This window comes from Gossypium raimondii, chromosome 4, assembly GCF_025698545.1.
Source record: "Gossypium raimondii isolate GPD5lz chromosome 4, ASM2569854v1, whole genome shotgun sequence".
Taxonomy (NCBI): Eukaryota; Viridiplantae; Streptophyta; class Magnoliopsida; order Malvales; family Malvaceae; genus Gossypium; species Gossypium raimondii.
In genome coordinates this window covers 44,582,660-44,654,748 of record NC_068568.1, presented here as the reverse complement: position 1 = coordinate 44,654,748, position 72,089 = coordinate 44,582,660, and the positions used below count along the sequence as shown (strand labels likewise).

The following is a 72,089-nucleotide window of genomic DNA, read 5'->3' as shown; positions in this document are numbered from 1 at the left end:
TTGGACTGACCTGCTATGAGTATGTTTTTTGGATTATTATGTAATAGTCACAACATTACTAATAGTGATAACTATGTATATGATTCTCGGACTTGAGATCATCATTATCCCAACATCGTGAATCGTATATTTTGATATAGTCAAACATCTTCTGTAACAGGTTGTACTGAAAAAATTGATGTTGGATATGCCAAAATCTATGTAGTGGGATATGGTTGATCAATAAAGGATTTGTTAATGGGAGCAATATCTTAGGCCACTTGATTGAGTGAGACTAGAAATGCATGATAATGCTCAAATAAGTTGATATAAGATATCATACTTATTTTTTTATTGTAGTCTACTCGAGATATCAAGAAACATAAGATTAGATTTTATAAGTGTGACTATTCCATGACTTATGTCCAATCTAGATATAAAGGACAAAAGGATGTAATATATGAAAGGTTTATCACAAAAAATTTATGTCAAATTACAACTTCTTGTAACTTAGGTAGCAATGATGCATTGCTAGATGCCACTCATTACTTGTATTATTAGAAATGTTCTAGTATTACTACTAATGTTACAAGAACCTACAGGGTCACACCCTATGTTTAAAACGAACAAAATCCAAACACAGTTGGTATTGTGTTTAGTTGTCACGTGAATTAAATTAATTATTAATTTAATTTAATTTGACAGTTAAATATTAAATGAATTAAATGTACAAGCTTGTAGTACACAAATAGAGAACATAGTTAAGATTAATATATGAATTTGATTTATATAAAATTTTAACAAGATATAGTTTACCAAATTATTATAATTATGATTTTGGTTAAACATTGAAATCGGTAGTTATAATTCTTTTGGAAAGAATATAATTTTTAATACCTTCCATATGTTATAATTCTTTTTGGAAAGAATATAACGTGTTTAATGTTTCTCATATGTTCTCTATAGAATTGATTATGTTTTTAATATATGCATACCAAAATTTTGAATTAGGGTAAGTGTGTTTTAAAAAGAAAATAAGAAAAAAAAAGGTCTAGCAGCCATTTCGGGAGATTTTCTCTGGAAAATCTCAAAGAGAGTTTTTACTGTTCGTTTTAATACCGGGTGGACTATGTAGAGGCCGAGACGTTTTTGTTGTGACTTGGAATCGACACCGAATCAGTAGCATCCTTTCATCATTTTGCATTTAAGAAGGTATATCTTCATCCTTACTTCAACCCTTTTTGTTTCTCATACATGGATCCATGACTGAGGATCGTCGAAACATTTTTCCGCTGCGCTACGAGGCGTACCGGCGGTCTCAATAGAAGCTTGGTTCAATCTTGAGTTTTGTCGAAGCCAAGAGGATTAGAGAGAATGAAAAGAAACCGGTGAAGTGTTTCTTATGCTATGGTCCGCATAATATGCGGGATTGTCCAGAGCAATCTAAGATATTTGTGATCAATAAAGCAAAAGTGGAGCCAAAAGTGAGATTTTAATGCTTCAGTCAATGATACTCAATTCTTCTAAAACAAAGAGAGATCGCAAGCACAAAGGGTTGATGTTTTTGGACATCAACATATTAGGCCGAAGGAGTGTTCTTATTGATACGGGGGCATCTGATTTGTTCATATCAGATAAAGTTGCAAGTAAACTTGATTTCTTAATTAGTAAGTTGACTAAGAATACTAAGACTGTAAATTTTAAAGAGATCTAAGCTGTGGGAGTAACACAATGAGTTGAGCTACAGATTGATCAATACAATGAAGATTTCGTGGTAATTCACTTAGATAATTACGACTTTGTTCTTGGCTTGAATTTTCTTGACAAGATTAATGCTCTATTGGTTCCTTTTGCTAATTGTATATGTATCTTGGACACTCGTAAATGGCAATGCATTGTACAAGTGAGTCATGATGAGAAAGGTGAAACGAATGTATTATCAACAATCCAGCTAGCCAAGGATATTAATCGTGGTAAGAACATTGACTTGGTAGATTAGAGTGCTACGAAGACCCCTTTGAAAAGACTAGGAGTGCAACAAACTGATATAAAGCCTATTGAGTTATCAGTAGGGCTACCACCTATGAGAGAGGTGGATTGTGCATGGAACTTTGTTGGAAGAGTGGTGATGCAAACTAGGCAGTCAAACCGAGTAAATGTGACGAGTAAGGTACATCTCAAACGTTATCTTAGTGTTTTACATTATGACTTATCATTGGCTTGGCAAAGAGACAAAGGCCCTTTCAAAGATCTGAAGTGGGCAAGTCGAGGGACTTACAAACCACAGTTGGCAACAATACTCAAGACTAATCCAGTGTTCAATGTGGGCACACCTAAGCCTATTTGTGAGGATTAAGGGGATTTCGATCGAAGCAAATCACAATGGAGGCAAGTAAAAAAGATAGGCTCTTGCGAACAAGATGTACTAAAAAGAGAAACAGTTCAAGTTAGGCGACAATGAAGACATAAATCGAAGCAAATGTTACGAGGAGCAAAACAACCTGATAGATAGACTAGTTAGGAATCTGCCGAAGCATTGAGACAATTTCAAGACGAATCAAAACAGTGTCATTTCGAGGATGCGACAAAAGAATCGCGAGAAGGATTGGGGAGAATGCCATGGGCCGCAGATCAAAGCCTATGACAAATGCACACAAAACATCTCATGAAGTTCAACTGATTAAATGAGCATCATTTAAACCCACTTAAATTGACCCTATTCGTGAAACAAATAGAGAAGTCCATCTAATTGAAGTCTTAAAGGCATAAATAAGATTGTATAAAGTTTAAATCCCTTAAAATTCTTATATTATAAATAAGCTTTAATATTGACTGTTAATGTAATTTAAATTATACCTTTAGATTTGAAAAAACTCAACTATAAATTGAAACATTTTCCCCTTAATTTGTAATCATCCCATTATATCTTATAATTTGCTTTTACTTCATTTAAGTTCCTTGTAAAATTTCTATCGAGAATTCTCATCTTTCAAACATTAAATTTACTTAAATGCATTTGAAACTAAAAAATGGCTCACATAATTTACCAAACTAAAGTTTTAACAAGATACGAACTGCATTGAATTTCCCCTTAAGCTTTTGTGTGTTAGCACAGTACAATCGAACATGATAAATCACATTTATCAATTTGAGTTAAGAATTAATTTGATAGATTCACAGAAAAAAAGATTCAAATCAAAATTTGAAACGATAATAATCCCAAGCCTCCAATAGTTAAACTTGTGATCTATCCAAACAGAAATAGCACAATCCCTAGGGGCAGCATCAAATCATAATTATTATTTTTTTCATTTGAAGCATACTTACTACTTTTGAATTACAAGGCCTTGTTTCTTTCTTTCCGTATAATAACATCAAATCAAAGAATCTGCCCATCACAAAGCATAAACACAATAAACAAAGTTCCATGAAACTAGGGTGAGTTGAGTAGCACTTGTTAAATTAGTAATGTACACACGTGCTTCCAATTTTTCCTATTTCTAATCCCTACCCATTCAACACCACATTCTACCCATCCTAATTATAATTATACAGATACACCACAAATTATCAAGTGCTGCTGAAATCTTGTTCCCAGTTCCAACAACAGCATCTCGGCGGTGGCTCAACCGCCTGCAGGGAGCCCGTCAGGTCCGAGGTACCAAAATCTTCACTATACACCCAAATGCAACATCAAATTCACAGAGGCCAATCTGCAAAATTTCAGGATCACAATGGCTCAGCACCTACTCTAAATTCTTAGACCAGCAACCCCACACACTACCAACTATTTTAAAGAAATTTAATCTTGTTAACCATAGTATCAAGAATGGCTGTAGAAATTTATCAAATGGCAACAGTAAGAAGTTGAGAAAATCCTATTTGCAATGTTGTTGTCATTCTCCAAAAAATTAGCTTTTCACCGAATATAGCATCACATTACAGAAAAAACACCAGGACACTTGATGAAGCGTCTTAAATCCACTTAAGCATGCGTAAAAATCAAAGAGAAAGTGACATCTGTAGTAGTATATGCTTATGCCCACCATCTTCATCATAACAGATACAGTATCACAACAGCTAAATCACATCATAACATACATGTTTAGTTACATGCACAATACGTTTATTGCATCTTTTTACCTTCAAATACCTCTCCTACTCAATTACAATTGACCCTTCAAATCCGTTATCCTTATGCATACCTAAACTGACCTTTCAATTGAAACAAGGGCTTATTTTGTAGCAAATCAAAAGATAAACTTTACTTGAGTACGGTAAAAGTTTAAGGGCTTATTAATAGAAGTGAAAGAATTCAAGAACATTTTAAGCGATTTATTTCTCCAATAAAGAACAATAAACTAAAATAGGTGCTTAATCTCATTGATTTTCGTGGTAAAGTGGACAACTAGAATACTTTCATGTTTCAACCACTTTTTTTAGTGCACAATAAACTAAATGACACTAACACACCAACCTGAAAGTCCAGACAAAGATATAATTCTCCTCCAAAGAATCAGGATGTATCACAACCACAGGTCTGTCAGAACTTTTTAGTCTTAACAAAAGCCACAAATTAACTGATTTGAAGAGAACCACAACAACTATAAAGTTTTATATTTAATAACCCGGCATCTACAAATCTCAGATAACAGTTCGTCTAAGGAATTGCCACAGAATGAATAAACATTTATAACCAATAACTTCAAATACAACAGCACTCTTTCCTTAAATAACTGAAATCTCTTTTCCATCATGGCTGAGTTCAACATGCAACTAGACCAGCATATACAGTCAAAAGTCACAACATAGTTAGATATCCCCTTGTCAAAAGGAAAACATTATTTTCAACATAAACAGTTTGATATTTGGTTTATATAGTTTGCAATCATCAAATGCTGAAACTATACATCTTCAACTTACAAGGATATTAATTCACCAAGACATGTAAGGTCCGCAAATTTTTTCTTTTTCCTTACACATGGAAGTCCACTGATTTCAAATAGAAAGGGAGTTAACTCTCGTAAATAAACTCAGAAACTCACGCTCCCCTCAGTATTTGCATTTGAGACCTAAAAGTTGAAATCTCATTGAAGAGTTGACTCAGGGTCGCAAGACCCACAATTGTTTACAAATCCAAATTTTACAGAAGTTATGTACGCTCACTTACACAGTGATGCTACCAGGCAAATATATTCACCACAATTTACATCATCACTAAACATCAATCACACTACTCAAAAGAACCACAATACAAATAAAACTGATAACAATTCTACAGCTAAAGAGGTAATTTAAAAATGACCACATACACCTGAGCAACTTTAAAAAATCAAATCATTAATGCCTGTAAGATACAGGGACATTTCAGCATACCTATATTAGAAACACTCAAGCTCTAGGTGAATGTCCAGCATCAGATCCGGAGGCTGAGGAACTTTCACTATCAGAGTCTACAACAAACAATTATATATGTTAGAACAATAAAACACAATCTAGTTCCACTAAAAATCATGTAAGAAATAAATCATCATACCACTTGAAGAAGACCCAGAATCACTGCTAGAGCTACTTGAACTACTTGACCTACTAGCAGCATCTCCCTGTTTTTCTTCTTCAACAAGTGATCTGGACACATTCTGTTCATCTGCAGGTATATATATATAATCATTTAGATCAGTCCAACCAAAGCAAGTAGCAAACATCTTATAACTCCTTAACATGAAAACTTACTAGTTGTGGTTTCCTTGGGCACTTCCACCAAAACAGGAGCCACAGTCTGCAACTAAATACAATAAATGCATGAAATTAGCAACCCTCAGGGAAATATTATTTCATAAGAAACTATAATTGTTTTTTAAAAACATAACCCTTACTTTCTCAGGTACAATCTGTGCAGCTTCTGCTCTGGCTTGAATGGAAAGCTCAGCCTTTCTCTTGTTTTTGCTCAAACTTTTCTTGTAGTTGGTAACAAATCTATCCAGCTCCCAAAGAGTCTCGGTATCCACACTGTCAATGTCTACTTCTATTTCATCGTCATGTTGAAGGACAGCTGAATTCCTTTTTTTAATAATCTGTACAATGTTGTCCAGCTTCTCTGAAGGCAAACTTTGAAGGTTAGTGCTAAGCTTCTGCTTCTCTTCATAAGTCATATCCCTCTTGTAAGGATCCTTTGCTTTAGGCTTTTTTGGAGCAGGAGTCCTACCCAAAGGAGTAGTAGCAATAAGTTTTGGTCTGGGATCAACAGGGCGTGTCATTGACTCTGATCTATCCAAGGTCCTTCTTGTATCAAGAGGAGGTGGTAGCATTGAATGTGCCTTTCTTGGTGTTGGCATACGGAGACTCGCTTCATATTCTACTGCAAGTCTCATATCTCGAATATAATCTGCCTCTATAGAAGCCCATTTGCCCTCAAATATCTTTGATAATTGCTCTGCCATTACATGAACATCTTGTCCCTTAGGATTATATGTCATGGCATTCTGAAACGTCAATCTCACATCCTCTGCAAACTCTCTTGGTGACTTGTACCAGTTTTTACCAAGCCTTGTTTTCACAGTACCCAAATCCATGGGATGCTTAATGACACTATAGTAATCATGCAAACCAAGACCTTTGACATCAACAGGAGAATTAAAGACCCAACCATGCTTGTGTTTCATTAGTCTTTCAAGCAAAGAACTACAGTTCTTAAAGAACTTATTACCCATGCCAAATCCGTGTGTGAATTCACCTCCTCCTTGCTTCTTCCCATTTAATTTCAACTTCTTGTTACTCTCAGCTGGTGGGAACTTATCTTTTGCAAGCAAAAACTCAGAATTACGATAAAACTGATTTGCCTTGGGCGTCCTTTTCTCCTTCTCCAAATTTTCATTTGCACCCTGACTATTTTCCAAGGCAGAAATATTCAACTGATTCAAAGGCCTTGATTTCTTAACAGGCTCAGCCGAAATGCCCACTGAGGCCGGCTCTGGTTGAACCCTATTGAAACCATAATCAACGGCATTATTCAGAGGAACAGGGGCATTACTAAAGCCCCGTATTTGCGCTTCTTTAGCTTCAATCCTCTTCACCAAACTCCTTACCAAATCAAGCTCACTTACCAACTTCCTCCTCAGTTCCCCCAACTCCTGCTTTGACCTTGAAGCCAAATTGATCTTCACCTGGTTCTCGGAACTAGGCTTCAATGCTCCAGCCACAGCCGCCTGCTTATTAAGGTTTGAACAGTCATCAGACACAGCAGTATCTACGCGAGGACCAGGCTGTTGGTGAGCTGAACCCCCAAACTCCAAAGGAAGAGGCTGACCAGGTCTTTCTACAGGGTGGTTGCTGTAGTCGTCGGTGTTAGGGACAGCTGTTGGGGTGACATCAGTGTCATTCACAGCAGCCCTATCCACGTTGCTGTTGTTTTTGTTGTTGTCATGGTTGTTGGTGGTGGTGGTGGAGGTGGAGGTGGTGGTGGTGGTGTCGTGGTTGTGGTGGTGGTTGAGGTTGCTACTGTTAACAGTGGAGTTGAGAAGATTGTTTTTCTTGGAACCCTTGAACGCTTTCCTGGTATAAACCTTGTTCTCACTGTACCTCTGTTTCTCTCTCTCACCATCTTTTCCTTCTCCAGCTACTATCCCCGAAGCCATACACATATATTAGGGTTTTAAACCCTAATTCCTTTTTTCCAGTCTCCAACCAAAACAATTCTGTACCCGCAACCAGGTCCGAAATAGGGTTCAACGACCTCTGCACCAAAAACCCTAAATTTCACCTCCCAAACTTGAGAGTTCCCCCAAGTTTCAACCACCGGATCCAAAGAAACACAAAAAAATCTACAGAAGAAAAACCCAAGTTTCGATCTACAAAATTAAAACTACAACCATCTATGTAAAACCCTAAAACCGAATTAAATAACGGACAAATAAATTAAAACAAGAAAGGCAGATTTCTCAGCTCCTCACCTTGGATTGTTCGATTTCAGATCTCCTCACGAGTCCTCCCTCAACGCCGCTCTCTTTCTCTCTCTAAAAAGTGCTTTCGACTTTTTTCCCTCTCAACTTTTTTTACCTGTATCTTATCTTTACAGGTGTACGGTGGTGAATGCCCTCGTGGATATAAGCGACTGGGAAGAAGCGTGTGGGTGCATCAAAAGTGCCGTGCTCGGGAAGGATCATACGGATGAGAGGAGTGTTTTACCTACGTCCTGTTTGTTTTGCGTGTTATGCAGGCGCCTCTTGATGCCAGAAATTTTGGGAGGTGAAGGCAACGTCAGGTTGAGGTCGTAGGTTTGGATTATGAGGGGGAGCTTTAATTGTGGGTTTTGGTAAATTTTTTCCACGCCCAAGAGAGGGAGCGTGTGGTTTAGTCAGGGGTTTCATAAGCCTAGTCACTAGACTCTATTATAGTATTTGATTGGTCGGAATTATATTCTATTCCGATGATTTTTTTTTCAGTTATTCCGATGATATTTGGTTGTTGGTAATATTGACTGTTTAATAACTCTTAAGGCAAAGTTTGGCATATATGCCAATTTAAAAAAGAAATCAGGGTTTTAAGGCATTTTCTTTGAAAATTAAGAAAATAGATTGATTTTGATGGTAAAAATGTTTTTGTTGGAAGTACTTTTGGGTGACTTGACAATTTCAGTGAAAACGTGTCTTATGTGACGTTTTTTCACCTTCTCCTTATCAAATCATCCGAAAATATTTTTTGTAAAAAAAAAATTTGTTGGTTAGATTGAATTCTTAAAACCCAAAAATCCCAAGATAAAGTTTTTGAAAACTCAAGAATCTCGAGATAAAATTTACATCTCATTTTATTCGTGGCAGAACACGAATATAATCTTTAAAAACTTTTCGTATCAGAAACATTTTTTTCACTTGTCATATCCGATCTTTTCCAACATTTTAAAATATGTTTCATATTCGGTGGTAAAGTTTTCTATAAAATGAAGATTGATATGGGGAGGGTTTCATAGTTAAATTTCGAGTAGAATATTTGCATAAGGAGAATATTGTTGATGTTAAAAATTGGAAGTTTAAAAATTAACCCAACAAAGTAAATTAGTTCAAGTAAGTGTCGTTGTTTGAATTTGGTTAATGAGTATTTATTTTTCTGTATAATATTTTTGTTTTAGTTTTAAAAATTGATCCAGATATTGCGATTCACCAAAAATTCGGTCGAGATACATTCTTAAATCCTCGGATCAAAGTATGACATTCATTCAAACTACAATACAAAATTATAAATTTTATTGCGTACCTAATATTAAATTTCAAATCCTTACGTAATTATTATGTAATTGAAAAATTCAAAAACTGACCTAAGCTTCTGACTGTTGATTTAACAATAACTAGATATCTTCAAGCACGTTCGGTATACACACATGACTCGTGTCATTGTTCCACCTATTCAAATGATATGTTGTTCCAAAAATATAATAATGAAAAAAAATTAACATGATAACTATATTATTAAATGAATCTTACCTTATTATGAGTGAAAATTGATAATAGAAGTTTACTCGGAGACGTAAAAATAGTAAGTGGTATCATGTCCATGACTGAAAGAGTATACAGTCACCGATTTTAGTTTTATGTGCTTCAGTTCCCCAACACATCTCTCGGTACAATGTAGCCAAGACAGTTGATCCCCAACTGAGTTGTCCGACTTCTTTTAAGTCGATTAGTTTTAGAAGTCGCCTTAAATGTACCAAATTTCAAGATTTATTTGGCATTAGAAAAGCCCCAGTCAGCCTTAGTATAGATGCTTGAGCAAATTGTTGTCTTTCAAATGAATTAAAGGCATTGACATTTTTAAAATGATAAAAATCGAATAAAATCTAAGAAATTACAAACAACTAGGATATAAAATTGAGAGAAGAAGATTTTAAAAGAAATTTGAGAGATTAGGATAGAAAATTAAGAATAAAAAAGTCGAGAGAGTTGAGAGAATAGATAAATAGGATTGAATGAAAAAAAATTGAAAATGTATAGGATATATATAGGAAAAAAATGGGACCATTGGGTTAAATACTCGTTGGTCCCAACAGTTAGAAAATTAACTAATCAACAGTCGTGATTTTCTAACCGTTGGGGATCCAATAACGCATTTTCGCCACGCTTCACCAACGTCTTCCAAAATCAACCTATTTGCTTAAATAAAAAAAAAACAACCTAAATCCCTAATTACTTTTAAAAAACATCATATTTACTTAATAGCTCTAATAGGCTTAACTACAAGCACAAATCATAGTTTAAACAAAATTAAGTAGTGGAAAAATCGAATAGAAATACCTCTAGTCATTGTCTGAACCAAATATCAAAATTCAGACGTTGTAACACCACTTGTCAAACGCGTCAAACAACTGACGAAGACGTCGTATTTAACTATACGAAAATATGAAATTTGGAAAACACAAAAAAAAAAAGGTCAAGATATTCTAAGCACTCGAAAACCTCACTAAATGGAATTATTTTCAGAAAGTGATTTTTAGTGCTCAGGGACCTTATGCTTGGGGGTATTTAGAGTGGTGGTTCCCCATAAAAAATCACCATCCCACTATCACACATATACCTATTACCACACAAGTGGGCAACAAAAGTGAGAGTTGAGATTCTAGGTCCAAACTTTAGTGACATTTCTCGAAACAATCAAATTAATGCGCGTACAAAATATGAGAAACATCAAACTTAATAGAATTTAATTATAATCGTTATTATAACGAAAAATTACAAAGTGGGAACAAGTCTCATTGTGACAATATGATTCTTAAATTTGTGTAGTGACATAAGGATCAACTATCATCTACTTAGTATTAATGTGCTCAATAACCACTTTTTTTTTTTTTTTTAACACGTTCTCTTATACTGAGTGTAAAAAAATATATACATTCTTTGATTGGTTTAACTATGGCAGGCAAATTTTAATTAAGATTTCATGCAAAATCTCTTTCCAAAGCCTCATCACCAGTCAATAGCTTCCTTCTTTTAATGCTGGCTTTTTGGCGTCTAATACTTTGTTACGATATGCATAGGTTATTACGATACCAACTACATTGAATTTCCCCCTAAGCTTTTTGTGTGTTGGGAAAGTCCAATCCAACTTAATAAATCACATATATCAATTTGATTTATTTGATAGATTCACAAAAAAACAAACTGAAAAGAATTGAATCAATAATAACCCTAAATCCTAGAACAGCTAAACTTAAGATTATGTCCATACAGAAATCAGAAATAGCACAATCCCTAAGGGCAACATCAAATCATAATTATTACTTTTCATTTGAAGCATGCTTACTACTTTTGAATTACAATGCCTTGTTTCTGACTTTCTGTATAATAACATCACATCAAAGAACCATCAGAAAGAATAAACACACTAAAACAAAGTCCCCTGAAACTAGGGTGAGTTGAGTAGTACTTGTTAAATTAGAAATGTACACACGTGCTTCCAGTTTCTCCTATTCCTAATCTCTACCCATTCAACACCACAATCAACCCATCCAAATTATAATTATACAGATACTCCACATATTGTCCAGTGCTGCTGAAGCCTTGTTCCCAGTTTCAACAACAGCATCTCGGCGGTGGCTCAACCGCCTGGAGGGAGCCCGTCAGGTCCGAGGTACCAAAATCTTCACTATACACCCAAATGCTACATCAAACTCATAGAGGCCAATCTGCAAAACTTCAGGATCACAATGGATCAGCACCTACTCTAAATTCTTAGATCAGCCACCCCACTCACTACCAACTATTTTAAAGAAATTTAATCTTGTCAACCATAGTATCAAGAATGGCTGTAGAAATTTGTCAAATGGAAACAGTAAAAAGTTGAGAAAATCCTATTTGCAATATTGTTGTCATTCTCCAAATAATCAGCTTTTCACCAAATACGGTATCACATTACAGAAAAACACACCAGGACACTTAATGAAGCATCTTAAATCCACTTAAGCATGCGTACAAATCAAAGAGAGAGTGACATCTGTAGCAGTATATGTTTATGACCACTATCTTCATCGTAACAGATACAGTAGTACCACAGCTAAATCACACCATAACATACATGTTTAGTTACATGTACAATATGTTTCGTGCATCTTTGTAACTTCAAATACCTCTCCTACTCAATTACAATTACAATTGACCCTTCAAATCCCTTATCTTTTAGTATACCTAAATAAACCCTTAACATAAATTGACCTTTCAATTGAAACAAGAGCTTGTTTTGTAGCAAATCAAAAGATAAACTTATTTTAGTACAATAAAAGTTTAAGGGCTTATTTAATAGAAGCGAAAGAATTCAAGAACATTTTAAGTGATTTATTCTCCAATAAAGAACAGTATACTAAAATAGGTGCTTAATCTCATTGATTTTCGTGGTAAAGTGGACAACTAGAATACTTTCATGTTTCAACCCATTTTTGTATTGCACAATAAACAAAATGACACACGACGGACACACCAACCTGAAAGTCAAGACAGATATATAATTGTCCTCAAAGAATCAGGATGTATCACAACCACAGGTCTGTCAGAACTTATAGTCTTAACAAAAGCCAGAAATTAACTAATTTGAAGAGAACCACAACAACTATAAAGTTTTATATTTAATCTACAAGCCAAATTGCAGATAACAGTTCGTCTAATGAGTTGCCACAGAATGAATAAACATTTATAACCAAGAACTTCAAGTACGACAGCACTCTTTCCTTAAATATCTGTGATCCATCATGGCTGAGTTCAACATGCAACTAGACCAGCATATACAGTCAAAAGTCACAACATAGTTAGATATCCCCCTTGTCAAAAATAAAACATTCTTTTCAACATAAACAGTTTGATATTTGACTTATATAGTTTGGAATCATCAAATGCTGAAACTATACATCTTCAACTTACAAGGATATTAATTCGCCAAGACATGTAAGGTCTGCAGATTTTTTTTCTTTTTCCTTACACGTGGAAGTCCACTGATTTCAAATAGAAAGGGAGTTAACTCTCGTAAATAAACTCAGAAACTCACTCTCCCCTCTCAGTATTTGCATCTGAAACCTACAAGTTGAAATCTCATTGAAGAGTTGACTCAGGGTCTCAAGACCCACAATTGTTTACAAATCCAAATTTTAACAGAAGTTATGTGCGCTCACTACATAGTGATGCTACCAGGCAAAAATATTCACCACCATTTACATCATCACTAAACATCAATCACATCACTCGAAAGAACCACAATAGAAATAAAAATGTTAACAATTCTACAGCTAAAGAGGTAATTTAAAAATGACCACATACACCTGAGCAACTTTAAGAAATCAAATCATGAATGCCTGTAAGATACAGGGACATTTCAGCATACCCGAACGAGAAACACTCAAGCTCTAGGTGAATGTCCAGCATCAGATCCGGAGGCAGAGGAACTTTCACTATCAGAGTCTACAACAAACAATTATATATGTTAGAACAATAAAACACAATTTATTCCGACTAAAATCAAGTAAGAAATAAATCATATTACCACTTGAAGAAGATCCAGAATCACTGCTAGAGCTACTTGAACTACTGGACCTACTAGCAGCATCTCCCGGTTTTTCTTCAACAAGTAACCTGGACACATTCTGTTCATCTGCAGGTATATATATAATCATTTTAGATATCAGTACAACCAAGCAAGTAGCAAACATCTTATAACTCCTTAACGTGAAAACTTACTAGTTGTGGTTTCCTTGGGCACTTCCACCAAAACAGGAGCCACGGTCTGCAACTAAATACAATAAATGCATGAAGTTAGCAACCCTCAGGAAAAGATTATTTCATAAGAAACTAAGATTTTATATATATATATATATATATAAAAGAAAACCTTTACTTTCTCAGGTACAATCTGCACAGCTTCTGCTCTGGCTTGAATGGAAAGTTCAGCCTTTCTCTTGCTTTTGCTCAAACTTTTCTTGTAGTTGGTAACAAATCTATCCAGCTCCCAAAGAGTCTCAGTATCCACACTGTCAATGTCTACTTCTATTTCATTGTCATGTTGAAGAACAGCTGAATTCCTTCTTTTAATAATCTGTACAATGTTGTCCAGCTTCTCTGAAGGCAAACTTTGAAGTTTAGTGCTAAGCTTCTGCTTCTCTTCATAAGTCATATCCCTCTTGTAAGGATCCTTTGCTTTAGGCTTTTTTGGAGCAGGAGTCCTACCCAAAGGAGTTGTAGCAATTAGTTTTGGTCTTGGATCAATAGGGCGTATCATTGACTCTGATCTATCCAAGATCCTAGTATCAAGCGGAAGTGGTAGCAATGAATGTGCCTTTCTTGGTGTTGGCACACGGAGACTCACTTCATATTCTACTGCAAGTCTCATATCTCGAATATAATCTGCCTCTATAGAAGCCCATTTTCCCTCGAATATCTTTGATAACTGCTCTGCCATTACATGAACATCTTGTCCCTTAGGATTATATGTCATGGCATTCTGAAACGTCAATCTCACATCCTCTGCAAACTCTCTTGGTGACTTGTACCAGTTTTTACCAAGCCTTGTTTTCACAGTGCCCAAATCCATGGGATGCTTAATGACACTATAGTAATCATGCAAACCAAGACCTTTGACATCAACAGGAGAATTAAAGACCCAACCATGCTTGTGCTTCATTAGTCTTTCAAGCAAAGAACTACAGCTCTTAAAGAACTTATTACCCATGCCAAACCCGTGTGTCAAGTCACCTCCTCCTTGCTTCTTCCCATTTAATTTCAACTTCTTGTTACTCTCAGCTGGAGGAAACTTATCTTTTGCAAGCAAAAACTCAGAATTACAATAAAACTGATTTGCCTTAGGCGTCCTTTTCTCCTTCTCCAAATTTTCATTTACACCCTGACTATTTTCCAAGGCAGAAATATTCAACTGATTCAAAGGCCTTGATTTCTTAACAGGCTCCTGAGAAATGCCGACTGGGGCCAGCTCTGGTTGAACCCCATTGAAACCATAATCAACAGCATTATTCAAAGGAACAGGGGCATTACTAAACCCCCTTATTTGCGCTTCTTTAGCTTCAATCCTCTTCACCAAACTCCTTACCAAATCAAGCTCACTTACCAACTTCCTCCTCAGTTCTGCCATCTCCTGCTTTGACCTTGAAGCCAAATTGATCTTCACCTGGTTCTCAGAACTAGGCTTCAAATCTCCAGTCATAGCCACCTGCTTATTAAAACTTGAACAGTCATCAGAAGCAGCAGTATCTACGCGAGGACCAGGCTGTTGGTGAGCTGAATTCCCAAACTCCAAAGGAAGAGGCTGAGCAGGTATTTCAACAGGGTGGTTGCTGTTTCCGTTGGTGTTAGGGACAACTGTTGCGATGACATCAGTGTTGTTCACAGCAGCCCTATCCACGTTGTTGTCATTTTTGTTGTTGTTGTGGTGGTCGTTGGTGTTAGGGACAGCTGTTATGGTGACATCAGTGTCATTCTCAGCATCCCTATCCACGTTGTTCTTGTGGTTGTTACTGGTGTTGTTGTTGTTGTTGTTGTTGTGGTTGGGGTTGGGGTTGCTACTGTTAACAGTGGAGTTGAGAAGACTATTTTTCTTGGAACCCTTGAACGCTTTCCTGGTATAAACCTTGTTCTCACTGTACCTCTGTTTCTCTCTCTCACCATCTTTTCCTTCTCCAGCTACTATCCCCGAAGCCATACACATATATTAGGGTTTTAAACCCTAATTTCTTTTTTTCCAGTCTCCAACAAAAACAATTCTGCACCCGCAACCAAATCCAAAATAGGGTTTAAGTACATCTGCACCAAAAACCCTAAATTTCACCTCCCAAACTTGAGAGTTCCCCCAAGTTTCAACCACCGGATCCAAATAAACATAACAAATCTACAGAAGAAAAACCCAAGACTCGATCTGAAAATTTTAAATTACAACAATCTATGTAAAACCCTAAAACCGAATTTAATGATAACACACAGAAAAAGAATTAAAACAAGAAAGGCAGATTTCTCAGCTCCTCACCTTCGATTGTTCGATTTCAGATCTCCTCACGAGTCCTTCTCTCACAACGCCGCTCTCTTTCTCTCTCTAAAAAGTGCTTTCGACTTTTTTCCCTCTCAATTTTTCTTTACCTGTATCTTATCTTTACAGGTGTACGGTGGCGAATGCGCTCGTAGATATAAGCGACTGGGAAGAAGCGTGTGGGTGCATCAAAATGATGCGGCCCATTTCTCGTAATACAAATCAGGAGAAGAAGAATTGAGGAAGAGAAAGAATCAGAGAAAAGAGGAGAGGAAGAAGAGAGTAAAGAGAGGAATCAGAGAACCGTTCCCTCCATTTATAACAGCTATTAACCACCAGGTCTGTTGAGACCGTTATGAAAGAAACAGAATAAAAACGCACCGTTTCACTTAATATGAATATTTCAGGAAAAACACTAAAAACGGCACCGTTTAAACCCAACAATTCCCAGTTTATTTAATTTCAAAGGTGCCGTGCTCGGGAAAAATCATACGGATGTGCACAGTGTTTTACCCACGCTCTGTTTAGTGGGAGCTTTAATTGTGGGTTTTGGTAGATGTTTTTCCACGCCCAGGGAGTGTGTGGTTTTATAAGCCTAGTCACTAGGCTCTCACTCTATTATAGTGTTTGATTGGTCGGAATTATATTATATTCCGATGATATTTGGTACTTGGAAATACTGTCTGTTTAATAAGTTGTAGGCTAAACTCCTTTTTAGATGGATGAAGCATTAAAAATATTATGATTAATTAGTGTATGAATAAGATAAAAAAAATTAATTATATTTGAATTTAAAAGTAATGATGATAATTTTAAATTAAAATGTACATATCAACATATTTTACAAATTACTAAAATTCTTCTTATATGCATATGCATGTAAAATCATCGATGTAAAATACAAATGTGTATTTAAAAGTAACATTCAATAAATAATGAAACTAAAAACATATGAAAAACATTAAAATGAAGCTTTGATTAAGTGACAAATTTAATATTTTACCAGTCTAATTGGTGTGAGTTCAAATTCCACCATATTTTTATTGGATTTTGTTAAAAAATTAAAGTATTCTCAAATAATATAACTCATTTTAATTACGGAAGAATATTTTTGTAATTTCTCTAACCGAGTTGGTGTCTAGTTGATTCATGATACCAACTCAATTAGAAGTTTAAATAGTAATATTGATGGATGTAATAAAGTGTACATAATAAAATTAAATTGATTATAAATATTAGAATAAATTATTATAAATATTAGAATAAAACTTTGGTTGAATACTAAAGTTAAGGTTTTGGTAACCCAATTGTATTGGTTCAAATCCAATTATACGTATTTTTTTATTTTTTCAAATAAAAACTAAAGTACCTTCAAATAATATAATTCATTTTAAATGTGAAGGAACATTAAAATGATTTTCCTAATTGAGTTGGGATCCGATTAATGGGTGACACAAACTCAAGAAAGATGTTTATAAATAATATAGATATTTAAATTAAAATTATATTCATACTAAAATAAATTATAAATTTTTATTTTTATTTTTATTAAAATTGAATTATAAAAATATTTCTATTATATTAGATAATAGTATATTAAATAAAATTTATGTTATGCATATTAAATAAAAGAATATTGGACTTCCACTACACTCATCGAAGCCTTGAACTCCATCCGACATTTTAGAGTTCAACGAAATTAAAATATCACATCAGAACGCTGTCAAACATATTAAGGGTTGGTTTAGATAGGCGGTGGGGGGTTGTGTTTAGCTTACTTTTTGTCTCACGTTATATTATCACTACAATATCTAATCTCACTGTCACTGTTGTTTTTACATTAATCGTAAGTAAACGCACCGTCCATCCAAACTCACCCTAAATTGATGTTGTGTTTTAGCGAGTCTTTTTCTCTTTTTACACTTAAAATCTCATCACACTAAAGGTTCGACAGGGAGCCTTGGGTAACGTCGTACATTATCTATTTTTATAAAAAATTAGGATAAAATACCTATTTAATCACTTATGTATAGTTTAAATTTATGTTTTGGTCATTAGTTTTACAAAATTATAATATGATCACTAACATTATCTATTTATTATATGTTGATTATTGAGTGTTTTCCTCGGAAGTCTCATGTGACAACAAAATTGTCGTTTAATACTCACTTGGAATACACGTAAATTTCGTTTAAAAGATTCAAAAGTTACCCTCTCCAACTTCTACATTTTCTTATCACCCAAACAAAGCTTTTCAACAGCTTATCTTATTTGTTAAACCTATAAGAATAAACCTCATTAAAAATATTCATTTAAATTAAATAATTTTGTTGCCACTTGTAGGAATGAGAGCACTAAAATTAGAAATTAGAAATTTATTTTTGAAAATATAATTTATTGTACTTGGGAAAAGAAAGTCACTTGATGGATTTAGGAATGGAAATGGTCTCTCTAATCTTTAAATATAAGGATAAATATGCTTTAACTCATTCAAACTAATGCTGATTCCAACTAAACTAAGACTTAGTTGACAAATAAATTTAATGTTTATCTTTGTTATATGATGTCAATTAATTTCATGGGAAAATAAAGAAGCCCATGTATTAATATAAGGAATTAGCCGTGTTTCATGGACAAAACATTGCTAATGCATTTACATATCGATAAGTTGGTAGATAAACACAATTATTAGTATAACCTAACAGAGATTTTTGAAAAATGTCACACATGTTCACCTCTATATGACAATTATTTTGTGGTGTAAGAATATATCAAATAACTAAAAAATTTAATTCATTAAGTTTTATTATTATAGAGAATAATTTTGTGTATTTTTCAAGCAATTACAACCTACATATTTATAGTAATTGTTATACAACAAGATCTTATTTTATACCCTAAACATAAGATAATTAATGATAAATAAGTAAACAAATCATTTACACAATCTGTTAAAGTTGACAACAGATTTTTCTCCCTTAGATTGCTCACGCCAACACTCCCTCTCAAGTTGGTAAATATATGTCAATCATTCCCAACTTGTTAAGTGAGATTTGAAAATCTTTTCCAGATACAATATTTGTTAGAACATCTGTTAGTTGTTCTTTTGATGTGGCAAATGGAAGACTAAGTGTATCTTTGTCAAGATGGTCTTTGATGAAGTGTCGATCAACTTCCACATGTTTGGTTCTATTATGCTGAACAAGATTATTTGTAATTGCTATGGCTACCTTATTATCACATAATAACTTCATAGGTTTTGATAGAAATATGCCAATATCATGTAAAATGCGTATTATCCATAGCAATTCATAGATATCTTGTGCCATTCCACAAAATTTTGCCTTTGCACTTGATCTTGCTACAACCTTTTGTTTCTTACTTCGCCATGTAACCAAGTTACTTCCAACAAACATAAAATACCCCAATGTAGACTTTCAATTAGTTTGACTTCTAGCCCAATCCGCATCTATATATCCCTTGATTTCTTGATCCTCATTTTTATCAAAAAAAATCCTTTTCCTGGGGAAGATTTTAAGTATCGTAGAATCTAATAAATAGCCTCCATATGACCTTCACTTGGTGCATGCATGAATTTGCTTACAATACTTATTGCATATGCAATGTCAGGACGTGTATGCGATAAGTATATTAGCTTTCCTACTAATCTTTGATACCTCTCCTTGTTGGTTAGAGTCTAGTTTTGTTGAATGGCTAACTTGTGATTCATATCAATGGGAGTTTCAATAGGTTTATAGTTAAACATCCTAGTTTCTGCTAGTAAATCTAGTACATACTTTCATTGGCAAAGGGAGATTCCCTTGCTCAATCTTGCAACTTTAATGCTTAAGAAATATTTCAAGTGCCCAAGATATTTAAGTTCAAACTTTGTCGTAAGGCTTTCTTAGAAGGTAGCTATCTCATTTGAGTAATTTCCTATAACAACCTTATTGTCAACATACAAAATAAGAGTAGTCATCTTTTTTAAACTCTTGTTTTACGAAGAGAGTATGATCAACATTACTTTGTTTGTACCCAATCTTCTTCATGAATATTGAGAGCCTTTCAAACCATGCTCGAGGGGATTGTTTTAATCCATATAAGGCCCTTTTTAGCTTGCATACTTTGCCATCACAGTTTATGCCCGAAGGAGGATCTATGTATAATTTTTCTTCCAAAGTTCTAATAAGAAATGTATTTTTAACATCAAAATAGCAATGGTCAATCTTGATTTGTAGCTATGGAAATGAGAACTCGTATGGTATTTATTTTTGCTACAGGAGAAAATGTATCCCCATAATAAATTTCGTGTTTCTAGGTATACCCTTTAGCAACAAGTCTTGCCTTGTAGCGATCTATGATTCCATTGGGATTAAGTTAGATTGTAAAAATCCACATGCACCCTATTGTTTTCTTCCCTAGGGGCAGCGATACAAGTTTCCATGTATGGTTCTTCTGTAAGGCTTCCATTTCATCATTCATAGTTTTCTTCCATTTTGAATCAATCAATGCTTCTTGCACATTACTTGGAATAGATACAGAAGATAATTGATTTATAATAAGTGCATGAGACTTTGAAAAACAGTGAGAGGAGATGTAATTGTTAATGAGGTATTTAGTTTTAGCTTTAAAATGGGGATCATATTGAATTTTTTGAATTCCTTTGTTTATCCTAATCGGATATCTTGGTTCAACTTTAAGATGAGTTGAATCATGTATTAAAGGCGATGAATGTGATGGTGTTACTTGAAGAGACACATTCGGAACTTTTATGGTCGTTGGTGTGACTTGGGAAATTGTAGTTGTAACACTGACTGGCATCGAGCATGTACGCATAAAACAATGATTTTAGAAGACAATTTTTAAAGCACAATTTTATTGCAAGCGTATAGGACAGTTGTATATTTATAGTGTTATAATGGAACGCCGGAGTATTCCAAGGATCAAACCCAAAAAAGATGACGATTGAGTGATAACTAGCATACACGATAGAGTCTAAGCGACTATTCATACGATTTTATAATACAACAAATCATAACAAACAAATTGTGCAAGAAAATTAATTATGTTAATCTGTGGACTAAATTACGAAGAGTACGAAACTAAGAAATTAACAAAATAAATAACTAGGTGTGATTGGTTGATTTCAATGGTTCATTGATTCTCAAACAATGGACTTCAACCACTTAAATTACTAAGTGGCTCCATTTTATATTTTGATATTAATTTTATTGACTTAGACAGCTTAGCTCTGATTTATCTTTCGATCTCACTAGTTAATTTGGGACTAATGAACGGTGCACAACAAGATTACCTTTCGGTCTCACTTGCCTAGATATTCCCTTAGATGTGTCACTTCCTAAGTTTTTAGGTCTATTCGATTTAGTCCTTAGTCCAAAAATCAGCTTACCCATATCTCCATCAACCAACCCTCTTTGAGGTTTAACTACTCATGCTGAAAATAAAAAAAGGATGAACATGGAAGTAAAAAACAAAATAACCATTAAAGTAAAGCTTAAGAAAACTTAAAGAACATGAAACTAAAATCATCCAACAAGAAAATCTAAAGCAATAAACATAAAAAGAACAAACTTTAACAGATTTAAAGTAAAAAGAAAATTTGAAATACATTAAACTAAAGCTAAAGATGTCTTGCAATCAAGGTACAAGGATTGAAAGTATAAATAAACCTAAGCTACAGTGATAACTAACTTAACTAACACTAAGAACATCAAGAAAGAAAAAGAGAAAATGAAAACCCTAGAAAAAGTGCAAAAAAACTAAGAGAAAATGTAACACCCATAACCTGTTTTCATAGCCAGAATAGGGTTACAGCGTATTACCATACAAAACAGAACATTTTATAGCCAATAATAATTAATTTTTAAATTAATTTAATAAATATATAAGAAATTCAAAACGGAATAAATAATGCATTTACGAGCCTTAAATCGAGCCTATGTGGCCTTAAAAATAGCTTTCAAGCAATTAGGGACCAAATCAAAACTAATCAAAACATTTTAAGAAAAACTAAAAAATTTCACCTACAAGGGTCACATGCTTGTATGTCCAATCGTGTACCTCATTGACTTGGCCCACACACCTGTATCTTAGCCCGTGTGCTAGCATATGTGTAACACCCCTAACCCATATCCATCGCCAGAATAGGGTTATAGGGCATTACCGGATTTTACAAATTAATTTACAAACATTTCATTATTTCATCAAGCATTCATATTTATAAGCACTCAAAATCAAAACATTAATGAGCTAACGTTGGCCAATTTAACTTATTCATGCCATTATAACCAGAATCAAATCATCCAAAATTACTGATACAACCAATGAATAGTGTGATATATCTCCAACAAGCTTCCAATCCAATCGAGCTGCCGATAATCATTTCAATGCATCTAATAATTATACATATTACCAATAATAATTCAATTCCAATAATAAAATACATATTTATATAATATTCATCACCAAATAACATTCACTTTAATTAAACTTATACAAAATATAGTTCATACGAACTTACCAGGCTAAATTACAGAAATACCAAAATTCAGGGACATTTTGGTAATTTTTTATTTTCCTTGAATTTCCACCCAATCTTGATCTAAATTAATATTTCATTCAATTTATTAATTTAAATAATAAAACAATTCATTTCATGCAATTTGGTCACTTTTTGACATTTTTACAAATTTACCCTTAAAATTTTACTTTTATTCAATTTAGTCCCTGAACCTAAAGCATGCAAATTAGCCATTTTTAATGAAAACTCATGCTAGTTGCATAATCATATGTTTTCCTCCTCCTCCTCTCCATTCCACATCCTTAAATGTATATAACATGCTTATATGTAACATTAACTATAATTTCATTATTTACTTATTTGTTCATTCAAAACTGTCCACTTGAGTCATAGTCACAAAATTATTTATATATTAAGCTACGTAACTAAAAATTGAGATCCGTAAATTTTATATAAAACTAGGCTCACATATATTCTTACTATAAAATTATCTCCTCATACGAGATTTGAATAATGTTCTTGTCTATTTATATTGAAAATAGACTCATTCAATATTTTAAACATATAAATTTAAGCCCTAATCATTTTTATCCAATTTTTTATGATTTTCCAAAGTCAAAAAAGGGGAACCAGAAATCATTCTGACCTTATCTCACAAAATTTATTATAACTCATGATTTACAATTCCATTGCTTACATCGTTTCTTCTATGAGAAACTAGCCTCAATAATATTTAATTCCATATTTTTTTCATCATCTAATTCATTTTTTACGATTTATGGTGATTTTTCAAAGTTAACCTACCGCTGCTGTCTAAAACTGTTTTAGTGCAAGATGTTGATAATCAAATTTATAACACCCTCCTTTCCTTTCTCTACAATATTTTCTACCAATTTCTCTTGTTTCCCTTCACTAACATATCAAGAACATAGAACCTTATATAATAAAATCCTACATTAACATCAATTTCATACTTTTTCAATAATATCAAACTCAAAAATATATTGAAATCTTGATGTTCTTACCTTGCGCTATTGATTTCAATCTTTAACTTGATTTTCTCTCTCCTCCAGCCTCTATTTCTTGAATATAACTTGATATTCTAGCTCCCCATGGTCTCCTTATCAATTTTCTCTCTTGGTGGCTATGGAAATTTCTTTGATTTCTAAGTGAAATTGGTGAATTTTTAGTGAGAGGACCAAATTGTAAAGAAAAGAAAGTTTCTTTCTTTCTTTTCTCTTCATACATTGGAATGCATGAGAGAAGATGATGATTCTTCATTTTTTCTTCCATATATATATACTAAATAAAATAATAAAAAATGATAAAATATCATTTAAAAATCAAATTAAAATATTAATAAACTAATATTTATTTATTTATTTAATCTAAAATATCTCCAACATCATCATTATTTTCTAGATTTCTCTTTCTTCTAATTGACCATTTTGCTTTTTAGATCTTTTAAAATTCCATCATTGAGTCATCACTTAATTTGGTAAAATTACGATTTAGTCCATCATAATTCTTCATCTATTCAATTTAGTCCCAATTCATCCGTTTTCCTTAGTTTCTAGATTATTCCACCCTTAAAATATTTACACTTTGGTCCTTTAACTTTTTCATATTTACACTCTAACCCCTCAAATTTTGAGTATTTACTCTTGGGTAAAACAAAACTTTTCTCACTTTTGCAATTTAATCATTTCTTTAATTAATATGTCATAATATACTTCCCAATGTTGTCATAACTCAAAATTCTCCTTTTTGTCACTTTATTTCCTTACTATATCAAAGATAATATCTTACTGTAAAAATTTTCGGGGTATTACACTATGTGAATCCTGTACCTAACACGCTCAAGACACACGCCTGTGTGTGATACACGACCGTGTGACAGCTCATGTCCTAAGCCGTGTCTATAAAAGTGGTCAAATCCAAGCCTATTCTTCATGCAATTGTATAGGTATCTATACCAACTCATTTCATATATTCACAAGTCTATAAACACATTTTAAATTAGCCAAAACATACCATTTCCATTCATCTAAAACCAACCAAAGTATCATGTACCAAACACATTATAACGTTCATGCTACTCATTATCAAGCAACTATCTATAAGCCATAATATACACCAACTAAAACATTCCAAACACATCATTCTAACTTAATATGACATTTACCATCTTGACCACCTACTTAAGTTTACTTAAGGTTAATAATCATACCACAAAGACTACCATTCATTCATCAAGTACAAAACATCACACATAGCTATGAATTATAGCATAATAACCATTTTTTGTACTACATGCCATATAAGCAAAATGTTCACAAAATCTACCAAAAGAGTCATCGGGATAGTGTGATTCTACGAGTTGATCCGATCTCTCGATCACAAAATGTAATCTACAAAACAAAGGACAAGGCACGAGTAAGCTTACTTGAAGTTTAGTAAGTTTGTTAATTAAATGATAAATCTTACCAAATTAACATAATAAATCAAATTATAAGATTAAATAATGAAGTTCCTATCAAACACAACTCACAATAGGTGAGTATTACACAGTGCATTAATTCACATCACATTCTCAGTTGTCATATTAATAAGATCTAATCTTAGGTAATCAGAGGGTATCACTCATTCGAGTTAATTTCAGAGTTTTGATAGGCTCACGATGCTGCTCACACAAGCTACAGAGAATCCGCAATAGATGCAGGATCTCAAGCCATCATTACGATCTGTATCAACGGTACATAGTACCTGCTAAATAATCACTGGCTCACGATGCTGCTCATACAAGTTGTAAAGAATCTGCAACACATGTAGTATCTCAACCATCGTTACGGTCTCCATCACCAGCTCAAAGCCTGATGGACAACGTCGGCACAAAGCCTACTAAGCAGAAAGCCCGATAAACACACCGGTACAAAACCTGATAGATAACACCGACTCGACTGCTATTCAGAAACATCACATGTTCACCATATTAGTTTATTATTTATTCTTAAATCATTCAATAGTTAAGTTTAATGTTGGATCTAATTATAATAAACATGTAATATATATGGAATCATTGTAACATAAAAGAAATATTACGAACTTACCTGACTAAACTGCAGCACAATAAGGTACATGGACTATTCTGTAACTTCTTTATGCCTCCATTTTCAACCCATACTTGATCTAGAATAATAATTTCATTCAATTAACTAATTCAAACAGTAAAATTAACTCATTTTATGCAATTAAGTCCTTTTTGACATTTTTATAAAATTACCCCCAATATTTTACTTTTATGCAATTTAGTCTCTAAGCCCTAATCTTGTAATTTAACCAAATTTAACTAAAATCAAACTCAACCGAATAGTATAAAACTTCAATAAAGCCTATATTTTCTATTATTTAACATCAAGTCCTTGTACTTTTACTATTTTTCACATTTTAGTCCTTAAACATTAAAATCAACAAAACTACTTTACAAAATAGTCCTATTTAGCAACCAAACTTAATATTATTTCATAAAACTTCAAGAATAACTCAAATTCATCAATCTCATAATCCAAAACATTTGACATTTTTACAAATTAGTCCCCGGGTTAGCTAGATTAAGCTAATACGAGCTCAAAAACAAAAAATTACTAAAAACGGACAAGGTTTACTTACTAAATTAGCAAGCCCTAATTGACCGAAGCTTTCTCCCTTCTCCCATGGCCTATTCGGTTTTCAAAGATAGAAATTGTAAAAGATGATACCATTTTCTTACTTAATTTTTACTTTAAGCCATTAATTACCCAATTACCAATTTGCCCTTTAATGATTTCATTCAATTCTTAACAAACATAAGCCCAAAAATGTCCACTATAGCCATTAATGGCTTAATTACCATTCTAGTCCTTTAATTTCTCCTTTTTAACTAATAAAACCATCTTTTTCAACCTCTACGATTTAGTCCTTTTTAAATAATTAGGATCTAATTGTAATTTACCAAAATCTAGATAATTCCATATCATTCCTATTATTATGCCATTTAAGGAAGATCCAACTATACAATTGTTCCTCTAATTATATTAAATTCCAATTAAATAAACTTAATTACAATTTAACCTTAAACTAATGAGGACTTAATGAATAAATATCCCAAAGGTTAGTGGAATGATTGCCATCCACCATCGCTTAGACTTTTGGCAATGGTCTAATTGCTAAATTAATCCCTTTGGTATTTTAAAATCTATAATAGGTAACTTTTACCTCTTTTACAATTTAATCATTTTCCCTTAATTTAATAGTAAATCATCAAAATTACCCGACCAAACTTCAATTCACATATAATACTGTAAATATTTAATAAAAATATTTACAACTTTAATTTACGAAAACGATGTCCTAATACTTCGTTTTCAATAACTACTTGACTTTTGAACCTAACCACTTATACTAACTTTTAATTTAATTGGTTAAAATTCCTCATATCAAAATTCAACATAAAAATTATTATTGACTCGTATAATTTAAATACTAGTTACACAAACTCACTTGTCAGATTTGTGGTCCAGAAATTACTATTTCTGACACCACTAAAAAATGGGTTGTTATAGAAAACCTAGAGAAAACTAAATCTAAAACAAAGCTAATGTGTGTCTCTCCTCTTCAACCAATTTTGATTGTTTTATGCTTTCTTCTAATGATTTTTCATTGCAAAAAATGGCCCAACATGAGCCTTGGGTGATTGGTGGATGACCAACTCTAGACATACTAACAGCTAGAGTATGAATACTGCAAATATAATATATGAACTCAAGGAGGTGTCTGCAAGTATATGAGTCAGGTTGTAATATAGTTACAACGAAGTAGGTGAGTACTTCGAGGATCGTACCTAATGGAGGTGAGTACTAAATTAATATCAACCTAAATGCAAAGAGAAGTAATTAGTAGTTTAAATTAATTATACTACGATAAAGTATAAAAATGAAATATTTTGGGCTTTTATAAATAATGAAATAAAAATAACAAAAACCTAAATATAAAGAACGTCTGAAAACTAATTTATAAACTTAATCAATTCTAAGCATGAGTGATTAGCTCACTTCGGTGGTCATAACTAATTCCTATTCCGGGTTTCTACTCAATCAACTAGTCATTACCCTAGTAAGATTTCTCGATCTTCCACTAAACTAATGAGTCGACAAGAAAAGCTTATCTCTCAATCTCATAGTTTAGACCGATTTGGGGCTAAGATGTTCACGAATAGGCCATACCAAATTTAGGTTAATTCCCACCTAAATGACTTTCTAGGGTCGTCAATCCTAGGGTTTAAGTTCTTCCTCTCCCAAATAGCTGATTCGCTAAGAAACCCTACATTAGAATCAATTAATCACACCTTCACTCGTTAATCCCCCATAAAAGGATGAGTTCCTCATGGATCTCATGAACACAATAAACTTGAATATAAAGATGTTGAAACTTGAGAAAGGGTCCTCCAGTGTTGGGGAGAGTGGTGGCAATAGGTTGCCTCATCACAGGCCTGGCAAGCAACCAATCTTTCTCGAGGGTGAATTTCCTGCTCCCTAGTCAGTGCCTGATACAACACTTCTCGTGCTTGACTCTCTATTACATACTTTATTCCCTCATCCAACCATTATCAAACCTCCTATTGAGTCTGCCAATGTTCCAGACCCGCGTGCTACTACTTCGACTCTTCTTTCTTCCCATCTCAGTGCCCTTACTTATACTCCCCATTCAGGGGAAGTCCAAACCTTTTTCTCTTGGTGACACCACCTTTGCGCAGGCTAGTATCCCTTTTTTCCCTTCGCAATCCAACAACGACAAGAACAAGATTTGTCCCTAGAATTGAAGGAGTTTGCCTACCTTTCTTCCTCTTCTTCTGGCAACCACAAGCCCACACTACATGAGATAGCGAACTCTATTTCTATGTTATTTGCAGAGGGCAGCTTAGCCAGTTGGACATTTCAGTAAGCTTGTGCTGAAGTTAAGGCCAAATAGGTCGAATCTGAGAGGGCTTTTCTCTCTAGCGAGCAACCCCTTACCCAACTCCGCCAGTTGTATGAAACTTTTGTCCAATAGAATGTTGAGCTCACCGAGTCTGTCTCCGCCTAGAAGACCAAGTATCAATCTTTAGGAACCAGAAACAAAGAGTTGAATGATAGGGTTCGTCAGTTGGAATGTGATGCACTTGAAACTTTTGTATGGGAAATAACCTATCTTACAATTTATATAATTCTATCATCTTTTATAAAGCTTCCGCTAAATGTTTGTTTGAAACTATTTTACTTGGCGTATAATTGATTTGATTATTTTGTTATTGTTATACTGGGGTTTACACCAAATTCGGGGCATACGCCAAGACCTTATCATTTTTAAAAAATTCAAGTGTATTTGTCAAATTCATATGGCTTTTAGGTTGTGACACATCGTACTCGGATTCAATGATTGGGTTGGGTGTGGGTGTTACAATTTTTCTTGGAGGGTTGATTAGAGCTAGGGGTGTAAATGAATAGAACGTTCGACGAACCGTTCGTATAACGTTCGTTTATTAAGCTAAATAAACGAGTATGAACAAATTTTTTATGTTCATTTAATAAATGAACGAGCACGAACGGAGGTGTGTTCGGTTCATTTACGTTCACGAACAAGCTTGTTTAAAAGCTCATTTATTGGCTCGTTTATGACTCGTTTATTTATTAATGATATTTTCTTATAAAATTCCATTAGTATATATTAATAAAATTATCTTAAAACTCGTTTATTGTTCCATTAGTATATATTAATAAAATTATCTTGGTTTGTATTGTTTTCTTTTATGATATAATTATTAATATTTATATTTGACTATTTTATATCTAAACAATATATGTGTGTGTATGTATTTATTGTTTGTCTATTTGTTTTTTATTTATTAACATCGTTCGTGAACATGTTCAATTATATGTTTGTGAACATGTTCACTTATATGTTCGTAAACATGTTCGATTAAGTTAAATGAACATGAACAAAAATTTGAAATTCTTAACGAACACAAACTGAACACGAACAAGCTTAAAAATAAACAAACGAACATGAACAAAGGTTTGTTCGTTCAAGCTCGATTCATTTATAGCCCTAATTAGAGCCATTAACCGAATTTGTTGGGGTTTATATCTCAAAGGGTTTAGTTGGACATCTATATTGATAAATTCAATCCCAGATTAATGTTGATATCCCGAAAAAAACTCAAACTTTTAGAAGCCCTTAAATTCGACATCCCTCGAATTTTCTGCCTTAAAATTTGGATTAAAGTCTCCTCCCTCCTCATGTAACCATCAGCTAGATGGCGGCGACGCTCGTCACTTCCACGCTCGGAGTGTTGCATCCTATTCAAAAACCACCTCCTTTCTCCCGACCAACTCTCTCATCAAGCAAAATCCTTCCCCATATCCCAATCAACTACAAATAAAGTAAAAGAGCATGAGTTGTTCGTAGCCCAATTTGGCATACACCTTTGTCGACTTGGACCAAACTATCTTTTTATGCCACTTCAATGGCTTTCAAACATCTACTCTCACTCGAATTCTCATGTACCTGTGAAACCTTGAATTGATAGCTTTGGCATCATAAGAGGGAAACGTACCTATGAAGTTCCCAAATTACTTATCCATAAATTTCGACTAGAAATAAAAAAAAATAGAGGCACTCGTAATGGAGCTTCTCATTGTGAAATACGATGAACCAACAACAAGTGGTTATTAAAAGTCCAAGGCCCTCCCTCAATCACCCTATTTCGATCCAACTCCTAATAAAACTTGAAAAAAAATGCTTCTCCCCCATATCTGATATAGAAATACCACTGATAGGATGCCAAATGTTAGCCATGTGTTTCTCATTTATTGAAAATGAATAACACTAACAGTAAAAAGAAAACATCCCACTAACCAAAACACAGGATCTTCCCTAACCTGAACACCGATGTCGACCTGCCATGCCTCATTTTCACCATCAGTAATAGACAAACCAACCAGATTCGCCTCCATTAGAAATAAGAAAGACCACTTCCAAACAATCAAAGAAAGATATAACAATACGTGCCAAAAAACATATAGAAACGTACCAACAAACTAAAAAGCATATACTTTTAAATTTTAATTGGTACCAAAACGTAACAATAAATTATTGTCATAGTCATTTTTGAATTCAAATATATATTATTACATAATTAATTTATAAATATTTAATATTATCGCCATAACTATTCTTAATGATTCGCCCATCCAAAAAGAAAAAGGAGTTTAGCCTACAACTTGTTAAAAAGACCATCACCAAGTACCAAATATCATCGGAATATTCGTCCAAAAGAAAATCATCGGAATGGAAAATAATTCCGACCAATCAAAAACTATAATAGAATCTCTGGAGGCTAGGCTTATGAAACCCCTGAGTAAACTGCACGCTCCCTATCTTGCGCGTGGAAAAATTACCAAAACCCACAATTAAAGCTCCCTGTCATAACCCAAACCTATTACCTCAACTCGACGTTGCCTTCACCTCCCAAAAATTCTATCATCAACAGGCGCTTGCATAACACGCAAAATAAACCGAGCGTCGGTAAAACACTCTACACATCCGTATGATTCTTCCCGAGCACTGCACTTTTGATGCACCCACACGCTTCTTTCCAGTGCTTATTTCCACGAGGTCATTCACCACCGTACACCTGTAAAGATAAGATACAGGTAAAAAAAATTGAGAGGGAAAAACAATCGAAAGAACTTTTTAGAGAGAGAAAGCGAGCGGCGTTGAGAGAGGAGGATTCGTGAGGAGATCTGAAATCGAACAAGCAAAGGTGAGGAGCTGAGAAATCTGCCTTTCTTGTTTCAATTTTGTGTGTGTTATCTTTAAATTCCGTTTTAGGGTTTTACATAGATGGTTGTAGTTGTAATTTTGTAGATCGAGGCTTGGGTTTTTCTTCTGTAGGTTTGTTGTGTTTTTTTGGGTCCGTTGGTTGAAACTTGGGGGAACTCTCAAGTTTGAGAGGTCAAATTTAGGGTTTTTGGTGCAGAGGTAGTTAAACCCTATTTTGGATTTGGTCGCGGGTGCATAATTGTTTTGGTTGGAGACTGGAAAAAAAAGGACTTAGGGTTTAAAACCCTGATATATGTGTATGGCTTCGGGGATAGTAGTTGGAGAAGGAAAAGATGCTGAGAGAGAGAAACAGAGATACAGTGGGAGCAAGGTTTATACCAGGAAAGCGTTCAAGGGTTCCAAGAAAAACAATCTTCTTAACTCCACTGTTAACAGTAGCGACCCCAACCACCACCACCACCACCACCACCACGACACCACCACCACCACCACCTCCGACAACAACCACGACAACAACAAAAATGACAACAACGTGGATAGGGCTGCTTTGAACGACACTGATGTCACCACAACAGCTGTCCCTAACACCAACGACTACAGCAACCACCCTGTTGAAATACCTGCTCAGCCTCTTCCTTTGGAGTTTGGGGATTCAGCTCACCAACAGCCTGGTCCTCGTGCGGATACTGCTGTGTCTGATGACTGTTCAAGCCTTAATAAGCAGGTGGATGTTGCCGGAGCATTGAAGCCTAGTTCCGAGAACCAGGTGAAGATCAATTTGGCTTCAAGGTCAAAGCAGGAGATGGCGGAACTGAGGAGGAAGTTGGTAAGTGAGCTTGATTTGGTAAGGAGTTTGGTGAAGAGGATTGAAGCTAAAGAAGTGCAAATAAGGGTGTTTAGTAATGCCTCTGTTCCTTTGAATAATGCTGTTGGTTATGGTTTCAATAGGGTTCAACCAGAGCCATCCTCGGTAGGCATCTCTCAGGAACCTGTTAAGAAATCAAGGCCTTTGAATCAGTTGAATATTTCTGCCTTGGAAAATAGTCAATGTGCAAATGAAAATTTGGAGAAGGAGAAAAGGACGCCTAAGGCAAATCAGTTTTATCATAATTCTGAGTTTTTGCTTGCAAAAGATAAGTTTCCTCCAGCTGAGAGTAACAAGAAGTTGAAATTAAACGGGAAGAAGCAAGGTGGAGGTCAATTCACACATGGGTTTGGCATGGGTAATAAGTTATTTAAGAACTGTAGTTCTTTGCTTGAAAGACTAATGAAGCACAAGCATGGTTGGGTCTTTAATTCTCCTGTTGATGTCAAAGGTCTTGGTTTGCATGATTACTATAGTGTCATTAAGCATCCCATGGATTTGGGCACTGTGAAAACGAGGCTTAGCAAAAACTGGTACAAGTCTCCTAGAGAGTTTGCAGAGGATGTGAGATTGACATTTCAGAATGCCATGACATATAATCCTAAGGGACAAGATGTTCATGTAATGGCAGAGCAGTTATCAAAGATATTTGAGGGAAAATGGGCTTCTATAGAGGCAGATTATATTCGAGATATGAGACTTGCAGTAGAATATGAAGTGAATTTACGTATGCCAACACCAAGAAAGGCACATTCAATGCTACCACCTCCACTTGATACAAGAAGGATCTTGGGTAGATCAGAGTCAATGGCACGCTCTGTTGATCCAAGACCAAAACTAATTGCTACTACTCCTTCGGGTAGGACTCCTGCTCCAAAAAAGCCTAAAGCGAAGGATCCTTACAAGAGGGATATGACTTATGAAGAGAAGCAGAAGCTTAGCACTAACCTTCAAAGTTTGCCTTCAGAGAAGCTGGACAACATTGTACAGATTATTAAGAAAAGGAATTCAGCTGTCGAACAACATGACGAAGAAATAGAAGTAGACATTGACAGTGTGGATACTGAGACTCTTTGGGAGCTGGATAGATTTGTTACCAACTACAAGAAAAGTTTGAGCAAAAACAAGAGAAAGGCTGAACTTTCCATTCAAGCCAGAGCAGAAGCTGCTCAGATTGTACCTGAGAAAGTACAGGTTTTTTTTTTATATAAGAAAATCATAGTTTCTCATGAAATAATCTTTTCCTGAGAGTTGCTAATTTCATGCATTTATTGTATTTAGTTGCAGACTATGGCTCCTGTTTTGGTGGAAGTGCCCAAGCAAAACACAACTAGTAAGTTTTCACGTTAAGGAGTTATAAGATGTTTGCTACTTGCTTGGTTGGACTGATATCTAAATGATTATATATGTACCTGCAGATGAACAGAATATTTCCAGATCACTTGTTGAAGAAGAAAAACAGGGAGATGCTGCTAATAGGTCGAGTAGTTCAAGTAGTTCTAGCAGTGATTCTGGGTCTTCTTCAAGTGGTATGATGATTTATTTCTTACATGATTTTTAGTGGGAGTAAATTTTGTTTTATTGTTCTAACATATATAAAAATTTGTTGTAGACTCTGATAGTGAAAGTTCCTCGGCCTCTGGATCTGATGCTGGACATTCACCTAGAGCTTGAGTGTTTCTCATTCAGGTATGCTGAAATGTCCCTGTATCTTACAGGCATTAATGATTTGATTTCTTAAAGTTGCTCAGGTGTATGTGCTCATTTTTAAATTACCTCTTTAGCTGTAGAATAGTTGACAGTTTTATTTGCATTGTGGTTCTTTCAAGTGGTGTGATTGATGTTTAGTGATGATGTAAATGGTGGTGAATTTTTTTGCCTGGTAGCATCACTATGTAAGTGAGCGCACAATAACTTAAGTTAAAATTTGGATTCGTAAACAGTTGTGGGCTTGAGACCCTGAGTCAACTCCTCAACGAGATTTCAACTTGTAGGTCGTAGATGCATATGCTGAGAGGGGAGAGTGAGTTTCCACGTTTATTTAATAAACTCCCTTTCTATTTGAAATCAGTGGACTGCAACGTGTAAGGAAAAAGAAAAAAAATCTGCAGACCTTACATGTCTTGGCGAATTAATATCCTTGTAAGTTGAAGATGTATAGTTTCAGCATTTGATGATTGCAGACTATATAAGCCAAATATCAAACTATTTATGTTGAAAAGAATTTTTTCCTTATTGATGCTGGTCTAAGAATCTAGATTAGGTGCTGATCCATTGTGATCCTTAAGTTTTGCAGATTGGCTTCGACGAGTTTGATGTAGCATTTGGCTATATAGTGAAAATGCTGTTGTTGGAATTGGGAACAAGGCTTCAGGAGCACTTGACAATTTGTGGAGTATCTGTATAATTATAATTAGGATGGGTAGAATGTGGCGTTGAATGGGTAGGGATCAGGAATAGGAAAAACCGGAAGCACGTGTGTAAATTGCTAATTTAACTAGTGCTACTCAACTCACCCTAGTTTCAGGGCACTTTGTTTTATTGTGTTTAAGCTTTCTGATGGGCAGAAGATTCTTTGATTTGATGTTTTTATACAGCAAGAAAGAAACAAGGCATTGTAATTCAAAAGTAGTAAGTATGCTTCAAATGAAAATCAATAATTATGATTTGACGTTGCCCTTAGCGATTGTGCTATTTCTGTTTCCTGTTTGGACATAATTCAAGTTTAGCTATTGTAGGCTTTAGGGATATTATAGATTCAAATTTTGATTTTTTAGTTGTATTTTATTCTACTTTAAAATGTGGTATCAATAAATTTAATAAAAATTATTAGTATTAATAATTGAATTTGAATTTTAAAATTTGAGTTAATGGATTAAATTATTAAAAATAAAAGTATAAAATTGAATCTTTAATTTATAAAAACATGTAGACTTATTGTATATTTTAATCATATTAAAATACACGTCTTTTATTTAAAAAAGCACAAGAAATACACATCAATAAGGTAAAGTGAATTCATGTGGTAGTGTTTTGATATTTGTACCCACCGTACATATTAGTGTCGTACTCAAATAAAAAGTTCTAGGTAAGATTGATATTTGTTCTTAAATAATATAATCGAACGTTAATATTTAATTTAAATTATTTCTTTATATTTCAAAAAAATTCAATTAAATTAGAATGTATAAAATAATTTTGTTTAAATTTGATCTAATTTTATTATAGTTAGTAAATTAAGCACAAAGGACTATAATTTGAATAATCAAAATGTTGAATAACAAACCTTAAATCATTCAAGTTTGAACGTATTTGAGCAGGGTAATTGCAAGAATATATGTGTTATGGTAGTAATTAAACTCTCTTATACTTACAAATTTTTTTTTTTAAAATTTGTATAACTGTTTTGGTGGAAAAGGTAAGAGAACAAAACTACAATATGACTTCACCTTTACCACAAGCATCTGTTTCTAGTAAAGGAACAAGATTCAAAAGGAGACTCAAGTATGATAAAACCATTGTTGCTCTCTTGTGCCAAATTTGCTAGGTGATCCGTAAATTTGTTACCCTCATGGATAATATGTCTGACTTCAATTACCCAAACCTTATTAATTAAACTTCGCCAATTTGCCAACAACATACCCAAAGGATGAGATACAACAGATTGATGTTTCAGCAAAGCAACTTCCATCATATCATCTATTTCAACAATTAAATGAAGTGTCGTATGCTCAATGATTTGGTTATCCATGTTGGATCGTTGGTATGCCCTGTGACTCAGCGGAAAAAGTATCTTAGCGATCCGGCCTTGGACCCAAGTACGAGGAACGAATCAGGTTGAATAAAGGTTAAAAATATACCTTTATGATCTGATTTCTTTTAGAGTGTCGATTCCAAGCCGCAACAGAATCGTCTCAGCCTCTACGTAATCCACTCAGTCAAGCACGAATAGTAAAACTCTGAATCTTTTCAGAGAGAATTCAAAAATTGGTTGCTAGACCTTTTTGAATTTTTTCTTACTACCTATCTTACATCACCAGAGGTCTTATTCCTTTTATTAATCACCTATAATAAAAACGGAACAATTCCCTTTTACTTCTAGAGAAAATTATGGAAGATATTAAAATTTTATATTCTTTTCAAAAGAATATTAACTTCCATAAATATTAACTCTTGGAAAGTACTTGTGAATCGTGTCCGCCAGGTGATACTGTCCACCATTGATGTATGTAGGATGATATACGCCCATCGTATTTTGCGTGAAGTCTGTTGGCTTTAACCATAGGGTCTGACCCTGTAGGCTCTTATAACATTAGTAGCAATACTAGAACATTTCTAATATTACAAGCAATGATGTATTGCTATATGCCACTCATTGCTACCCAAGTTATAAGAAGTCGTGATTCGACATAACCTTTTCTATGATAAATTTTTCATGTTTTATATCATTTTATCATTTATATCTAGATTGGGCACAAGTCATGAAATAGCCACACTTGTATAGTCCAATCTTATATTTCTTGATATTCTGAGTAGACTACAATAAACAAATAAGTGTGATAACTCATATCAACTTATTTGAGCATGATCGAACATTTCTAGTCTCATTTCATTAAGTGGCCTAAGATATTACTCCTATTATGTAGGAGGGACAATTCCTATATTGAGCAATCATATCCCACTACATGGATTATGGTATATACAACATCAGTCTTTATAGTACAACCTGTTACGGTAAACGTTTGACTGCATCAAAATATACGACTCACGATGTCAGGACAATGATAATCTCAAGTTTGAGGATCAAATACATAGTTATTACCTTGAGTAATGTTGTGACTATTACATAATAATCCAAGAAACATAATCATAATGAGTCAGTCCAATATGTTGTTCTCTAACACATACTCATGTATTGATTTTGACATCCCTATGTTTAGGACAACACTTTGTCATCAATTAACTACACATTAGTCTCAATGCATTATTGCTGTCCAAAACCACAATAATACTTAACTAAAGACTTTTTAAGAATAATCATATTATTCTCAAGACTCTATTATTAATCAGTTTATTTATACACAAAAAAAAACTGAAATAACAATGGCAATGCCTTATATTTACAACAAGGTAAAACGAGTATGTAATTACAAGCATCTCATGATTGGTATTTGGGCATACTCTAACAATCCAAAACCCCTTACAGACACCCTATAACTCTACTTGAAGACTATTGATTATACCAATCTTCAAAGTAAACCTTCAAAACCAATCACTTTTATCATTTCGTATAAACCCCTTATCGTTTTCAAACATAAGCTTGGTCTCATTGCACCATCTGTAATGAGGATATGAACTCTCACCGGGAGTTTACACTATTGCATCCACCTTGGACCTCTAGAAACCTAGTTTACCTATGACTCCATTTCCTTCATTATATATTGAACTAAAATTTTTGCATACGTGATGATTTCTTACGCAGAAAGAGTGAGCTCTTGAAAAATAACTTTGTTTCTCCATTTCTATATCCCCCACAAGATTGAAGGAAATAACATACTCTAAGGAACCTAGAAAACACACATAATAGTTCCTCTATAATTTTTATCTAACCAGCTTCAAAAATCCTATGAGAAAAAATTTGGGTTCCTATGTGATATGGTACTCGCTATTACCAACCAAGTATGTCCCTTAATTCGGGATTATTAGGGTTAGAGATAGATAATTCATTATAATGCTCCACTAAGTTCCTTTTATTTTCCTCACTCTGTTGGTGACCACATTTAAAATTTTCTATTTCACCATTGATCTTCATGGTTAATTCATTTTTCTTCAAATCCATGGTGGATCTTGAAGTAGTTAAAAAATGTCTACCTAACAGAATTGACATCTCTCGATCTTCTTCAAAGTCCAAAACTACAAAATCTGTCAGAATGATAAAGTTGCGCACTTTAACTAACACATATTCCAATACTCCTTTCAGAAGCACTAAAGATCTGTCAGCCAACTGCAGTGTAATTTACATGTTCTTGAGGTCCCTTAACCCGAGTTTTTCACGTATTAATAGAGGCATTAAATTGATGCTAGCTTCTAAATCGAATAGGCTCTATTGAAATGAATGCTCTTTATATCTATGGGAATTGTAAAGCTTCTTAGGTCTTGCAGCTTGTGAGGAACCTGTCTAGAGATAATAGCACTACAAGAAGCGTTCATGTTAACTTGTTCACCTACCTTAATTTTCCTACGCCTAAACATGATTTCCTTTAAAAATTTGGCGTACTTAGGGAATTTCTCAATTAGTTCAATTAAAGGCAGATTAACATTTAATGTTTTAAACAAGTATAAAAAGCTTACAAACTCATCTTCATCCCATTTTTTTCCTTCAAACCTTGAAGGGAACAATATCTTTGCAATGGTAGGTTCTTCAATTGTCTCTCTCTAGTTTAACTGTTGGTCCGACTACTTACTCTAGTTTTAGTTCATCATCAGCTTTTAAAGGTTCTTCTTGAAGATTATCAAAATTCCCCTTATTTACCTCTTGAGTTGGGTTATTCGGGCTACTCAGTACTTTACCTAATCGGAGTGCGATTACTTTCACCTGCTCCTTCCCCTCTCTTCAAGGATTATCTTTAGTGTTACTAAGGATGCCAATGTCAGTTTGTCTCTTAATATCTCCCATCATGCTTATTAATTGGCTTATCCGATTTTCTAGCTTAGTCGATATTTTTTTCTAAACTGGTGCACTCAGACTGCACTTGTTTTACTGCGGTCCTCAATGGCCGCATTTGTCCTTCAATTCGATCCAATTGTTGACCACATACAATATGGTCATTTGGGTTGACCCTTTCTTGAGGTTTCTGTAAATAAGGAGGTTGAAAGTTATTATTTTTGACTTGATTAGAACTACTACCTCCTCCTTGGTTTCCTACCCATTTAGATTTGGGTGATCTCTCCATCCGGGATTATAAGTGTTTGAATAAGGGTTTACACCCCTATTCCTAATGTAATTCACATCCGTGGTTGGGTTATTATGTAGTGGAAGAGTGGTTTGTCCCCTCCATATATAGATGTTGCACTATCCTTAGACTCTATGTAGTTGATTCTTGATCTGTCGTAATTTGGTGTAGTAGATTAAACTAGTTTTCAAACTTGAAGAGCTTGAATATAAGCATTTTCATTATGTTTTATGTAACACCCCCTAACCTTAAACCGTCACCAGAATAGGGTTATGGAGCATTACCAGACATATCGGATAACTTATAACTAATTCACAAATAAATAACAGACATAACATACTTTAATCATTTTCATTTCATATTTGTATAAATTATGTCATTTTAGTTCCATTTCATACTTATAACCAATTTAAACATCATTCTACAACCGTAATAACAAAACTCTTATACTTAACCTATACATCACCTAGGTATATGCCATATTATCAAAACAAAGGTACATCACTAAAATTCTCTGAGGTCGGGATTGCTCTAGATGCTGGACCGGACACTGGCTTTCTACTAACTCATGCGGAAACAACAAAATGTCATTGAGTATAGGTATACTCAATGGTATTACCATAATTCAAATTAATAACATTAATCGATAAATTATATACATTTAATTTATGTCTACAATTATTCATTAATTATCTCATACTTTAAATCAACTTGATAATTAATAACAATAAGCATATTTCAAATCTTGTATTTAATTGTACTCATACCTTATTTCACTATCTCAATTCCATTGGATTTTTCACATCTCATTCTAATAGTTCATTTCAATTCATATACAATTCATTCAATTTATCACTATATTGAATATCAATTCTATTGCAATTTGTACTCATTAATATCATATAACAAAAATTATTCTTAATCACATCATGAACTTTGGGTTCATATATTCAAATCTCATATCTCGATTTCCAATTCACATATCAATTCACAATTTCACTTTCTCATTTCTTTCCATAGCTCAATCAATCACACTTATTCAAATATTCTCATTTCAATTATTTACCCCTATTAACAAGACTCGGACCTTGGCGAAAACACGGATCCAACCAAACACACCAGAATGGCACTCAGTGCCTCATCGGATAGTTCGAAGCAATAAAGTGACACCCAGTGACTCATCGGCAGAGCCAAAGAAAGTTGGTACCCAGTACCTCATCGAATCTATCCGAAGTAACAGTATGACACCCAGTGTCTCATAAACTAAAAGTCGAAGTATCCCTGAACACTTCCAATCCTATAGCATGCCAACTATATCCGACTCAGCCTGACTAGTTAATAGGGTATTCAAGTCATTTTTTTCTATTTCAAATTCACTTTCGATTCAATCACAATTCATTTCAAATTCACTTTTCACTTTCTAATCAATATACAATTCAATACCAATACATTTTTCCACTTTCCAATCAATGTACCATCAAATGCTCATATATATTCATACTTCTTTTCAATTTCATTCAATTCACAATTTCTCATGTTCACAATTCAAATAAATTTCTCAATCCAATATGCATTTCAATATCACATTAATTCTTTTAATTCAAATCATATTACTAGTAATTTCCATTCAATTCACATACAATTCAATATCATTTAACTCAATATCGATATTCACCTTATTTTTATTTACTAAACATATTATTCAAAATTCAACAATTGCTATTAATAAATTCAATACCAATACGTATTTATCATTCAATTCAATCGTGATACTTACCTCAATTTTCTTATCATGTATATTAATTTAAATTTTAACAATTAATAATTAAATTTGAATTATGGTAATACTAACTGAAATTTCTCTCGAGTCACTCATTGTTCACCTTCTCCTTTCTTTTCTCGGATAATGACTCTTGCACGACATTAGCTACGTAATTAAACAATTAAAAATCATTAATACACAAGTTCACCAAAATATTTCCATTTATACCTAAACTTTACCTAAATTCTAATTTAATCCCTTATCAATACTAATTTTATTTTCCCCATCTAACTCCATATTCTCTTTTAATTTTTACTATAAACTCATTTTAACTCTTCAATTTCACCATAAATCCTTAATTTTGAGATTCTTTCAATTTAGTCCCTACTATTCAAAACTTACACTTTATTTTACAATTATATCCTTTACTAACTTCTAACTTGAAATTAAATTAATTTAACCCCCAATTTATCATCTTTCCAAACATGAACCATGTCTAAAAAAAAAAATCTAATATCTTACAAAATTTCAACAAAAATCCAAAAATACTTTGTTCTAGGGTTCCAAAAACATCAAAACTAAGAGAAAAGAGACTCATTGACTTACCAATTTAAGCTTGAAGCTCAAAAACCCTATTTTTCCTTTTTCTTTTCTTTCTTTCTTTTTCCTTCTTTCCTTTCTCTGTTTCGTTTGCCTATTCTGTTCTATTTCTCTTTTTCTATTCTTTTATTTCTATTATATTTTATATTAAAATAATAATAACATAATAATAATATAATAATTTTACTTAAATAATAAGTAAATGCATAATAATCACAAATATATGTATTTTATTTATACACTTGGATTTATTTCTACCACACGCTTGTCATATTGGTTTATTTTACATAATATAATATAATATATTTTATAATTAAATAATATATTAATATATTTAAACCATAAAAATCTAAGATTTTATCATACTTGTGCCGCCTCATTTATGGGACTTGGCATATTTACCTATTTAGTCCTTTTAACTTTTCTTTAATCTATTATTCAACTTTCACCCTTACTTCAATTTAGTCCTTTTCACAATAACTCCTAATTAAGTCAAATTTACCTAATTAATTACACAACTTACTTCGTAAATATTTATAATAAATATTTATGAGTTTGATTTACTAGAACGAAGTCCCGGAATACATTTTTTCAATTTTGTCCTTTTAATTAATTAACCATCGAAATGTTAAATTTTCTTAACGAAACTTTAATACTACCTAATGACACTCGTAAATATTTATAAAATCTTTACGGCTTATTTTATAATATCGAGGTCTCAATACCTCGTTTTCAATTAATTTACCTAATGATTTCTTTTAAATCACAAAATTCACTAATTCAAAAATATTTCTAAAATCACATTAACTTATATTTATTAATTAATAAAATTTTCTAACTTTTTTTTCATCGGATTTAGTGATCTCAAATCACTGTTCTGACACTACCAAAAATTGGGCTGTTACATTTTAGTTAAGTTTTTACAGTTTAGTTTAAATCCAATAAAAAAAGTTTATTTGGAGTCTTTTATTGACCTAAAGAGCTGAATGAGGCCTAAAGGAGAGCTAATGTACTTAGTAAGTGTGTAGGAGACCATTAGATGACGTACAAACTTAATACTGGACACTATGTTACAATACAGAAAGTTTGATGTCGCAACATAGGGAGCAAAATGTAAGAATCTCGAAGCTACCTTTGGTGTCGAGACACAGCCATTGGATGTCTCGACACACCTCTGAATCTACCCTAAACCTAAGTATATTACCTTCGGTTCACGACATAGGCACTAGAGTGTTGCGACATCGGTTATGCACGAGAAACACTTACGAGTTAGAGGTGTTTTGGTCTGCACAATTAAAAGTTAATATGAGAGCGTCAACTAACCTAGGGTTGAGGACGACGGTAACCCTAACTTTATAAATAGGCTCTTAAACACGTGTTAAAGAACATCTTTTGATATTTAAAGTTTTTTTTTTTGTAATTTAGTTTTCAATTTTTTTTCTTTCTCTTAGGTTTTAGATTTCTTTTCAGTTATTTTCATTCATGTTTTTTGGAAAACTTGATTTGTAGATGCAATCAAACTATTGTGGATTTCTGTGCTTTCACCAATCAAATACAATCATGAATCTCTTAAACCTTATTCTTAATTTATTCTTTATGCATATCTTATTTATCAAGTTTATTATGTTTACGGATTCCATGAGGAACTAATCCTTTTATTGGGGATTAACGAGCGAATGTGTGATTAACTGATTATTATGTAGGGATTTCTTAACGGATAAACTTTTTGGGAAAGGAAGAACTTAAACCCTAGGCTTGACAACCCTAGGAAGTTATTTAGATGGGAATTAACCCAAAATTAGTATGACCTATCCGTGAACACCTTAACACCAAACCAATCTGGACTGTGAGGTTGAAAGATAGGTAGTTCTTGTCGACTCGTTATTCTAGTGGACATATCAGAAGATGCTGCTAGGGTAACGACTAGTTGATTGAATAGAAACTTGAAATAAGAATTAATTATGATCACCAAAGCAAGCTAATCACTCATCTCTTCATTTGATTGAGTTTAGAAATTAGTTTTTCGAAGTCCATTTTATTTATGTAGTTTTTAATTCTTTATTTATAAAAACCCCAAAATTCTTTCCTTTATGTTTTATTGTAATATAATTTATTTAAACTACTAATTAATTCTATTTGCATTAGGTTAACTTTAATTTAGTACTCACCTCCTTTGGGTACGATCCTCGAAATACTTACCTACTTCATTCTAAAACTATATTACAACTTGACCCGTATACTTGTGGACACCACCTCAAATCTATATATTTAATTGAAATATTCACACTCTGGATGTTAGTATGTCCGGAGGCAGTCAATTCTGTCACTAACTGTTGATATTTGTCATCCTCTTAGACAGCTTTCATCGTATATGGTCTCTAGTTGTATGTATATCGTTCAGTTGGCCACTGACAGGAATTTATCGCCATGTTTTCTATTAATTCGTACGCATCATCGTACATTTGATTCATTAAGGCACCTCATGTCGCTCAATTTGATCCTGACCTTGAGCATACATCCAACCCATTGTAAAAACAAAATTGCAGGCGTAACCACTCGGGTAATCAATGATGTAAGCATTTCTAAATCAGTGTCTTAAAACGCTCCCAAGCTTCGTAAAAACTTTCTCCCTTTAACTGTTTAAACATAGAAACCTCTCTTCTTAGCCGGACTTTCTTGCTAATGGGGAAAAACTTTTGTAGGAACTTTCCTGCAAGTTCGTACCATGTTGTGATAGATCCTGGTGCCTACGAATCTAACCAAGAAAAGGCGTTATCAATTAATGAAAATGGGAATAATCAAAGACGAATAGCGCCATTAGTGATCCCATTATATTTAAAAGTGTCATAAAGTTGGAGGAATTGTTTTAAATGCTAACTCAGATCTTCTATCATTGTTTCTCGAAATTGCAAATTATTCTAGACCATTTGGATTATAACTGGTTTCATCTCAAAGTTATTGACCATGATAGTTGGCCTCGTTATACTCTCTTGAACCATATCCATATTTGGTAGCGCATACTCCCTCAGAGTCATTTCCTTTCGCGCCATATTAATGTTTGCTGGTAGTTGTGGTGGTAGTGGTGGGTCTTCTAAGTTATTGTTAGCCTCATTGAATATTGGATTTTCTCGTGATGGTAAATTACCTGCAGTAGGTGGTTGGTTCTACATTTGTTGTTGCTATTGTTGTTGTCGACGATTCCTACGAAATGTTTCTTTCTGGATCTGTGACTGGCTCTATTGGTGTTCCTTTACTACGAGTCATACACTAAATCCAAAAAGAAGAAATTAGTAAAAATACAAAAATAAAATCATATCTATAATCTAAGAATTTCCTAATTATTCTATCAATATGAAAAAATTAAAATTAAATTAGTGACATTGCCTCTCTAGCAACGGCGCCAACAACTTAACCACCTTTTGACGTACCAACGTTCAGAGTAGAAATCCTATACAAAATATGTGAAAAGCGGTGTCCACAAGTGTATGGGTCAAGTTGTAATATAGTTACAATGGAGTAGATGAGTATTACGAGGATCATACCCAAGAGAGGCAAACACTAAATTAATTCTAATCTAAGTATAAATAGATCTAATCAGTACTTTAGATAAATTATATTACGAGTGAATAAAAAGAAAGGCTTTTAAGATTCTTAATTATAATAAAAAGAAAAAGAAAAGAAATAATGAGAAATCAAATAACAGAATATGTCAAATCTAAGCATGGGTGATTAGCTTGCTTTGGTAATCGTAACCAACTTCCGCTTCGATTTTTGTTATTCAATCAACTAGTCAATATGCCAGCAAAACCTTTCAAACTTCCACTAGAATAACGTGTCAAAAAGAACTACTTATCTCTCGACCTCACAGACCAGACCGATTCAGGGTTAAGGTGTTCACGAATAGACTATACCAAATTTGAGTTAATTCTCACGTTAATGACTTTCTATGGTGGTCAGGCCTAGGGCTTAGGTTCCTCTTTTTTTGGACAGCTAATCCGTTAAGAGAACCCTACAAAATAGTTAATTAATCATACCTCCACTCGCTAATCTCTCATAGGAGGATTAGTTTCTCATGGATCTTGTAAACAATATAAATTTGATAGAAAGAGTAGACATGAATAGTAATTCAAGAACATAAGGTTTAGAAGAAGCTTGATTTTTATTAATAGAAAATGTTGAATCCTCACAGAATTTGATCACGTATCACAAATCTGATTTCTTTCACAAAGTAAAGAACGAAAACTAAAATAAACCTAAAGTCTAAGAAAAGAGAAAGACTAAAGGACTAAAACAAGGAAGAAAATTATACAATGTAAAAACTATCTATAACATGTGTTAAATGAGCCTATTTATAGACTTTAGAGTAGTCGTCATCCTTAACCCTAAGTGTTGTTCTTGTGCTTAAGGTTTGATTGTACGGATAAAAATGCCCTTGGCTCGTAATTATTTTCCGTATAGAGGTGATGTCACGACACACTAGGTCCTATGTTGCGACATCGAAGGCTGTATGCTCATCTTTAACGTGCCTTCAAGGGTGTGTCGCGACATCGTTAGGCTGTGTTGCGACACCGAAGGCAGTCTTGAAATTCTTTTATTCTGCTCCCTATGTCGCGACATTCAGTGCTCCGTGTTGCAACATAGTAATTAGTATCGAGTTAGCATATATTTTAATGGTCTCCTGTACACTCACAAAGTATATTAGCTCACCCTTAGGCCTCATTCGCCCTCTAAGTTCAATAAAATATTCAGATTACAGACTTTATTTGATTTATCTGAAATTGCGAAAATGTAATCAAAACTTAACCAAAACGTTTGTGTTCAAGCTCCTAAAGTAAAAAAACTAGTTTAATTGGCTACATTGAATTATGATAGGTCCTCTGCCAAGACCATTCCTCTCTAAAGGAAAAACTACTGTAAGGGTATCTGTAACATCCCGATTTAGGGCCTAGTCAGAACAATGGTTTCGGGACCACAAAACTGATGATGAAAAATTTATTTTTACTATATTTTTATGGCCTACAATTTCACGGAAAGATTTCGTGAAAATTTTGATCAAAAATTTTGACGTTTGGGCACTCAATTTAGTCAAAAGGACTAAATTGTAAAATGTGCAAAAGTTGAGTTTTATATGTTAAAGGTATTTAATTGTTATGGAACTATAAATTAGGGGTCCTTATAAGGTAATTAGACCATTAGTTAGTGATGGACAAAAATGGACATGAGATAAGTGAAATAGGATTTTTTTTAAGTAAGGGCATTTTAGTCATTTAGTAAATAAATAGAATTAAAAGGGAAAAAGATGTAAAATTGTGTTCATCATCCTTGCTTGCTGCCAAAACTTTAAGGAAGCCATAGCTAGGGTTTATTCACTTTGTCAAGCTCATAGTAAGTGATTCCAAGCCCTGTTTTTAATGTTTTTTACGTTTTGGAATCCCGGTAGCTTAATTTAGCTTATTTTAGCAATAATTTAACCTAGGGTTCATATTTGGAAAAATAACCATAGGTGAAATATGTTTATTTTGATGTTTTATGGTATAATATGAAGCTAGGAATTATGTTAAACAACTTTTTCTAGTCGATTTTTAGTGAAAACGAGTATATTGATATAATCGGCAAAAATACCTAATGTTCATAAGTAAGTGTTAGAGTAAGAATTTGATGTTGTCATAGAAGGGAAAAATGTTCAGCATGTTCTAAAACATAAGAATGAGAGATAAATTTTAATTTACGAGCTTTTGGGAAAAAGTGTAAATATGCACAAGTTTAGGGGCAAAACTGTAATTTTGCCAAAATTGAGTCAGTGACTGTTTTGATGAATGTGAGTATTAAATAATCTAAATTTTCTATTATAGATCAAAAATAATGAAATTTGAAGCTAGACCGGGGAAAGAAAAAGATTGAGGACTAAAGTGTTAGATTTGATCACATTTTTGCACCGAGATAAGTTTACGGTAAATAAATGCAATATTTTAATAATTATTATTAATGTTTTTATTTTCCAGCAATTATATATTTATTTCATGAATTTATTTAATGTTGACTCAAGTATGAGATGACAGAGAATCAGTGTTAAAAAGTCCCGTTAAAACATAAGGAATGTATCGGATACAAATGTCATTACATTTGGGTAAAGAGGTCCCATGTAAGACCATGTCTGGGACATGGCTTTGGCACCGAGATAAGAGGTCCCATGTGAGACCATGTTTGGGACATGGCATTGGCACCAAGATGAGAGGTCCCATGTAAGACCGTGTCTGGGACATGGTGTTGGCATCGAGATGAGAGGTCCCCCATAAGACCATGTCTAGGACATGGCATTGGCACCGATATGAGAACTCCCATGTAAGACTATATCTGAGACATGGCATTGGCATTACAAGAAACATCCCATGTAAGATCATGTCTAGGACATGACTTTGGCATGTTATTATCAGAAAAGAGACCCAAGTATCCTTATTATTCCAATGTGGCTCAACGGGCTAGAAAACAGATTATGTTCTATGGAAGTTCAAGTAAAAGTATAATTAGCAACTTTAGGTGAATAAGAGTTAAGAATATGTTATGATATCAGTGAGAACCAATATTTTAGCAAGAAAATAGTAAGTTGTAATCTTAAGCTATCTAAATAGGCAAGTAAATAAACAAGTAAATGAGAGTAAGTAAAGAGGAAACTTAAGAACATGATACTTGCATATCATTATTTGTGTTAAATGTTGTTATTTATTTACTTTTAAACTTACTAAGCTTTATGCTTACTTCTTTTATTTCTTTTTCTTTCATATAGTATTATCAAGCATAGTCGGGATTTTGAAGACGTAGGAGAGCGTTCACACTATCAACCACCACAACTTGGTATTTTAAGACGATAAATGTTTCGAGCTATGGCATGTATAGGGACTTAGTCATTTCGATTGTATATTCTTAAATTATGACCAAAATATGATATGTAAATATTTGATTATGAATAGTTATTAAAATGGCTAAGTATGAAGGTGCTTTTGTCATAAATGTCTAGGTGATAAATTATGCATATAAATCTTGAAAAAGTACAAATTGGTAGTGAAACAGTTTTGGGACAACAGCAGTGACGTGACTTTGAAAAATCACCAAAGATAGTATAAAATGAATTAGAGAGTGAATGATATATAGAATTAAATATTATTGAGCCTATTTTCATATAAAAATAACAGTGTAGACAAATGATTTATGTATTTTGAGATATTTTCCTTTTAGTTAGACAAGGTCAAAGTGGTTTTCAGAATCCCCAATTCTGAATTTGGAAAATCATTAAAAATTTTAAAAATATTTATGAGTTGAAATTTATATGTATAGATTCCTTCTTGAGTATATTTTCTTTAAAAACAAGTTAGAACACCATATAAAGTCTTTACAATGAGATAATTAAATTTTAGTGATGAGAGGTCAGGACAGTCAATCAGTGAAACATGGGAGACTTTAACTAATAAACTGTACTAATTGGCTAAACCAAAAATTTTTAAAATTTTATGGTAAAAATATATATGAGTCTAGTTTCAGGGAAAATTTACAAATCTAAATTTTAAGTTTTTTAGCTCGAGTTATAATTAATTTAGTAACTGCTGCGCAGGTGGACAGCTTTGTTGTGAATAGTGAAATTAATTTCAAAAGTAAAATTTTATACCCCGAACTTTTAAGTTAAGTCAAGTAACACCTCATGCTCAACTCCGACAACAGTCTTGGGTAAGGAGTGTTACATTTTATTGGTATCAGAGCAGGTTTAGTCGGTTCTTGAAATATTCAGTATGAATAAGAGTCCAGCTATACATGCCATACTTATATATTTTGATAGTGTGACGACTCCTGACGATTTTGAAATGTTTTCTTTTATAGTTATGGATCCTGAATGAGCTGGTACGGATGAAGTAAAGAGTAATGCGCCCGCTCCTATAGAAGGGATGGTGCCACCAGATGTTAATGTTATTGAAAGACCCATTTTAGTTAGTCAGGGCGGAGGGGCTCGAGAAGCCTTTTTCCAAGCTATGAATGATTGGTTTGCCAAGTTCGTTCGTACGAATCCGGCTGTTAGACCTCCACCCCCTCATGATTCTCAGGTTCCCCATGTAGCTTCTCCAGCCATAGGTATAGTTATCAGGGAAATGCCACCAGTTGATAAGATCAGAATATAAGGGGCTGAAGAATTTCGGGCTACTAAAAACGATGATGCAGAGAAAGTAGAATTTTGGCTCGAGAATACTATCATAGTTTTTGATGAATTATCTTGTACACCTTAAGAATGTATGATGTGTGTTGTCTCACTTCTCAGAGATTCGGCTTATCATTGGTGGAAGACTCTTGTGTTAGTGGTACCGAGTGAGAGAATTATTTGGAATTTCTTTCAGGAGGAGTTCCGTATAAAGTACATCAGTCAGAGATTTATAGATCAGAAAAGAAAAGAGTTCCTTGAGTTAAAACAAGGTAAGATGACTGTGACCGAGTATGAACGCAAATTTTGTTAGACTTAGTAAATATGCTCGGGAGTTTGTGTCCACTGTAGCTAACATGTGCAAGAGATTTGAAGACGGGCTCAATGATGATATTCGACTGTCAGTGGGTGTTTTAGAAATCAGAGAGCTTGTTGTTTTGGTTGATAGAGCCTATAAAGCAGAGGATTTGTTAAAAGAAAAAAAATGGGCAAAACTGAAATTGAAGCGCAAGACACGAAGAAAAGGCAGATGAGCAGATCTTTTCAGTCTACTTTCAAGAGGCCTAGAGAGTTCCCTAGTGGATAAAATTTTCCAACCAGATATTCTAGTCGAAGCAGAGGCAGAAGATTTGAGGGTTCTAGAGCTCAAACTACTATAGTTGCAAGTACGGGTAGTACTCGACCCACTAGGCCAGAATGTGCCTAATACGATAGACATCATCCTGGAGAGTGTAGAGCAAATGCAAATGTCTGTTTCAGATGTGGTGCACCAGACCACTTTATTCGGGATTGTCCCGAAACAACTAAAAGAGAAGTAATATTGAGTACGAGATCAGGAAATGCTCCTACTAGAGGCAGATCACAGAGGAAACCGGGAGTTGAAGCAAGTAACAGGGGTATGTCTAGAGACTCAGCAGGTAGATCCGATGTTAAAGCACCCGCAAGAACATATGCTATTCGTTCTCGGGAAGAGGTATCCTCCCCTGATGTGATTACGGGTACATTTTCTCTCTATGATACTAATGTTATTGCTTTAATTGATCCGGGTTGGACTCATTTTTATGTTTGTATGAGATTGATGCCTAGTATGAACATGCCTAAAGAATCCACTGAATTTGTAATTAAAGTATCAAATCCATTAGGCCAGTATGTGTTAGTAGATAAAGTATGTAAGAGTTGCCCTTTGATGATTAGAGGTCACTGTTTTTCGGCTGATCTCATGCTATTGCCATTTGATGAGTTTGATGTGATTCTTGGTATGGATTGGTTGACTGCCCATGATGTGATAGTAAATTGCGGAAAGAAATACATTGAGTTGAAATGTGAAAATGGTGATATTATCCGGGTTGATTCAGATTAGTCAGATGGTTCTCTCTCTATGATTTCTGTTATGTCTGCTCAGAAAAGTTTGAGAAAAGGGTGTGAAGCTTATATTGCTTTTGTATTGAACACTAAAGATCCAGAGTTGAAAATTGATTCAGTGCCAGTGGTACGTGAGTATTTAGATGTGTTCCCAGAAAAGTTGCCAGGTTTGCCTCCTGTTAAAGAAGTTGAATTTGGTATTGAGTTGATTCCATATACAACTCCTATTTCTATTTCTCCTTATAGAATGGCCCCGTTGGAATTGAAAGAATTGAAAGCTCAGTTGCAGGAATTAATTGATAAAGGTTTTTCAAGGCCTAGTTGTTTTCCGTGGGGCATACCAGTGCTTTTTGTGAAAAAGAAAGACAGTTCAATGAGATTATGCATAGATTACCGGCAGCTTAATAAGGTAACTATAAAGAACAAATATCCACTACCTAGAATTGGTGATCTGTTTGACCAGTTGAAAGGAGCTACTGTGTTTTCCAAGATAAACTTGAGATCCGGTTATTATCAGTTGAGGGTTAAAGAGTCAGATGTTCCAAAGACTGCTTTCCGGACTAGGTATGGTCACTATGAGTTTCTTGTGATGCCATTTGGATTGACTAATGCTCTTGCTGTTTTTATGGACTTAATGAATCGAATTTTCAGACCTTACATAGATAAATTTGCAGTTGTGTTCATTGATGATATTCTTATTTATTATCGTGATGAGATTGAACATGCCGAGCATTTGAGAACCGTTTTACAGATTTGAGAGATAATAAGCTTTATGCCAAGTTTAGTAAAAGTGAGTTCTGGCTTCGGGAAGTTGGATTCCTTGGACACATTGTCTCAGGCGATGGTATTAAAGTTGATCCAAGTAAAATTTCAGCAATTGTTAATTGGAAGCCTCCTAAAAATGTATCAGAGGTCAGAAGCTTTCTTGGAATAGCTGGTTCTTACCGACGATTTGTAAAGGGATTTTCCATGATAGCTACCCCATTAACAAGGTTGTTGCAAAAAGATGTAAAGTTTGAATGGACTGAAAAGTGTCAGCAGAGTTTTGACAATTTAAAGGCACTGTTAACTGAAGCTCCTGTTTTAGTACAGCCAAAACCGGGTAAAGAATTTGTGATTTACAGTGATGCATCCTTGAACGGATTGGGTTGTGGACTTAGGCAGGAAGGTAAAGTAATCGCATATGCTTCTAGACAGTTAAAGCCACATGAGAAAAACTATCCGACACATGATTTAGAGTTGGCTGCCATTGTATTTGCGTTGAAGATTTGGAGACATTACTTGTATGGTGAGAAACGTCGAATATTTACTGATCATAAAAGCTTGAAGTACTTGATGTCTCAGAAAGATTTGAACCTAATGCAAATAAGATGGCTAGAGTCGATTAAAGATTATGAGTTAGCGATTGACTACCACCCGGGTACCCAGGTAAGGCAAATGTTGTTGCTGATGCCTTGAGTAGAAAATATTTATTTGCATTGAGAGCTTTGAATACCAGTTTGGCTTTATCAGATGGTGGTTCCATTTTAGCTGAGTTGAGGGCTAAACCGATATTTCTTGAAGAAATCTATGAAGCTCAGAAAAATGACAGTGAGTTGCAAGTTAAAAGAGCTCAATATGAATCGGGTGTAGAGTCAGATTTTGAGATTGGATCTAACGATTGTTTGATATTTTGAGATAGAGTATGTGTGCCAAAGAATGATGATCTTATTCGGAAGATCTTACAGGAAGCACATAACCGTTCTTTGTCTATTCATCCAGGTAGTACAAAGATGTATAATGATCTGAAGAAAATGTATTGGTGGGCAGGAATGAAAAGAGATATTTCATAATTTGTTTCTAGATGCTTGATCTGTCAAAAGGTAAAGGCCAAACATCAGGTACCTTCAGGTTTAGTGCAGCCTGTGTTAGTTCCTGAGTGGAAATGGGACCGAGTTACCATGGATTTTGTAGCAGGGTTACCGTTGACACCGAAAAAGAAAGATGCAGTATGGGTTGTAATTGATAAGCTAACGAAGTAAGCTCATTTTATTTCGATTCGTATGAATTATTCACTTGACAAGTTGGTTGAATTGTATGTTTCAGAGATAGTTAGACTACATGGGGTACCGTTATCGATTATCTCAAACAGAGATCCGAGATTTACATCGCGGGTTTGGAGGAAATTGCAGGAAGCTTTGGGTACAAAGTTGAATTTCAGTATAGCTTTCCATCCTCAGACCAATGGTTATTCAGAGAGAGTTATTCAGCTACTTGAAGTTATGCTCAGATGTTGTGTTTTAGAATTTCAAAGAAGTTGGGAGAAATATTTGTCATTAGTAGAGTTTGCCTATAATAATAGTTATCAGTCGAGTTTGAAGATGGCTCCTTATGAAGTTTTGTATGGACGTAAGTGTCGTACGCCTTTTTATTGGACAGAGCTTAAAGAAAATCAGATTTACGGGGTTGATTTAGTCAAAAAACGGAAGAAAAAGTAAAAGTTATCAGAGATTGTTTAAAAGCAGCTTCAGACAGACAAAAGTCTTATGCAGATTTAAAAAGAAAAGAGATCGAGTATCAAGTTGGTGACAAAGTGTTTTTGAAAGTATTCTCGTGGAAGAAAATTTTAAGATTTGGCAAGAAAGGCAAACTAAGTCCACGTTTCATTGGACCGTTCGAGGTGACTGAAAGAATTGGGCCCTTAGCATATCGGTTAGCTTTGCCAACTGAGTTAGAGAAGATTCATAATGTATTCCATGTGTCTATGTTACGTCGTTACCATTCTGATCCGTCACATGTGATCTCACCGACAGAGGTTAAGATTCGGCCAGACATGACTTATGTTGAAGAACCGATAAAAATTCTTGATCGAGAGATAAGCAACTAAGGAACAAAAGTATTGCACTTGTGAAAGTATTGTGGAATAAGCATGGAGTTGATGAGGCTACATGGGAGCCTGAGGAGGCCATGCGAAAATAGTACCCAAATCTCTTCACAGGTAAGATTTTTGGGGACGAAAATCCCTAAAAGGGGGGAGAATAAGCTCATGTAACAAGAATTATACTTACCTAATATTTTTAATACAATGCAATAAACATTCATACACCCATTCAATACATTATTCCCCTATCATGCACAAACTCAACATTCAAATTAGTCCAATAATTTCCATGTATCAATAATATATACCATGATTGATGAGCTCATCAATTCCATGATTTCCATTCCCTTGTCCCTTTTTATTTTTCCATATTTATCCCATTGAATTACTTGGAATTTCGATGGATTTTCAGGGGTACACCTAAGTGTACAGATCCGGGCCCGTCAGTTCATATTCATGTGCGCACATTTCCATTTCAGATAGCACACCCCCGCGAACCTCATCCTTACAGCGGGATTACCAATCCCTGCTAAATCCCCTGTATTATAAACTCATAGAGTATTGTCGGGATTACCAGTCCAGGTTAAATCCCCTGCAATGACAATTACTCTAATGAGCTTGGATCTGAATTACCAGTCCAGGCTAAATTCAGACCCTAATTCGGATTACCCGTCCGAGCTAAATCCATTTTCCACATATTCTTCGGGAGGGCTATATCAGAATAGGATCACCCCTCTGGGCTAGATCCTTTTTACCGTCAATTCCTTTTCAGAGATCCATCGAATTTTCCTTCCATTCAATCGGGATTTATTTTATCTTTTCATCAAGAATATCAATACTTCATCAATTATCATACAATAAACATCCAAATCATATTCACGTCAAGAAAAATATATTTCAAGCATTTAAGAATATAATTCAAGTTACACGAACTTACTAACCCAAAGTGTTTACCCTATTTCCTTTTCCCCTATTTTGTAGTGTTAAGAGTTCGGAGGTCGGATTTGGTCGGAGATGCATCACACTATCAACCTCAAGATCTCGGTATATAAAGAAACTTTATTTTGGAAAGCAACGACATATATAATCTAGTAAAGTAAATGTTAATGTGAAATGAATGTATGGTTAGCCATTGGTATGGCTAACAAATTTTGGTTTTGGTATGTGATGAGGTTATCTTATGAATATGTTAAATCTATCTTGAAAATATGTTGAAATGGATTGGTTGTGTTGGATTAGTCTCGGTTTAAAATTGCAGGGAAGGTTAGAAATTTATAAAGGGGTTATATTGAGTTCATAAAAAAAAAAACTTTGAGATTTTGTGAAAAATTTGTTATGGTTTTGATTTAATCCCAGTTTGGTCCCGATGTATGTTTTGGGCTTCGGAGGCCCAACCAAAGGACGTCATGACATGTTTTGAGAAATGAATAGTATTTAACTCGTAATAATGGAAAATTAATTTGGTAAAATATGGTAATTCCTCATACCCTATTTCGGCGACGAATATGGGTAGGGGGTATTACAGTATTAGCCAAATTGCTTGTTCCATAGGAACCAGAGGGTAAGGAAGAGAACTCGAGAACCTAGATGGTCACTTAGTGACAGTGGCTAAGTATTGTAGGCTATGGCGGTTTGTAATAGAAGGTTATACTATGCTTAAGAGGAAGGTAACACGATTAATATGGATTACAATATAGTAATCTGGCCATGAATTAAATCAAGTAAGGTGTGGTCTGCCAGAATGGCATGGAACCTGGTTAGTCATACCAATGAAAGAAAGGTGAATAAGTCATACAAGGTTAAGATGAGGACGGAGTCTGCCACGGACTAAATAGATTGAGAATACTCACCAAAAGCCTTTGGAATGGTAAGCTGGAATGCCACATTAATAAGGCATGAAGATGGAAACAAAAAATTCACATTGGGAATAAATGGAAGAAGAATTTAAGTAAAGAAAAGAATAGAGTCCGCAGAGATGGAGAGACGTTAATAATGATTGTCAGGACCAAATGAAGGATGATAACATGGTGGGATGGAAATTTTCTCGATGAGCTATTCACTCGTGGATAGGATTGAGATTAAGATGGTCCGCTACAATGGGTTCAAGAGACATGTTTTAAGATCAGAGAGTTTTTGTTTCTATTATCATTTATTTAATTGAACCCCGATAGGGTGGGGTATGTATTTATTAATGAAGAAAATCATTAAGTTCATTTGTACTTACAAACGATTTGACATGTGGATGCAAGATTTGCAGAACAAAAAACTTAAGGAGGGACCGAGCTATATCGTGATAAGTCAAGGGGCATCAAAGAGAAATGTCATGCACATAGGGTAGGGGTCACCTTTAAGGACTTCGTCAAGTGGGCGATAATGTTGTATTTATTTAGATTCTTAAAAGTCTAGAGATTGGATAGTAAACTTTGCCATTAAGATTTAGACATGGTTGTAAATTTATTAATAGGTAACACAACTCCTTTTAAATTAGTAAGATCATAGGATAAACAATAACCAAGTCCCGTTTTGATGCCTGAACTTGGATCCAGTGAATAGGTTGGACGAGGGTGTTACATTCCTTATTTTCAAGCATCTAGCTCAATCATTCCTACTTTTTCCCAAGGGTTAGCCAAAAAGAAATGAAGACACCATTGAGGCGACAAACCACTTGGCGAATAATAATGCTTATTTCCTGTTGTATCTTTACTTTAATGAATTTTTTCCCCAAAAACTTGTACTTTCAATCATTATATTGCTTAAGTACACTCTCTTTGTATCTTTTTCTGATTTTCCTGTTTCGAGTATCATCTCCATCTGCCAATTTAGGTGAATATATCTACATTCAGCACATAGTAACTTTACATCATAGGGACTCAAGGGGCTTAGTTAGATCGAATGTCATGCCCCTAAGGGGTACTATTTCCAATTCCTAGGTCCAAAGGACCGACTAAACCGTGCTCTAATACCATAAAATTTGTAACACCCTTACCCGACTCAATGCCGAATGCGGGTATAGAGCGTCACAACTGAATCGGGTTGGTTCTTACCATAAATTTAAAACTTAACTATTTTAGGGATGGATTTTATTACTTTTATTATTATTTCTTACAACAAAGCCTTAAATTGAAATAAGAGTTTACTAACTCAAAAATCTCTAACTCTGAGGAATTATTTAGTTACAATATTTTAACCCTGAGGCAAGACCTTAGATGGTACCCCCTTCTTATGTGCATGCCACTATACTAATAATGATCTTTGATCTAACTCAATCTGGCTTGGTCCCTCCTTGCAAGGCCCTTATTCCGTGAACCATGCAAGACACAAACCAAACTTTGGTAAGTTTAATAAACTTAGTAAGTTTCTTTGAATACATACATAAATCATAACTAAACCCTATCTTGCTAAGGATTTCAACTAAAAGGGAATAAATATGTTATTCCTTGTTTGGTTTAGATGTTCATGTTACATCCAGAATGGCAAACTCTAAGAAAATTCTCATATTTCCTTTTTGACAGATCGATCGATTAATGATTTTTGCCTATGACAAGCTGTCATGCTATGGTGCATCCTAAACCTTCTGTCATACTAGTGGATTCTCCACCTTTCTATTTATTTCGCATTCCTAATTGAATTCCCATTTCGTGGCATATGTTCTGCTGGTTCTTTCATATCATGGTATTTTGGCATATTCGCGGTCAGTCCCCTACTGAGACTGCTAAAACAAATCTAAGTCCCTTAGGTGGACTTAACACCCTTCTATCTTCCCACATTTACCCTTTATTCGATTTAAATTATTGTTGGATTACTTCCTTGTAATCTGTTTTATTTGCGTTCCTTGCTTTTAGGGTATACCTTGTATGTTTGCTTTGAATCACTTGAGCCTCCAGTCTCCAGTAGAATTTTATTTGAACCATCGTTCGAGTTTATAATTTCTTTACGTGATAATTTTCCTACAGAACTAACTCTAGGACAGTTATACTTGTGACATACTTTTGTAACTTTAACAAGCAAAGCCTCGTTTGAAACTATTTGTAACTTATCAAGTAATTAATTAACCACTATCAATGTTAGGGAGGTGATGCGATTCCACTCACATCATGTTACAAAGCCAGTCAGAGATATCGAGATTGGCCCAAACACAAGGGGCCTAAGTGCAAAATGAAACATCTCACAGGCTAGATTTTTATTGGGCTAACTATTTCAATGAGTTTTTCTTATTTTAATTTAATCCACAAATTTTATCTTGCACTATATTTAATGTGTTGTATGAGTTATTTATGTTTATGCATAAGTTTGAGTCATATGTCCATATTATATGTGTGTGGTAGCATGTTGCATGTTAAGATATATATATATGTATGTATGGTAGCATATTTAAGTCATTACTCGTAAATTTTAGATGTATGCGTGTGTGTTTTGTGTTCATATGATATAAGCGTATGAGTCAAGTGTCTAATCCTTTAGTTATTTGTCTTTGTCGAATATGCTTGTGTGAGATGCAAGTGATTGATGCCTATTTATACTTGTGCAGGTATCTATTCATACGGGCCTTAAGTGACTACCTATTGCCAAATACATGCACATAAGAAACTTCTAGAATATTCAAGATTCAAGCTTTCAATGCTGGTACATGTGACCATTCACATGGAGAGACCACATTCATGATACATGCACTTGCTAGGTGAATGAACATAAAAATGCATGCAACTATCCATGCATATGCAAAGTATTAATGCAAGATTTAATGAAGAATGCATGATCCTTACTAGTTCATATACGGAAAGGGGGAAAGCTTACATTAATGTGGCAGCATTAAAAGTGATCACACATGCATCTACATAAAGGGAATGAATTTGCTCATACATGTACTTGAAAAGAGGGACGAAATAGCTTCTTCATGCATCTAAGACATTCATGAACGTCCATGGAAGATGAATATGACCTTAAGGTCATTCCATGCATCCAACCACCCATGTATTCCTTATACATTGTACGACACATATTCATGTATGCTTTAATGGCTGAATGTGGCCCTCTAGGTACCTTGTCCTATAAATAGCTTGTAATTGAACATTTGAGGTTAGACCTTTTTGAATCAAAAACTTATTTTGTGAGAATTGCTTCTCTCTTAGTTCTTAACCGAACTTACCGAACTTATCAAACTTAGTTAACTTTATGGCATTCTTTATCTTATCACTTCGATTTCTTATCCCGAAGTGTGGCGACTTCCTTATTCCAAGGTTCAAGTAATTCATCAAATTTAAGCGGGTCGGGTTCCATTATAACTAAGGTTCCTTAAAGCATTCGAGTATTTCGGGTCAAGGTTTCCACCCCAATTTGAACCTATTCAAGACGATCTATCCTTCAAGAAAATTTTCAAACATTCCAAGTCTCGGGAAATTGCAGCAGAATTATTTTGATTATGTTTGATCGTATTAAGTGCAGATTCGATCTAGGGTAATCTAGATCTATAGTAGGGAAGTGCAGACTTTTTTCATATTAATGTTACGGATTTGCGGTTTTAAGTTGTGAGACTTAATTATTTGTAAACCCTATATGTGTGACTTAAATAATGTTATTTGTGTATGTCCTAACCATGATGCTTGTGGTAGCCAAAAATAGGATGGCTATTTTAGGGCATGGCTGAATGTAAAGGTGGTTGTCTAATTAGCCAATTGTGAAATGTTGGTTGTGTTTACTTACATGGCCACCTTTTTGCCTCATTGTATGCCTAATAAGCTTGTTGTTATTTTCTTTATCTTTTGTTTACATGATTGTAAAACATGCCACTGTTCTGAATTATTGATTGCATGATATGAGGTATTTTTGTACTAGACCATATTTGATTATGCTATTATGATAAAAAAAAAGACATTATGCATTGCATCGGGATTGGGTTAATCAAAGATAGAAGAGATCTGTAGAGTTCTGAAGGTATATCCATAATTTATTGGAGTTATTACGGTAAATTCATAATTTTAGACTTTTATTCAGAGTTTTGGCGATTCGTCTGCATATTGTTTTGGCAGTTTGTCCGCAACATTGTTCTGGTGGTTTAACCACAAAATCTAATTAGTAGTATAACTGCAATTATTTTTTTTATTACTGGTGGTTTAACCATAATGAGCTAAGGCTCATTCTGATATGGTGTGTAGCGGATTAATGGGTAGGAAAACTTCATTGAAATTCATGTACATGTGTATAAATTTTGGGATATGGTATACTCTGATAATATGGTGATTGGTGGTATTGTTGTATCTAATATTTTTGTGTTCATAAATGATTTTATGGTATTTGGTTTCATTGATTTCACACTGAGCTTAGTAGCTCACCCTGTTAGTTTAACATCTTTCAGGTAATCCGCAATGTTAGGGCTCGGACTCAGCATTCGGAGGGCTCGGACTCAGCATTCGGAGGTCTCATATTGGTTTTTGCTAAATAAAATATCTTTAATTTTATAATTTTATATTTGTTTGGGACTGTAATTATTTTTATATGAATTGTGGCATGTGATTTGATTTTGGGATATTTTTAGTATTTGCATGCATGAATGTTAAACAACTGGACTGATTTAATAACCGGTCATGTTTAAATTATAAATTATCGATTTACTAACAAATTAAACACGTCAATTTTTTCGCTGCAAAACTGGTTTTCGAAATTTGGAATGTTCTTGGAAGAGAAAGATGAAGACTTTCTCATCTTTTCTTCCTTATTCTACACTTTTCTTAATAAAAATCTCATGATTTTTACTAAAAAATGGCTAAATTGCTACCTAATCCTTCAACCTCTCATCTTTACAAATTACCCTAAATCATTTTCCATAAAAATATTACTTTTTCTAATTACTATTTTAACCTCTATCATCTTTACAATTCCCATGCATGAATCACATTTTATTTGGTAAAATTTCTTCCTAATCCTTCATTGTTTTCCATCTACTCCTATGTTATTAACTTAACTTTTAATTTTTACACTTTTGCCCCACTACTTTTCATTTTCCTACAGTTTAGTCATTAACTCAAATCAAATTTTCAAATTTTCTAATTTCTATCAGCTCTAATTACTTTCTATACTTTTACTCTCAAATTCCTTTTTAATCTATTTTCGAAAAGTCTCTAATTTTCCTAACCCGACATGTCACTGAACCACACCTTCTATACTTTGAGGATGTTACAAAGGACTTGGTTTATTTGGTGACAAAGATTATGTTTCTACAGTGAAGAGTATGAGAAGAGAGAAAAATAAAGGGGAAGAAGAAAAGGAAAATTAAAAAATAAAAAATTAAATTGTTCAAAAAAAAGTATAAAGACTAGTTTGAACAAATAGAAAACATAGAAAAACTACGTTAAAAGAAATTGATAAAGAAGAAAAACAGAGGAAGAAGGAGAAGAATGGAAAATAAAGAAAAAAAAAAGGAAAGTTCAAAGAACATAAAAGAAAAAATTAAATTGTTCAAAACGAAAAAAATATAAGGACCAATTGTATAATTTAACCTAAAATTTTCGCTTAAAATGATGATTTAACATGTCATGTCAGCTTACCGTTACATTGTTAACGACAATTAATGCTTAGTGATTAAAATGTTACAACACAATAACGTAAGTGACTAAAACGTAACATTTCAAACATAAGTAACTAAAATGTAACTTGAGACAAAAAAAATGACTATTTTAATAGTATACCAAAAAAGAATACCACTTACACTATGTTTGGTTGGGTGTAATGGCTTCCGTGAGCCCTACTCATGCAGCTGTTTGGTTAACTGTAATGCCCTATTACGGGCCTATTACGTTACGCTTCTATTACGCCAATTTGGCTGATTTCTATTCCGAACCAAAACCTCAGTTTTGCGTCCGTTTTATCCTCCCGATTTCTATGCCCTGTTTTACCCCCCATCCACGCTTCTCGTTTTCGTCTTTTGCAGTGAGTAGGGAAGTCTATAGAGGAAAGAAAAACAGAAGCCAGAATATTCTTTTCGCGCAAAGATCAAAAAATAGGATCCAGCGATGGCGGAAGATCTGGTTCTCGATACGACGATCAGAGATTGGGTGTTGATACCCCTTTCAGTGGTGATGGTCCTCATCGGCGTCCTCCGCTACTTCGCCTCCAAGCTCATGCGCTCCTTTCAAGTTCCTGATCCTAAGATCGTCAAAGAAGGGCACGTCTCTCACAACTCTATTTTCTTTTCTTTTAAGGTCGATAAGCTAATAAGTCTCAGATTTACTTATTCTCGAGTTTTTCTTTCAGGAAAGTAATCGTTAGGGCTCGAAATTTATGATGCGCTGCAAATTTTATCCCTCCCAAGTCTTTTCGATCTCGTAGGGTTTATTTCAGCAATGAGGTTTGCTTTTTCATATTGTTTCAGAACTCATGTTACCAAAGTTTATGCTTGTAATTGTTAATTTCTGGAATTTGTGTTTACCTTTTTTCCTTTTAAATTCTGCAATGGAGATTGAATTTATATTTTTATTTGCGAAATTGATTTCATGCATATTAGATCGATTTTTTTTCACTTTTTATTATATGGTGATGGACACAATATTTTTTTGTATTGGAATTAAAATTCTAACTTAACTGATCATGACATACATTAATAGTAAACAATAATTTGATTCCTCTTCTGTTTTTCTGTATTCCTATCTTGCAGCCAAAATACCCTTCCCATTGACTCAGAGTTTCAGATCAATGTTGCAGAATGGAATTGACCTTAGCACAGTTGATGTGAGCTATGTTAGTAGCCGCTCATGGTATTGGTTTTTTTCTCTGAGCTTTTCTAATTTTTATAGACTTTCTTGGCTTAATACTACAGTTTATTCACAAATTCTTTCATTTGTAGGTATTTCCTCAATTTGTTTGGTTTGATGGGTTTATTTAATCTGATTCTGGGAGAGGAAAATGGTTAGGATCATGAACTTCCTGTTACATTTTATTTTAGATTGTGTACTACACTTTCTCTGGTTGTGGACTCATTGTTTATCTCATCTGTAAATTGTGATTTCTTTTGGCAGCAATGGATGATACACAATGAATGCTACAGATGGTCTTGACATAGTCCAACATGAATGGGCACTCCCTAAATTCGAGCATCGGGCCGAAGCAGTATTGAAAAACCTCGTTAGCTGAACATCGGGAGCGTATAAACAGTTGTCAAAAGGGGGTAGTTCGATTGAAGTTTTCATCTTACAAGCTTTTCGATGGATATATGTGATAGAAGTTGTCAAAAGGGGGCGTATAAACAGCTGTCCTGTTTGTTTAATGATATACCTACAGGGGGATGTATGATTTCAATTGCAAGGCTAACAATTGAAACAATTTTTCCATGCTTTGAACTTGATTGATAGTGATTCCTTTGCTGTTACTTTAGCTTGATTTTTTTTATGGATATATGTAAATGATAAATCATGATAATTATCATCTTACTGCACGACCATGAGCATGGAAAACTAGGAGATTGGTGGTTTAGGGAGAAAATGAGTTTGAGTAGATTTCTTTATGTTATTTTATATATCTAATTTCTGAAACTTTGGTGGTGTTTGAATTGTTTTTTTTGTATAGTACTAAACTTGTTGAATTATAATTTAATTTCTTTTCACTTATATTTAATAATAATTTTATACAATGTTGAGCTTTTGATTCATGATATTGAACTTAATTTTAATTTTATAAAGTATCATATATTATGATTTTAGTAAATTCATATAAGAATATTGATTATTAAGAATTTTATTAAATCATATATTTTAATTAAAATATATTTAATAATAATTATTTCAAATTATATTTTATAGTATCATATTTATGATTTTAGTAAATTCATATAAGAATATTGATTATTAAGAATTTTATTAAATTATATATTTTAATTAAAATATATTTAATAATAATTATGTTAAATTATATTTTCTAGTATCATATATTATGATTTTAGTAAATTCATATAAGAATATTGATTATTAAGAATTTTATTAAATTATATATTTTAATTAAAATATATTTAATAATAATTATGTTAAAATATGATTAAATTATTTATTATTGATATTAATAATCTTATTAAAATTTAATAACACTATCAACAATCATTTACCTAAACAAATTTTTGTTAAGGGTATTCTAGTCATTTTAGTTTTTTCCATTATGCTATTGCGCCTCCATTTCATTCAACCAAATACAAGAATACTATTACGCCTCTATTCCATTACATTCAACCAAACAATTGATTTGCTATTACGTCTCTATTCCATTACACATCTATTCTATTACACCTCTATTTCATTACGTATCTATTCCAATACAGCGAACCAAACGTGCTCTTAATGTTTGGGCTGATTTACATGCTGTCATTTTTATAAAGTTCTATTAAAAGAAATTTCTATATTTTAAAATTCAAAACAAAAACAAACGGGAGCGTCTTGCTTTCCCTCCCTCTTTTTATAAAGTTTGAAATTCAAACGAAGGGCCAGACCAAAGCAGATCAGATCCCTTCTCTTTTTCCTCTCTGAAACAACGTATCGATTTGTGGATTGCGGTTCAGTGGTTTTAACCCTAAAATCAACACCAAAACTCAAAATGGAAAAGTACGAGAAGCTGGAGAAGGTAGGGGAGGGTACCTACGGCAAGGTTTACAAGGCCAAAGACAAGGCAAGCGGCCAGTTGGTGGCCCTCAAGAAGACTCGTCTTGAGATGGACGAGGAAGGCGTCCCTCCCACTGCTCTCCGTGAGGTCTCCCTCCTCCAAATGCTTTCCCAATCTCTCTACATTGTTCGTCTCCTTTGCGTCGAGCACGTCGACACCAACAAGAACGGCGGCTCTAAGGCCAATCTCTACTTGGTTTTTGAGTACCTTGATACCGATCTCAAGAAGTTCATCGATTCCCATCGCAAGGGTCCTAACCCCAGGCCCCTTCCTCCTTCCCTCATTCAGTCCTTTCTCTTCCAGCTTTGCAAAGGTGTCGCCCACTGCCACAGCCACGGCGTCCTCCATCGCGATCTCAAGCCCCAGAATCTTCTCCTCGACAAGGAAAAGGGTATCCTCAAAATTGCAGATCTGGGTCTTGGCCGTGCTTTCACTGTTCCTCTCAAAAGCTATACTCATGAGATCGTAACGCTCTGGTACAGGGCCCCTGAGGTTCTGCTTGGCTCTACTCACTACTCCACCGCCGTCGACATGTGGTCTGTTGGATGCATCTTCGCCGAAATGGTTAGAAGGCAAGCATTGTTCCCGGGGGATTCTGAATTCCAGCAATTGCTCCACATTTTCAGGTATATTTGTTTCTTCCCAATGTATCTCTTCCTAGCAACCGCCCTTTTTCTCGTTCTTTTTTCTTAATTGGGTGAAAATTGAAAAGGTTACTGGGCACCCCAACTGAGAAGCAATGGCCTGGGGTTACCTCTCTAAGGGATTGGCACGTGTACCCACGGTGGGAGCCTCAGAACTTGGAACGCGCTGTTCCTTCCCTTTCTCCTGAAGGGGTTGATCTCCTCTCTGTAAGTCCTCATTCTTTTACTAAACATTAACAAACTGTTCAAATCAAAGCATCATAATATAGTCATGTTTTCTAATGTAGATTTATTCTTCCTTTGTTTCAAACAAATACCCGTTGATATAGTCTCATTTCAGCATCAACCATTCTACATATTATAGTTTAAGAAGAAAATTAAGTACCGTTACTTTTTTTTTGTACTTCTATTAAGCTGCCAACAAGCAAACTCCCAAAATGTTCAAATTATAGTCATGGATTAATTAAAAAAATCCAAAATGATTGTCAAAAGATTTGTTGGTTTACAATCATGGTAAATTAAATACATTACAATAGTATGAATAATTCATATGTTTCTCAAAATGCATGAAAGAAATTTAGAAAAAAATAAAAACTAAGCATATTTGAGTCGGACAATACTTGTATTCGACACTTATCCAAGTGCAGGTCGTCTTCAACTCATAATTGCAGTCTTGGCACGGGGAAGAATTTTGAGAGAAAAAAAAATAAAGTCTAGCATGATTAACATTTAGGCCATGTGAATAGGACCAAGAGGGTAGAGAATACAGATAGAAAAAGCATCGAAGCTATTTAGAATTCACTTGGAATTTCGTTGCATGTTATACTAGGATTATAGCAATGGTCAGAGTGATCCAAGTCATTAAAAGCTTTTTAATCTGTGATCATATGTTCAAAGTCAAATATTTAAAGAATAGAAAGGAACAAGTAGCGATATACATGAAATTTATCACTTCTATATGTCCACTGATCTTTATGCATAGGTATATGCACAGCAAAAGAAGGAACTGAAAATAGTCTGTTTGGTGCCTTTTACTCTTTTAATTCCTATTTCCTTAGCCTTTTTGCAAGGATGCCAATTTCAAGTCATACACCATGATCATTGCCAAATAATTTCGTAATGATATAACACATAAAAAGTGTTTACCGTCTGTGACAATGACAGCAATTAGTTCATGCTCATGATTTACTGATTTACTTCTCTATTACTTGCACATTTTGGAGGCTAATAGCTCTTGTTTTTGGTTATTGCAGAAGATGCTTAAATATGACCCTGCAGAGAGGATATCAGCAAAAGCAGCTATGGATCATCCTTATTTTGACAGCCTTGATAAGTCCCAATTCTGAATTTGCATTGTATGGTTATAGTATTATATGGATTTTTTCTTTTCTCGCTTAGAATGGTATATTGCTTTTCATTAGGTGCTCGCTTCCTTGAGCCTAAACTCTAAAGCACCAACTTCTGAGCTTCAAAATATGTGTCGGGAGAGTAGTTGTCATCAACTAGGTGATCCAGACAGTCTCTGACAAGTTGCTTTTTTATTCGTGTGTAACCTTTTATAAGTTTGTAATGATACAGATATCAACCAGTTCACTTTGAAACTTCTCTTGATATCTAATTTAATGCGGTTTTAATCTTTTCATTGAGCATCTTTGGGTAACTTCAAATGTCTTTCAGGCAGTGAATTGCTTTTATTCACTTTTGTTGCAGTGGAATGCTTTCAAGTTCTTGAATGACCCAGTAAAAGTTTTGGTTCGATTGCATGTGTAGATGTCTAATTGATTAATACTAGCAAACTAGTGGCAATGGTAAAGAACTGCCTTGTATTTCCAACTGTCTGAATGTGTTGCAGTTGCCGATGGAGTAATTAATTGTGCAATTGCAGGCCATAGGACACCAGGTAGGTAGATTAGTTGATCTGAAGCTTGTTCTGTGGCATAATAACATATATGCCTTAAATGGCATGTTCAGTTTTGTTTGCTAGTGAATTTAAGACGAAACCTTCAAATTAAGTCGAGATAAATCTTTTTTGTATTTTTTTAGGTGGTGGATCTTAAATTTCAGAGAAGAATTGGTGTGGGATTCAAGTCTATAAAATACTGTATTGTTATGTGTCAATGTCTTGGTAATGGGTTACATGTATCCTTGTCCTAGTGAGTCCATTGTTGTGAGATCATTGGCGTTTCAACTTCAACATGAATGCTTATTGTAAAATCTTTACTCTGTTACTAGGACTTTGCCACTTAGGGGCGTTAGAACTAGTTTGGTGTTAAAACGGGGAAAAATTAGTGATATGTGCTAAATTTAAAATAAAATTAGGGATATAAATCATTTTTGTCGAAAGCTAGGGTTCAAACCCTAGTTGCAAATTGATCCCAATGCGGTTAGGTGAAGTTTTAAAATGGAGCAAAATGGAGCTTTGGACATCAAATTGGGATTAAAATGATTAGGCTATGTAAATGTGGGCTAGCAAAATAATAATAAAACATGGGCTCCTTTTCTGTAACATAAAAATGGGCTCAAAGTTTGAAACATTGATTTCAGGCCTTATATTTAAAACAAAATTTGGGTTTAATCAACAGAATTTTAAAAATTTTAATACGGTGGATTGAGTTGGGCTTGTATTTAGTATTTTTAATTTGGATCGGGTTCTTATAGAATTTTAAGTTTATATTTTGGGTCGATTAGGTTCGAACCTTAAATTTTGTATTGGCTCTGCTCAAACCCATGATTAGGTTTAGTCAAGATCAATCTTTTCTGACATTTTGAAATTATGTTTCATACTCGAAGGTAGAGTCTTTTATAAAATGAGATTGATTTAAAGATGTTTTCATAATTAAATTTTGACCAGAAAATTTTCATAAGGAGAATATAGTTTGATGTTGAAAATTTGAAGTTTAAAAACCGATACAATAAAGTAAATTAGTTCAAGTATCATTTGAATTTGGTTAATTAGTGCTTACTTTTTGTATAATGTTTTTGTTTTTAACATGTGAAATCGTTTTTTTTACGAAAATGAGTAGATGAATTAGAGTCGTTATTTATTACGACGTTTAAATTTGTGAAACTGAAATTAGGACCGTTTTTGTATCAGCCCAAGCTATAGAATTGACTTTCAACTGGAGCATAAAATTGAACGAGCTTTGATCAAGAATGAGAAGGAAAGCTTCGACTTCAAGCTAGAGGAGAATTTCGAGCTTGAAATATAGTTAATTAACGTCAATAAACCTTGTTAGATATGATACATTTGAGCTCAAAAGCGACATGGATGTCGAAGCAATGCTCGATATGCATAGGTCTAGTGGAATTGTTATACTAGAGTTATATGCCCAATTTGTCGATGTCGAGGAAGGTGGTCCGAGTTCAGCAACAGTTCTAGTAAATTTGTTTCGGGAACAGGAAGCAGAAAGTCCAATCACAAGGTTGTGTGACTGTTTCATGGCGTTGTTAAAAAGCTTATACCAGGAAATGTCAGAATCATCAGTGGAAAGGCATTCCTTGGTTATAACCCTCGATTTCAACTTTGGCTTACAATAGGGGTTAGTTAGCAACCCGAACTTGGAGACCTTGGCACGACATTTTATGAGTGTTTTTCTTTATTTTAACTTCGGAGCATCGATGTTCTATGTTGAAAATATTTGTGTGGGCATGTCATCAAGTTACACCGGTGGGCAATCCACAAGTAATATTGGCTTTAACGTAGGTTGGCGAGAACGAATGATGTACTCTCTACAACCTACATCGGCGAAGGGACATCCAACCTTGGACATGCAATTGGGGTTGAGAATGAAGAGGAAGCTAAAACTAATAATGATCCATTCTGGGGGTCCGGGTCAGATGATTTAGAAATTGTATTATTTTCTAAACTAAAGGTTGTTACTACTTAACTACAATGGAGTGGTTTTAAAAATGAAGGTTTGGATAATGTTGGAGGAACCCATCTAGATTTTACGACATATAAACCTCCACCTCACATGTTTAATGTAGACCTTGATGATGAAGATGGGTTAGAATTTTTAGAACTTCCTTATAAAATATCAAGATATACGAGTTCTTTTACAAATTTCAATGATTTACAAGTTGGGATAGAGTTTTCCTCCAAATATGTTGTTGCTGCTGCAGTAAAGCAATTAGCATAAAGTATGGGGTCAACTTTCATGTTACAAAATCGTGAGCCGAAAAATATGAGGCAAAGTGCGCATTGCTTGATAGCAAATGTCCATGAAAAATCATGGCATCTGTAAGAAAGAAAATGAGATTTTGAACAATTAATAAATATGAAGATCTACATACTTGTATTGTTGTAGGCATGTTACAAGATCATTCGAAATTGGATTATGACCTTATATCTAATAATATCTTATGTACGGTGAAATCCTTATGTTGTTGCAAGTATGTCACAAGACCATCCAAAATTTGGATTCTGACCTAATCTCTGACATTGTCTTATGGTTAGAATTTTCATTGTTGATATTTATAATGAGTACGATTACACCGTGTCGTACCTCAAGGCATGAGTTGCAAAATAGAAGACAATAGAAAATGTGCATAACGTGTAGGGTAAATCATATAATGATTTGTGTAATGGTTGAAGGTACTAAATTATTATGTCCTAGGTATCATCTGTCGAAACCAACTTTTATTTTGGAAAAAAACAAAAATTAGTTGTCGACTTTAAAAAACAAAAATTAGGAGTCGCCACCAATCTTTTATTGAGGTGTGATTGGATCACCTAAAAAATAGCTTTGGTCTACGAGTTTTAGCAAAATGGATCCGGGAGTCGGTTACGTACGATGAAGGATTAGCACCCTCGTAACGCCCAAAATTGGTACCTAGTTAATTAATTAGTGTCTTAATGTCGAAAATTTAAAAATATGATCCTTAATAAAAACTTAAAAAACGTTACTTATTAAGATTCTTATCATTTCGGAGAAAGAAAATGTCACACCCAATGCATTAGGGCACGACATTCTAATTCCTCAAAAATGAATTAGTCCAAAATACTCGTGTAATAAAATTTAAAAGAATATTCATTTGTTTAAGATTTATAAAGAAATCGCGGCCCAATACGTTAGGACACAATTTCTCAAAATCCTAAACTTGGAATATTTTCTTTGTTATTATTATTTTTTAAATCTTTGTCTCGAGAAATCAATACATCACATCCAATACGTTAGGATACAACATATTAAATTCCCGACAACAAGCTTTTCATTTTATTTTTTGATTAATGAGTAATTCCCGATTGTTAGATTTAACGAAGAAAATTGGAACCCAATACGTTAGGGCTCAATTTCCTTGAAAATCCTAAATACGAGTATTATCTCAATTTTGAAAATTTTAAAATCGAGTAAAAAATGATGTAATGCTACATTAAGTGTAAAATACAATAATAAATACAACAATGGCATAGAAATAAGCGAAATTAATGTACATAAAAAACAACGACATATAAAGTATCAAATGAACAAAATATAAATGAAAACATAAATCAATAAGCAAATGAAGGAAATAAACAAAAAATATAAAGAGAAAAAAGTACAAAATATATACATGAAATTATAAAGAATAAAAGACATACACATGGGTTTACATATAAAATTTTGGACTATAGAATTTATAACAAAATATATATAATGCATTTATGAAAATAAAGAAAAATATATAAATATACACACACACACACACACACACATATATATATATATATATATATATATATATATATATAACATATGTGTTGAAAATATAAGTTTGTATTTAAGCAAATAAAAACATAGACATGTATATATATATATATATATATATATATATATATATATATATATATTCATTAGAAAAATATATAAATACATACATGTACATATATACAAAAGTAAAAAAATTTGAAACTAAATATAAAAGTATATATATGTATATAAAAGTTAGGAAGTAAAATAAAATAAAAACATATGTATAAAATATATATAAGCATACGTATACTATATATAAAACAATATATATATTACATAAAAACGATGCATGCGCATGAATATAAAAAATAATAATAAATAATAATAATGATACAAGATTGATGATGCCACATAATAGTATTAATAATATTAAAATAATTAATTTAATAATAAAAAACTAAAATAACAAATACAGGATTAAATAGCATCAATAATCAAAGACCAATGAATTTAAAACAAAGAGTATAAAATAAAAAATATAAGGTCAAATAAAATGTAAACAAATTTGAAAATAATGAATTTGAAAATGAATAATAAGGGAAAAAGAGATTTGAAATCAACAATATACAAATCAATAAATAAATTATACACAAATCAACAAAATAAGAACGCAAGAGAGAGAGAGAAATTTGAGTAAATACTCTTAAGAATTATTATTACTCCCCACTTCCGCCCTTTACAATGAAGGAATAGGCATCTATTTATAGTTGAGCCTCCCCAAATCCAACGGTACAGATTAATTACATCAACGGCTAAGATTAAAAGGTATCTACAAATTAAATCTCTAAGATTACAAAATCATATCTTCTAAGATTGCATATCATATCTAAGATTACATATCATATATAAGATTGCATATCCTTGAAGATTATGTTTCCATATGCATCAAGCTTGTAGATAGACCTTCAACCTTTTCAAGTAATGGGCCATCTCGATCGGGCCAAATGATATAATTTTGGACTTTGTTTTATTATTTTGGGTTTATTATTTTTTTATGAGCCCGGGCTAAATTGGCCTATTACATCGTCATCGTGCTAAACCATAATCTTTTTTGGACATTCAAGCCATGCATTGAAGCATTTTAGTACTATAAACCATTAGTCAAAATTGACGGCA

General features: G+C 33.8%; 4 protein-coding genes, 1 long non-coding RNA gene and 1 other non-coding gene across 18 annotated transcripts; 4 read left to right on the top strand and 2 right to left on the bottom strand.

Moving 5' to 3' along the window:
* Window positions 1–3,266: 3,266 nt before the first annotated feature.
* Window positions 3,267–8,288, bottom strand: LOC105779543 (transcription factor GTE4). Of its 2 annotated transcripts, none has more exons than XM_012603343.2 (6): window positions 7,929–8,288; window positions 5,856–7,826; window positions 5,713–5,764; window positions 5,516–5,626; window positions 5,356–5,432; window positions 3,267–3,692 (listed from the first exon to the last, which is right to left on the bottom strand). In XM_012603343.2, exons 2-5 carry the CDS (start codon window positions 7,617–7,619, stop codon window positions 5,371–5,373), a joined length of 1,989 nt encoding a protein of 662 aa, XP_012458797.1. In that variant the 5' UTR covers window positions 7,620–7,826; window positions 7,929–8,288; the 3' UTR covers window positions 3,267–3,692; window positions 5,356–5,370. The 2 variants fall into 2 exon arrangements, with proteins under 2 accessions (XP_012458797.1, XP_052485659.1); XM_052629699.1 differs by having other exon boundaries at window positions 5,856–7,799.
* A 2,929-nt stretch (window positions 8,289–11,217) lies between these two features.
* LOC105779542 (transcription factor GTE4) lies at window positions 11,218–16,304 on the bottom strand. 5 transcript variants are annotated; one of them, XM_012603339.2, is made up of 6 exons: window positions 15,979–16,304; window positions 13,837–15,870; window positions 13,686–13,737; window positions 13,492–13,599; window positions 13,333–13,409; window positions 11,218–11,650 (listed from the first exon to the last, which is right to left on the bottom strand). In XM_012603339.2, the coding sequence occupies exons 2-5, from the start codon at window positions 15,661–15,663 to the stop codon at window positions 13,348–13,350; spliced, it is 2,049 nt and encodes a 682-aa protein (XP_012458793.1). In that variant the 5' UTR covers window positions 15,664–15,870; window positions 15,979–16,304; the 3' UTR covers window positions 11,218–11,650; window positions 13,333–13,347. The 5 variants fall into 5 exon arrangements, with proteins under 5 accessions (XP_012458793.1, XP_012458790.1, XP_052485657.1 ...); XM_012603336.2 differs by having other exon boundaries at window positions 11,218–11,658; window positions 15,979–16,303; XM_052629697.1 differs by having other exon boundaries at window positions 11,218–11,658; window positions 13,686–13,731; window positions 15,979–16,303.
* Window positions 16,305–30,923: 14,619 nt separating this feature from the next.
* Window positions 30,924–34,925, top strand: LOC105780017 (transcription factor GTE4). Of its 8 annotated transcripts, none has more exons than XR_001129165.2 (6): window positions 30,924–33,437; window positions 33,525–33,576; window positions 33,662–33,772; window positions 33,856–33,932; window positions 34,315–34,385; window positions 34,540–34,925. XR_001129165.2 is itself a non-coding variant. In XM_012604078.2 (5 exons), exons 1-4 carry the CDS (start codon window positions 31,671–31,673, stop codon window positions 33,915–33,917), a joined length of 1,992 nt encoding a protein of 663 aa, XP_012459532.1. In that variant the 5' UTR covers window positions 30,926–31,670; the 3' UTR covers window positions 33,918–33,932; window positions 34,540–34,925. The 8 variants fall into 8 exon arrangements, 3 of the variants coding, with proteins under 3 accessions (XP_012459532.1, XP_012459531.1, XP_052485656.1); XR_001129167.2 differs by having other exon boundaries at window positions 34,532–34,925; XR_008195370.1 differs by having other exon boundaries at window positions 34,238–34,385; window positions 34,532–34,925.
* A 9,195-nt stretch (window positions 34,926–44,120) lies between these two features.
* On the top strand, window positions 44,121–44,227 carry LOC128040870 (small nucleolar RNA R71). Its single transcript, XR_008195676.1, has one exon. It is a non-coding gene; the product is annotated as a small nucleolar RNA R71 (small nucleolar RNA).
* A 17,976-nt stretch (window positions 44,228–62,203) lies between these two features.
* LOC105781038 (uncharacterized) lies at window positions 62,204–63,554 on the top strand. The gene is made up of 4 exons (XR_001129468.2): window positions 62,204–62,303; window positions 62,610–62,709; window positions 62,799–62,860; window positions 62,971–63,554. It is a non-coding gene; the product is annotated as an uncharacterized LOC105781038 (long non-coding RNA).
* An 817-nt stretch (window positions 63,555–64,371) lies between these two features.
* On the top strand, window positions 64,372–66,890 carry LOC105780560 (cyclin-dependent kinase B1-2). The gene is made up of 3 exons (XM_012604956.2): window positions 64,372–65,223; window positions 65,310–65,448; window positions 66,495–66,890. Exons 1-3 carry the CDS (start codon window positions 64,532–64,534, stop codon window positions 66,585–66,587), a joined length of 924 nt encoding a protein of 307 aa, XP_012460410.1. The 5' UTR covers window positions 64,372–64,531; the 3' UTR covers window positions 66,588–66,890.
* Window positions 66,891–72,089: the final 5,199 nt, after the last annotated feature.

What these genes read in the sequence shown, in the direction of transcription:
- LOC105779543 (XM_012603343.2), bottom strand. Translation starts at nt 7,619, where the DNA reads ATGTGTATGGCTTCGGGGATAGTAGCTGGAGAAGGAAAAGATGGTGAG. An exon ending in CACAGATTGTACCTGAGAAA is followed by an intron (nt 5,765 to 5,855) that starts GTAAGGGTTATG and finishes TATTGTATTTAG; the next exon opens with TTGCAGACTGTGGCTCCTGT. An exon ending in GCCCAAGGAAACCACAACTA is followed by an intron (nt 5,627 to 5,712) that starts GTAAGTTTTCAT and finishes ATATACCTGCAG; the next exon opens with ATGAACAGAATGTGTCCAGA.
- LOC105779542 (XM_012603339.2), bottom strand. Translation starts at nt 15,663, where the DNA reads ATGTGTATGGCTTCGGGGATAGTAGCTGGAGAAGGAAAAGATGGTGAG. An exon ending in TTGTACCTGAGAAAGTAAAG is followed by an intron (nt 13,738 to 13,836) that starts GTTTTCTTTTAT and finishes TATTGTATTTAG; the next exon opens with TTGCAGACCGTGGCTCCTGT. An exon ending in GCCCAAGGAAACCACAACTA is followed by an intron (nt 13,600 to 13,685) that starts GTAAGTTTTCAC and finishes ATATACCTGCAG; the next exon opens with ATGAACAGAATGTGTCCAGG.
- LOC105780017 (XM_012604078.2), top strand. Translation starts at nt 31,671, where the DNA reads ATGTGTATGGCTTCGGGGATAGTAGTTGGAGAAGGAAAAGATGCTGAG. An exon ending in TTGTACCTGAGAAAGTACAG is followed by an intron (nt 33,438 to 33,524) that starts GTTTTTTTTTTA and finishes TATTGTATTTAG; the next exon opens with TTGCAGACTATGGCTCCTGT. An exon ending in TTCTGGGTCTTCTTCAAGTG is followed by an intron (nt 33,773 to 33,855) that starts GTATGATGATTT and finishes AATTTGTTGTAG; the next exon opens with ACTCTGATAGTGAAAGTTCC.
- LOC105780560 (XM_012604956.2), top strand. Translation starts at nt 64,532, where the DNA reads ATGGAAAAGTACGAGAAGCTGGAGAAGGTAGGGGAGGGTACCTACGGC. An exon ending in CAATTGCTCCACATTTTCAG is followed by an intron (nt 65,224 to 65,309) that starts GTATATTTGTTT and finishes AAAATTGAAAAG; the next exon opens with GTTACTGGGCACCCCAACTG. An exon ending in AAGGGGTTGATCTCCTCTCT is followed by an intron (nt 65,449 to 66,494) that starts GTAAGTCCTCAT and finishes TGGTTATTGCAG; the next exon opens with AAGATGCTTAAATATGACCC.